Here is a 72,089-nt window from a genome sequence, read left to right as displayed (position 1 = left end):
TTTAAACTTTCCTAAGTAGAGAATGCTTCTTTGGCAGAATGAGTTTACAGATTTCTATCAGTCAATGCATTTGTGGAATGATGGATGTGTTGTGAATGGAAACTGAATTAAGGACTTATGAATTCTGAAATGTTATCTAGTTACTTATATGATTAATGTTGTGTATATACGCTGTAATATTATACATAGATCTTGGGTTATGCCCTCTGGGGTGCACTCTGTGAAATTATCTAGCTAGTTTATGCAATGGATGTCATGTTCCCTTTAGCTTCATCATCCCAGAAAACTTCTACTACATTGGGTTTTAGCCATTCTTCACTTTTCAAGAGTGACTGTTTAGTGCTCCCTTTGTGTCTGATAGTGTCTGATGTGAAGGAAAGGCTAATTCTGAGACATTTTTCATACTTGTAAGTATAAGGAGAAAGAACAGAAGGGAGAAGGAAATCACACTGCAAAGCAAAGGTGGCTGAAAATATTCAGAATGAGATTTGCTGCTACTGTGGAGTAGCTGAGTTCTTATGGCCTCATAAATACATGTCTAATTCCGGTCATGCACCTCCATTATGGAATTACACCTCTCTCACATTTCTCATATTCTTTGATGAAAAACTTTCAAAATGATTTTTTGTTTTTTACATTATTCTCCCATGGAATAGATTCAGAGTTCAACTGGAATAATTTTTCATGTTATGGTAAGATGGCGAAGGGAGGGGTGCAGAGGGAGGCTCCTGCAGAAGGGAGGGGTGGAGAGGGAAGATCCTGCAGAAAGGAGGGAGCATAAGGAAAGATCCCAGATTCTGCTGGTTTGCTGAAAACAGAACACTGGGACAGAGCTATTGGTTTCTCTTTCAGCTTTATGGGTACCTGGGTGTCCAAGGTACTTTCAAGTGTTTTAACTTGTAGGGGTTTCACTTTTTAGCTCTCACTCTGTGGTTACTGAATGCGTGTCTAATGTGGATGTTGACTTTTATGATAGGTCTAGTATCATATTGGGAAACATTCATGGTGTGATAGAAGTGCAACCTCACCCTGTTGTTTTTAAAACAAAATTCCAGATGTTTAATTTTACCAATAAAGACTTAGGAGTCAGGGTGAAAGCCGACTGCCTACTAGATCAGAGAGATAGAGAAAGCACCAGATGACTTTCCTACTCATACAATGTCCTAGAAAGAAAAAACCTTTCCTACTCATCTCATATCCCAGAAAGAAAAATCCCCTCTACAGTCTAATGTTCTAACATGGATTTAAGACACGTGGTTTAAGACCCATCTTTCATTTCATGCCAGTAAGGCAAGTGTGCCTTTGGTAAATTATCATTTGAAAATGTTATTTTTTATTTTTAGCTTTTCATGCCTACTTAACCATTTTAAAAGTAGGGCAGTGGGTACCTTTGAAAGACCAACACCTGTCATGCCCTGCTTATGGACAACCTAGACAGTCTGTGACTGTTCTCAAAAATACCTTTTAATATTTTTCTTAGAAGTATTCTTTATTTTATGTTTTGTTTCTGAGATTGGAAGAATGTTAATCTTTGTTTTCCATTGCTGCAATAAATCACATTCCATAATTCATGGCGATATTAGCTACATATGGCCTTAGTTTTCCTATTTCTCCTTATGGCCCTATACATTCAATCCAGCTTACATTTTGCTTTATCTGAGATAAAGTACCAATCCCTAGAAGCTGAATATTTACTTCCTGAAGAGGCCAATCTGGATTCCAAAGTTTTGGTGAAATAATTGTCACATCTGCCTCTGTGTCTACTAAACCTTCAATTTCAGTGCCATTTATTTGTATTTTCAACTTAAGTCTCTGATCATTTATAGCAGTTTGCCAAAATACTTGTTTTCTCGTGTCTCATGAATTTTTGTTTTATTTATTGAAGCTGTTTTGTTCTTGACTATATCCAGAGCAAAGTTGTGTTTAACAACAGTCATTAAATCATTTAATGGTCTGTGAATGAGTTTCTCTGTTGCTGACAGGGAATTATTGAATCAAATTTGATGTCTGGGCATGCAGGAGGCTCCCTCAGGAATTTCTCAATGGCAAAGGGTTATCTTACCTATCCCTTGTTGATCTACATTCCTTAGTCCAGTGCTGGACTTTGTCACACCTTCTGCATGCTCTAGAACGCTGAGGCCTTCTTTTTGGATTATTTCTAGAAAAAAAAAAAACAAACAAAAAAACAACAACATTGTTTCTAGGAATGCCTTGCCTACAATCCCTTTTCAAATGACTTTGCTTACCACAATTAAAACATCCAACATTTTTATTTTTCTTAAAACTTAGAAATTACTTCTCCTGTCAGAGTAGCATCATAAATGTGAGATTCAGTATCAGCCGTATCTCTAATCCATTCCTCCCTTGGTGCTGATCCTGCCTTTAAAAGTCTAATCACCCTTTTGCATTCTGAATTACCATTTTCAAAAGTCAAAGATTCAGTGCTACACCTACTCCAGCGTTGTCAGTGTAGCATATCAATAGATTACGCTACTAGACAGGAGATATGTTTCCCTCGGGAATAGGCTCCCTGGAGGTCACTGGCAATGTGTTTCCCCCAACCACCTAAGCCAAAAAGACGTATTCCGAGATTTCTACGCTTCCTCGGTTGCGGGGTTGGATTAATGAGCCTTTTGTTCTTTCTCTGTGATTCTTGAAACAGCACAATTAACTATTCAAGGAAACATATCTTTGATAGATTATTAAAAGCTTTAGCAAGAATAGAGTGGAAGAAAAATAAATTTTTAAAAGAAGTAATGAATCAGATTCAGTATCAGAAAGCATTACAAGAGTAGTGAAAAAATAGTGGGCTCCTCTTTAGGAAAAGATAGCATAAAAAAGTACAGCTGGCTCGAGGGTGTCCCCCTTGGCGTCTTATTTCTAAGGAAGATCGTAAATCTTTAGCAAGACATATGGAAGGATGGTTAACAAAGGTGTATTTAGACTTTAATGCAGAGAAAGACTTTGGCTGGTATCCGACCTGGCTTGGAGGACTATTACGCTCCTGACTTTCCCCTTCACCAGTTAGCAATAATGAAACTGCAGTTTGAGGTTTTTTGTTTTCTGTTTGCTTTGATCAAAAAGTTCCTAGGCCAAGATTTCTTGTGGGCACTGTTTTATGTTTGGCTACACTTTCGAGTTAAAATGTAAACTTTGTATTCTTGGTAAAAATCTAAGTGTTCTGGGAAGTATGCCAACTTTAAGGTATTTCCTTATGTAATTACTATAAAATTATTAGCTTGACTTCAGTAAAATTGCATCAGAGTCAAAGCTATCTCGGCGTCATCTCTGACTGTCATTTGTTGAAACCATGCCTTCCTGATATCTAAGCCTCTGATTTCTCACTAGTGTGGGACTCCAGCTGGGTCAGTCCATGACAATTCAATTAATATTTGACTTGTGAATCTGATAGTTTTCTATTTACAACTGATGCCAATCTTTGCAAAAAAAAAAAAAAAAAAATCAGTTAAGTCTTCTTTTGGGCCTTGTATAATTTTAGTAAATGACTCAGACCTTTTTCCTGATTCTTCAACCTTATCCCAAGCATTTAGAACTGCTAAACAACCTAGTGCCAAGGTGATCATCAAATGCAAGCTGCCTCTGTAAATTTCAAAAGACTATACACCCAGCAGATCCAACATGGCAGTGGCCAGCACGCACAGTATCTTAGGGACAGAGGATCTGAAACTCCAAAATTGGTGAGTGGAGGGGCAGCTAAAGCCAGAACATTGACATGGAGACTTCCTGGGCCAGAGCCACAACCCGTGAGCTGAGAACGTTTGGATCCAGGTTACCTGCGAACTTCTCTGGGGACTGATAGCAGCAAATATTCAACGTCCCTGCACTTCCCCTTGTCAGGGTCCCCTCCTTTGCAGAGGTGGTTCACAGTGGCCCTTGCTCCTAGCACAGAACTCCCTGCTTGGTAACTGAGACAGTAGAGGCGGGCCTCCCAGTCCCTCAGTGGCAGGCAGCTGTATGGCCTCCCAGCAGGCCTCTGTACTGTCCTCCAAGTTCTGGGGCTGTGGCTGGACTCCCAGCAGGCTGCTATACCAGTCTCCAAGTTCTGCTGCTGCAGCACCACTGAGCTGACCGATCTACAGTTGCATTTGCCCCGGCAGGCACAAATCTGACAATAGAGAACAGGGGGAACCCCTGTGTTTTCTGATTAGGCATTCTAGAGAGTGAGTGCGCCTTCAAGAGAGTGCGTGCTGAGGCCCAGATCCAGGGTCCCTCTACACTAATAGCTAGACATTGGATCCCTCCCACCCACAGCCTGACCATGGCAACACAGGGATTCTTGGGACAGCGTTTTCAACATTGAAGCTCCATTCTGTGGGTCTACCAGTGGAGCCCAGGCAAACAATTCCTGTAGCCCAGACAGATCTGAATACTAGAAGGACAGCATGACAGGCACAAGTAGAGGCACAATTAGTGGCATGTAGAGAGAAAACAAACAAAATATAGGGGCCATCATAGAAAGACAGGAATCCACATTCAAACAAATGAAGGACATGGTGCAAGACATGAAAACAGAATTAGAATCAATAAAGGAAACACAAGCAGAGAAAACCCTGGAGCTGGAGAACTTAGAGAAAAGATCAGGAACCACAAAGGTAAGCAAAACCAACAGAATACAAGAGATGAAAGAGAGAATCTCAGGTGCTGAAGATATACTTGCAGAAATTGATACTTTTCTCAAAGAAATAGCAAAATTGGAAAAGTTCCATACATAAAACATCCAAGAAATCAAGGACACCATGAAAAGACAAACTCTAAGCATAATAGGAATTGATGAAGAAGATTCCAGGCTCCAAGGTTCAGAAAATATTTTCAAGAAAAGCATTGAAGAAAATTTTTCCAACTTAAGAAAGAGATGTCCATAAACATACAAGAGGCCTACAGAACACCAGCTAGACTAGACCAGAAAAGAAACTCCTCATGTCACATCATAGTCAAAACAATAGATCTACAAAACAAAGAAAAAATATTAAAAGCATCAAGAGAAAAAGGCCAAGTAACATAAAAAGGTAGACTTATCAGAATCACACCAGACTTCTCAACAGAATTATGAAAGCCAGAAAGGCCTGGGCAGATGTCATGCAGACTCTAAAGTACCACAGATGCCAACCCAGACTACTATACTCAACAAAGCTTTAAATCAACATAGATGAAAAAAACAAAATATTCCATGACAAAACTACACTTCAACAATATCTATTTAGCAACCCAGCCCAACAGAAGATACTAGAAGGAAAACTCCAATTCAACGAAAACAACTACACCCAAGAAAACATAGGATATAGATAACTTCACAACAAAAAATTAAAAGAAAACAAGCAATGAAACACATAACTCCACAATAAATACCAACTTCACAATAAAAGGAACTAGCATTCATTGGTCACTATTTTCTATCGACATCAATGGACTGAACTCTCCAATAAAAAGACAGACTAACAGAATGGTTGCAGAAACAGGATCCAACATTCTGCTACATCCAAGAAACACACATCTGCAACAAAGATAAACATTATCCCAGAGTAAAAGGCTGGAAAAATGTTTTTCAAGCAAACAGACCCAGAAAACAAGCTGGGGTAGCTATTCTAATATATAATAAGATAGATTTTCAACCAAAATTAATCAAAAAAGATGAGGAAGGGCACTTCATTCTCATCAAAGGTAAAGATGTACCAGGAGGACATCACAATTCTGAACATCTATGCCCCCAATACAAGAGCACCTACATTTGTAAATGAAACATTATTAAAATTTAAACCACATCGATACCAACACCTTAATAGTGGGAGACTTCAATACTCTCACCAAGGGACAGATCATGTAGACAGAAACTAAATAGGGAAATAATGACATAGAGGTCCTAATTAAAATGGACCTAATAGATGTCTACAGAATGTTTCCTCCAAATTCAAAAGAGTACACCTTTTTTTCAGCACCTCACGGAACCTTCTCCAAAATAGACCATATAGTTGGTCACAAAGCAAGTTTCAGCAGATACAAGAAAATTGAAATATTCGCTTGTATCCTATCTGACCACCATGGACTAAACCTGGATTTCAACAACAACAGAAATAGCAAAAAGCCACAGATACATGGAAACTGAGCAACTCACTACTCAATGACAGCTGAGTTATGGAAGAAACAAAGAAAGAAATCAAAGACTTCCTTGAATTCAATGAAAATGACAGCACAACATTCCAAACTTATGGGGCACAATGAAAGCAGTGCTAAGAGGAAAATTCCTAGCACTAAGTGCCTGCAAGAAGAAATTGGTAACATCTCATACAAGCAACTTAGTGGCTCATGTGAAAGCCCTAGGGGAAAAAAAAGAAGCAGACACACCCAAGAGGAATAGACAGCTGGAAATAATCAAACTCAGGGCTGAAATCAATAAATTAGAAATGAATAAAACTATTCAAAGAATCAATGAAACCAAGAGCTGGTTCTTTGAGAAAATCAAGATAGACAAATCCTTAGCCAAACTAACTAAAATGCAGAGAGAAACTATCCAAATCAGCAAAATCAGAAAAAAAAGGGGGACATAACAACAGAAACTGAGGAAATCCAAACAATCATTAGGTCTTACTGCAAAAGCCTATATACAACAAAAATTGAAAATCTAAATGAAATGGACAATTTTCTTGATAGATTCCATTTACCAAAATTGAATCAAGACCAGGTAAATAGATTGAATAGTCCTATATCCCCCAAGGAAATAGAAGCAGTCATCAAAAGTCTCCCTTCCTAAAAATCCCAGGGCCAGATGGTTTCAGCACAGAATGCTACCAGACCTTCAAAGAAGAGCTAACTCCAATTCTCTTTGAACTATTGCACAAAATAGAAAAAGAAGGAACATTACCAAACTCATTTTATGAATCCATAGTAACCTTGATACCTAAACCCCACAAAGACCCAACAAAACTAGAGAACTTCAGTCCTATCTCTTTTATGAACATTCATGCAAAAATACTCAATAAAGTACTTGCAACCCAAATCCAAGAACACATAATATATATCATCCACCATCACCAAGTAGGCTTTATTCCAGGCATGCAAAGGTGCTTCAATATATGGAAATCCATCAATGTAATCAATAAACAAACTGAAGAAGAAAAACACAACCATCTCCTTAGACGCAGAAAAAACATTTGACAAAATCCAACAGCCATTCATGTTTAAAGTCTTGGAGAGATCAGGGATACAAGGCACATACCTAAACATAGTAAAGACAATATACAGCAAGCCGATAGCCAACATCAAACTAAATGGAGACAAATCTAAATCCATCCCACTGAAATCAGGGACAAGGCAAGGCTGCCCACTCTCTCTGTATCTCTTTGACATAGTACTTGAAGTCCTAGTAGCTTTTTTAAAAAAAAATTAATTGTTTTATTATTAGTTACATTTTATTAACTCTGTATCCCAGCTGTATCCCGCTCCCTTATTCCCTCCCAATCCACCCCCCCATCTCCTCCCTGCCCCATTCCAAGTCCATTGATTGGGGAGGACCTCCTCCCCTTTCATCTGACCCTGTTTTATCAGGTATCTTCAGGACTGGCTGCAAAGTCCTCCTTCGTGGCCTAGCAGGACCACTCCTCCCTTGGGTGGTGGGGAGGTCAAAGAGCCTGCCATTGAGTTCCTGTCAGATATAGTCCCTGTTCCCCTTACTATGGGAAACCAATTGGTTACTGAGCTACCATGGGCTACATCCGAGCAGAAGTATCCCAGAAGGAGAAAGACAAACATGATATATACTCGCTTATATAGACCTACAAGATATGATAAACATAATGAAATCTATATACCTAAAGAAGATAAACAAGAAAGCAGACAAGGGGTAAGATGATCAATCCTCACTTAGAAAGACAAATGGGATGTGCATTGGATGTATGACAGGAGTCTACTGCAGAAGGCGTCTGAAAGATTCTTCCTAGCAGTGTTTCAAAGCAGATACTAAGACTCATAACCAAGCCTTCAGCAGAGTGCAGGGAATCATATGAAAGAAGGGGGAGTTAGTATGATGTGGAAAAGATAGTAGCTCCACAAGGACCAAATATATCTGGGCACAGGGGTCTTTTCTGAGTCTGACACTCCACCAAGGACCATATATGGATATAACCTAGTGTACACACTCACTTATAAGTGGGTATTAGACATATAATACAGGATAAACATACTAAAATCTGTACACCTAAAGAGGCTAATCAAGAAGGAGGAACCTGGATAATATGATCAATCCTCATTCAGAAAGACAAATGGGATGGACATTGGAAGAAGGAGAATACAGGAAACAGGACAGGAGCCTACGCCAGCGGACCTCTGACTCTATCCAGTAGTGTCTCAAAGTAGGTGCTGAGTGAGACTCATAACCAAACTTTGGGCAGAGTGCAGGAAATCTTATGAAAGAAATGGGAGATAGTAAGACCTAGAGGAGATAGGAGCTCCACAAGGAGAGCAACAGAACCAAAAAATCTGGGCCCAGGGGTCTTTTCTGAGACTGATACTCTAACCAACGACCATACATGGATATAACCTACAACCCCTGCACAGATGTAGCCCATGGCAGCTCAGTCTCCAAGTGAGTTCCCTAGTAAGGAGAACAGAGACTGTCTCTAACATGAACTCAGTGGCTGGCTCTTTGATCACCTCCCCCTAAGTGGGGAGCAGCCTTTCAGGTCACAGAGGAGGACAATGTAGCCAGTCCTGATGAGACCTGATAAGCTAGGGTCAGAAGGAAGGGGAGGAGGACCTCTCTTATCAGTGGACTAGGAGAGGGGTATGGGAGGAAATGAGGAAGGGTGGGTGGGATTGGGAGGAAATGAGGGAGGGGCTACAGCTCAGATACAAAGTGAATAAAATGTATTTAATATATTTTTTATTTTTTTAAATAATCATTTTTTTTATTAATTGTACTTTATTCACTTTGTATCCCCCCCTGTGGTTCCCTCCCTCCTTCCGTCCCAATTTCTCCCTTCCTCCACCCTCTGCATGCATGCCCCTCCCCACGTCCACTGATAGGGGAGGTCTTCTTTTCCTTCCTTCTGATCCTAGTCAATTAGGTCTCATCAGGAGTGGCTGCATTGTCTTCTTCTCTGGCCTGGTATGGCTGCTTCCCCTTCAGGAGGAGGTAATTAAAGAGCAGGCCAATCAGTTCATGTCAGAGACAGTCCCTGTTCCTATTACAATGGAATCCACTTGGATACTGAACTGCCATGGGCTACATCTGCGCAGGGGTCTTAGCCAGAAGCTGGAAACAGCCCGGATGCCCCTCAGTGGAGGAATGGATGCACAAATTGTGGTATATCTACACAATGAAATATTACTCAGCAATAAAAAAAACAAGGAAATCATGAAATTTGCAGGTAAATGGTGGGATCTGGAAAAGATCATCCTGCGTGAGCTATCCCAGAAGCAGAAAGAGGCACACGCTATATACTCACTCATATAGACATATAATATAGGATAAACCTACTAAAATCTGTACACCTAAAGAAAGTAATCAAGAGGGAGGACTCTTGCTAAAATACTCAATTCCTATCCAGAAAGGCAAAGAGGTATAAAAAATTTTTAAAGCCTATACACCACAAAATTTGAAAATCTAAATGAAACATACAATTTTCATGATTGATTCCACTTTCTAAAGCTGAATCAACATCAGGTAAATAAATTAAATAGTCCTACGTTCCCTAATGACATAGAAGCAATCATCAAAAGTCTCCCATCCAAAAAAGCCCTGGAACAGATGGTTTCAGTGCCAATTTCTGCTAGACTTTCAAAGAAGGGCTAATAGTAATACTCTTCAAACTATTCCACAACATAGAAACAGAAGGAACATTACCAAACTCATTCTATGAAGCGACAGTCGCCTTGATACCTAAACCACACAAAGATCCAAGAAACAAAGAGAATTTCAGACCAAGTTTCCTTATAAACATTGATGCAAAACAAAAACAAAAACAAAAATAAAACAACTCAATAAAACACTTGCAAACCAAATCCAAGAATGCATCAAAGATATCATCCACTATGACCAAGTAGGCTTCATCTCCATTATGCAGGGGTGTTTCACTCTATGGGAATCCATCAATGTAATCTGCATATAAACAAACTGAAAAAAAAAAGCCCCACATGATTATCTCTTTAGATGCTGAAAAAGCATTTGATAAAATTCAACACCCTTTCATGTTCAAAGTCTTGGAGAGATCAGGGATACAAAGCACCTACCTAAACATAGTAAAAGGCTGTATACAGCAAGCCTATAACCAACATCAAACTAAACAGAGAGAAACTTAAAACAATTCCACTGAAATCAGGGACAAGGCGAGGCTGCTCACTCTCTCAATATCTTTTTAATATAGTACTTGAACTCTAGTTAGAGCAATAAGACAACTAAAAGAGATCAAGGGTATTCAAATCAGAAAAGAAGAAGTCAAAGTATCATTATTTGCAGATGATATGATGGTTTACATGCGTGAACCCAAAAATTCAACCAGAGAACTCCTTCAGCTGATAAACACTTTTGGCAAAGTGGCTGGCTACAAAAACTCAAAAGAAAAATCAGTTGTCTTCCTACATATGAATGACAAATGGGCTGAGAAAGAAATTAAAGAAACAACACCCTTCACAATAGCCACAAAAACATAAAGTATCTTGGTGTAACTCTAACCAAGCAAGGAAAAGATTTGTATGAAAAAAACTTCAAGTCTTTGAAGAAAGAAATTGAAGAAGATAGGAGAAGATGCAAAGATCTCCCATGCTCATGGATTGGTAGGATTAACACAGTGAAAATGGCCATCTTACCAAAAGCAATCTACAGATTCAATGGAATTCCCATCAAACTACCAACACAATTCTTTACAGACCTTGAAAGAACAACTCTCAATTTATGTTTTTCATGTGGAAAAACATAAAACCCCAGAATATCTATAACAATCCTCTACAATAAAATATCTTCTGGAGTTATCACCATCCCTGATCTCAAGCTGTACTAGAGAGCAACAGTAATAAAAACTGCATGGTTGGCATAGAAACAGACTGGTGGACCAATGGAATCAAATAGAAGACCCAGAAATAAACCTATATGCCTATGGACACCTGACTTTTGACAAAGATGCCAAAGCCTTTTAACAGAAAAAAGACAGCATCTTCAACAAATGATGTGGGTCTAACTGGATGTCTACATGTAGAAAAATGCAAATAGACCATATCTATTACCCTGCACACAATTAAAGTCCAAGTGGATCAAAGACCTCAACATAAAACCAGACACATTAAATCTGTTGGAAGAAAACGTGGGGATGAGTTTCTAACACTTTGGCACAGGAGACAACTTCCTGAACAGAACACAAATCAGGCTCTAAGATCAACAATCAATAAATGGGATCTCATGAAACTGAAAAGTTTGTGTAAAGCAAAGGACAGTCAAAGGAAAGAACAAAACTACAGTCTACTGGATGGCAAAAGATCTTCACCAACCCTACATCTGATAGAAGGCTAATATCCAGAATATATAAAGAACTCAAGAAATTAGACAACAACAAACCAAATAAAATGATTAAAATAATGGGATCCAGAGCCAAGCAAAGAAGTCTCAACAGAGGAATATTGAATAGCAGAGAAACACTTAAAAGAAATGTTCAGCATCCTTAATCATCAGGAAAATGTAAATCAAAGCAACTCTGAGTTTCCATGTTATACTATCAGACTGGCTAAGTACAAAAACTCAAGTGACAATACATGCTGGAGAGGATGTGGAGAAGGGGAACCCTCCTCCATTGCTGGTGGGAGTGCAAACTTGTACAACTATGGAAATTAATCTGGTGCTTTCTCAGAAAATTGGGAATAGAACTACCTCAAGATCCAGCTATACCACTCCCGAGCATATACCCAAAAGATGCCCCACCATTCAATAAGGACATTTGCTCAACTATGTTCATGGTAACTTTATTTGTAACAGCCATTACCTGGAAACAACCTAGATGTCCCTCAATGGAGGGACATTGTGGTACATTTACACAATAGAATTCTATTAAAAAACAAGGAATCCATGAATTTGCAGGCAAATGGATGGAGCTATAAGAAATCATACTGTGTGAGGTAACCCAGAAACAGAAAGACAGGCATGGTATATACGCATTTATAAGTGGATATTAGATATATAATATAAGATAACAATACTAAAATCTACAGCCTTGAAGAGGCTAAACAATAAGGAGGACCCTAGGGAGGATTTTTAAATCTTATTCAGAATGGCAAACAGGACACCAGAAGTAGTGGAAGAGAGGGAACAGGACAGGAGCCTACTCTAGAGGGTCCTCTAAAAGGCTCCACCCAACAGGGAATCGAAGCAGATGCTGAGACTCACAGCCAAATTTTGGGCAGAGCTCCCGGAGTCTTGTGGAAGAAGGAGGTGGGAAGGGATAGAAGTACCCAGAGGGGAGAGGAGTTCCACAAGAAGACCAACAATGCTAACAAAGCTGAGCCCTGGGGGTCCTGCAGAGACTGATGCATCAACCAAGGACCATTCATGGAGAGGACCTAGACCTCCCTGCTCAGAGAGATCTGATTGGCAACTCAGTTTCCGCGTGGGTACCCGAGTAAGGTGAACAGGGGCTGTCTCTGTCATGAACTCAATTGCTTGCTCTTTGTTCACTTGCTCATTGCAATGCGGCCTTGCCAGGCCACAGAGGAAGAGGATCCAGGCAGTCTTGATGAGACTTGATAAGCTAGGGTCAGATGGCAGGGGAGGAGAACTAACCCCTTTCAGTGGACTAGGGGAAGGGAATGGGGGAAGAGGGAGGGCCCGGCACAAGCCCTCTGCTCTTTGTCAAATCTCACAGAGGGTTTTTCTTCTCTGTAATCCTGGCATGGTGCAGTCTGCCTTAAAAATATCACCGTGAGCATTAGAGATGACCCGAGACACGCGTGATACCTTTGGCACAATCAACACACATTGAGTCTGCGTCTGTCGGTTCCTTTTCAAATAGCCGGTTGTTCATCGCTTCTGCTAGGCTCCACTTACGGGTATGTGCAGATGTTTCCAAAGCGCATAAGAAATAGCACACCTCGAAACGCAAGATAAGATGGGAGCTTTGGATAAACTTTGGTTTTGTGAGACAGGAGACGGAAATGAGTTTTAGTACAGTCTAATAAATGCAAAGAGAGATTTTAAGCCAGGAAGATAAGACGAGACAGGAGCAGCGCCCACCCAACTTGACAAAGAAAGCATTAAAACCCCGTTCATCAGCGTTGCACGAGCTACGGTTTGTTCACTGTCAGACACGTGGTCGGATGTTCGGGTTTATACATTTTAATAGAGAACGAGAAGGATCAGTGATAACATCCAGCGTTCCTCGGGAAAAGATTGAAGCACAGACTGGAGTTAGGAAGGGGCAAAACACAAGTGCTTCATTTTCAGGAGTGATTCCGGCTTCTTAGTACTGAGCTCCACCATGGAATGTTTGACACTCTGCTCTTTAAGGCCTTCTGGATTGCCCTCTTCGAGGGCTGCAGTAGTAGCGGCAACAGCAGTAGTATAAGCCAAGTTATAGATGAACTTCAATCTTTTGGTATGGACCATCTTAAACCATCTTCGGAAGGTTTGTTTGATGGTTGAAGAGGCTATTTTATTGGCTATTTCTTTGAAAAGTTTACGGGTTTTTTCTGCCAACAGTTTGATCACAGGGTCTTCCTCCCGGGTCACTCTTTCAATAACTGTAACAGCAGAGAGAGGTCCTTACGTCAAGGTCTCGCTGGCTCCAACCAACATTAAGTTTCTAAGCAGCCATCTTTCACCAAGTGGTTCTCCCCTTTGTCTCCCTCTGACCCCTGTAACTCTTCCCCAACCTTCTCTTGACTAGCATGATCTATTAAAGAAAAATAAAAATGGTCACCAAATGTATGGCATACATATATGCTAAGCATTCTGCCCAGTATGGTAAGGAGGGACTCGTGTATATTGTATTGGTAACAGCCAAGTAGAACAATAGAATAGGTCCAAGTGCTAATTAATAGGAAAATGATTAATATTAAGATTATTGCGAAATATAATAGCACACGTATTTTAATTTAATGAGGTCAATGCATAGTCTTTGGAATGGAAATATGCTTATGATAAATAGCCTTGAACTTGTAGCTTCAAACTGCCCAATGGCTGGGACTGGGGGGGGGAAGAGCCATGTTATTATCTTTTTCTTTTTCCTTTTGGATAAAAGAAATAGAATAAGGAAGAATATTTTAGAAAAGAAAAGGAGAGAAGGAGAAGAGTATGAGCTTAAGAAGGATTAAGGGGGAAGTGCAGGCCTTGGCGTTTAGCAGGTGGTCAGAAGTTTTGAATGGATGAAAGAGACCAAACGGATGAAGGCGAGGCAACGATGCTGCCAGTGGGCACACTCTTTAGAGCAACTGTGCCACCCTGGTAGAGACGGTGACAGGGGAGGTGACTGCGAGAGTACAGTGTGGAAGTACATAGGAAATCCTCGACCTTCCAGCAGTGTTGTGAACTTGAAATTTCTCTGAATAATAGTGGACTTTAAAAAGGGAAAAAGGAAGAAAGGAGGGAAAGAAGAAAGGAAGGGAGGGAGGAAGAGAAAAGAGAGGTGGAGAGCTATCCTAGCTGTTTTCTTTCAAAGCTTTTGTTTTAGATTTAGGTTTTTACGTTTGTGGACGGTGTGCCTGAGTGTATGTATGTGCAGTCATGACTACCTGGTGCCCGAGGAGGTCAGCAGAGGATCCCCTAGAAATGGTGGCGTGGATAGTTGTGAATCACCGTGTGGGTCCTGGTCATTGAACTCTGGCCCTCTGCAAGAACAAGTGCTTCCAAGTGCTGATCCAGCTCTCTAGCCCGCCCCATCCGCTACTTTATCTAAAGAGGCAGCAGAGAGATGCAAGGAGAGAGCAGTGCCCGGGACCCAGGTCATTACCCTTCTTTTTTTGCCTCCCCCCTTTACATGTTAGTATTTACTAACATGTATAATTCATGAGGAAAGAGCCAACTTTATTTACTAGAGTTGCCCAACAACTACATGGTGTTATCACAAAGGACATGTTGGAAAAATATTTGCGGATATGTAAGTGAATGACTCCTGAAAGTCCAGTAGCCTCTCAAGTTTGTAGGATGATAATTAGATTTCAGACAATGAGATAAATTTGGAGACTGAAACAGAGGTAATAAGAGAGATAGAATAGGGAGAGAGAGAAAATGCGCCTTAACCTAGTACTTCTACTGATTTTCTCAACCGTAAACCCACCATCATCTGATTCTCATCCTGTAACGCTTACCATAGAACCCTTGTTTGATAGAATGAAAACAGTGAATTTATTTGGATCTATATTTGTAGACCTCAAGCTTACCCTCAATCATGGTGTCAATTTCATCTCTGAGTAGTAAATGTGCTCCCGATTTCCCCAGGTACCCTGTGTGTAACAGATAAGCAGAGTTAGACCAAAATAAACTATCAAATACATTTCTGTTGTGATCTTGCTAGATCTTAGCTTCTCCTTAAACTATCTTTTATTATTTAATGAAATTATTCAATGAAATAATTATTATTTAATGAAAACTTAAAATATGTGTATGCAGAATGACCATAAAGTGAACACACTTTAGCTCCCATGTAGGTTCACACTCCACAAACCTTCCACAAGCCTTTTGCAAGTTCCTTCACATTTCAGAATGTGTTTTAGGGTGCTATTATCTTTGTTCAACAGAGTTTTGTGAGATGTGCCCATGTTCCTTTTTGTAGCAATGGCGCATGTGTTTCCATTGTTACATGCATAGTAGAGATTTTTTGAAACACAGCCTAGCTATTGGCTCATTTTGTTTACACATAGCCTATTGTGTACTGCTCTAGTTCTTGGTGGACCCTGGGAGAATGGAGCCACAGACTAAAGTCTCATGCAATAGCTGACTTTATTCAGAGCATCAAACAAGTTATATTGAGGGTTAAGAAGAGTTACACACAATGGAGTACTACTCAGCTGTTGCAAAAAAAAAAAAAAATTACGTCATGGAATTTTGATAGAACCAGAAAAATAATCCTGAGTGAGGTAACCCAGACCCAGAAAGACAAACTTGGTATGTACTCACTTAGAAGGGGACATTAGCCTTAAAGTAAAGGATAATAATGCTATGATCCCAGAGACCCAGAGATGTTAGATGACGAGGAGGACTCAAGGAGGAAGACTCATGAATCTCCTTGGGTAGATTTCGAGGGTTGACTGGGAGTGGAGGTGGTGATGTGGGACAGGAGGAACCAGATGGGGAGGAGGGCAGATGAAGGGAGAGAGTCCTGAGAGAGATGGCTGGAATTGTGGGGTGTTTCTGGGCAAGGTAGAAATGTAGTGCAATGGAAACTCCTAGTGCAATGGGAATCCACGAGAGTGCCCCCAGTGAAGGCTCCTAGGAATGGGGGATACGGAGAGATTGGGGCAATAACCTAGCCACAAAACTTTTGACCTACAATTTGTCCTGCCTGCAAGATACAGTAGGCTGAACTCAGTGAACCCTGCAGAGGAGGATGAGGGATTGTAGGAGCCACAGGCATCAAGGACACTGTAAGAAAATGGCCCACAGAATCAACTAACCAAAGCTCATAAGTGCTCACAGAGAATGAACAGACCGTCAGGGAGACTGTCTGGGTCTGATGTGGTCCTCTGCATCTATGTTACAGTTGTGTAGCTTGATATTCTTGTGAGACTACTAACAGTAGGTGTGTGGGTGTCTTTGAGTCTTTTGTCTGCTTTGGGGACCTTTTTTCTCCTACTGGGTTGTTTCATCCTGCCTTGATGTGAAGGGAGGGGCCTAAGCTTGTTAGAACTTGATGTGTCATGTTTGGTTGATATCCCTGAGAGGCCTAACCCTTTTCTGAAAGGAGAGGAGAAGGAGTGGCTGTGGGGGAGAGGGTTCATGGTGGCAGGGACTGGGAGGAGAGTGGGCAGGGGAAATATATGAGAGAAGAATAAATATAAAAGAAGGAAAAGTTGTTGTTGAGAGCCAAGGGACCCACACAAACCCTACAGGGGATTGTCTTCCGCATTAGAATTCACGAATCTTCCATCAATGTGTAGTCTTGATTTAAATTCGTGTAACTGTGGGTTTCTACTTCTGGTCCATAGTAAATCAAAAGAAGTTCAAGGAGTTACAAAGAAAAATAAAAAGAGTTACGTGAATAAAGTGTACAATCACAAGGGCAAGCTGCACAATGGCAAAAATGTGTTTTTTCCATATAGGCAAATAAACAAATAACCAGTTGTAATGAATAATCTGAAGTAAGCTCACTTCTGTCCACATCTCTGAGGGGCAGAAAAGCATAAACCATCAACGAGTCTATGGTTTGGTTTTGTTTTGTTTTTCTTCAGAAACTGAGTCATTAGACTCTTGTCTTGGGTTTTTGGAGTTTCCCTACGAATACTCAGAAATCTCCTTACAGAACTCCGTTCCTCAGTGTACAGCTACATGTAAGCGGTCCATGTTCCAGCAAATAACTTCCCACCGATTCTCATGTGAGCAACTCTATTTAAACTCTCTCACACACAAAAGGCCCAAAAGTGAGAGCAGGGCCTGCCGGGGAACAGGCCTTCAGGGAGAGTCAGAGAGATGAGACCAGGTAACGGAGAGCAAGGAGGATAAACATCGTTATGTACATGCATGAAATGATCACAGTTGGGCACGCAACTCAGCCGACAAGTGCCTACATGATCTCCAGAACTACAGCTTACAGCAACAACAATAAAAAGACCCGTTCTGCATCTTGATGGCTGTTACCAAATTGTCCTCATTCGTAGCATCAGAATGATGAAAACTCTTTTCTGTCCTCCCCTGTCAGGGTCAGAACTACATAACACAACAGGGTAAAAACAACGGCACCTTCAGCTTCCTAGATGCCTATCAACTGCTGAACAGACAATGATAGACGTGGTACAGTTGTACCATGAGGTTTTATTCACCTGCTAAGAAAAAAGATAAAATTATGAAAATTCCCAGTAAATGGACAGAGCTAGAGGCTTGAGGCAATCATCCTGAGTGAGGAGACTCAGTCCCAGAAAGACAAACATCTTGTATTTTCTCCTATATGTGGATGTTTAGGTATGTTTAGGTGTTTCATAGATAATACCCACAGAGTTCAGGTAGTTAGCAAGAGCACATTTCCAAGGAAGTGGAAATAAAATACAGTCATGCACTGCTTTCTTAGTGAAGCTGTGGAAATTTTATTCTTAAATGACAATTCTTAATATTATTTACCTTTCTTAACCAAATTGTTTTCTGTGGTTTTTAATTTGGATTTTAACTTTGCAGTGTTTTTTTTTTTAATTGCAAAATGTTTTATTTTTACAGTTAGAAATCTTTTCTTATGGCGCATATCGTGAATTTTCATGTAGAAAGCTCCTCTGCCTTGTGGCTATCAAGTGCATTTTCCATGTTTGTCAAATTATTTTGTTATAACTATTATTGTAAAATAAATTATTATTTTCAGCATCAGCATTGAAACTTTGCCTACTGGTATTTGCTTAATGCAAGAGTGAATATATATACACGTATTCCATATGATTTACCAGGTGTCCATACATTTAAAGAATATTCCACATAATCCATATTTAATCACTGTCAAAGTCTGTGGCTTACTCTTTAAAATCTTATATAACTTGGAGGTTATTTCCCAGTGTTATTTTGTTCCATTTTCCTGTCTGTTCATTGCATGTGATCTTTAGTTATTGTGGCTAAGCTGACACCTGGCCCTGATGCTTTGGGTTGGAATCTTCACTGTTTTTACCCATAACTTTTTATATTAACTAGGAATCGATGCATCAGCTTTGAAGACAAACTGTTGATATATGTATAGGCTAAAAAAAGCCTCAGGACTCGAAATTTTATTCCTTCCTTCTCAAGTAGAATTCATGCTCTACTCATTTCTGAAGTTTTGTTTTCTTCAGTAATGTTCGTAAGCAGTCTTCATGCGTGCTGTGCCCCCACTTCAGAGTTTGTATTTCTTTATTCCCGCCATCCTCTTTTCCTTCCTCTTTCTTCCTCTATCATCTTCTGTTCTTCTTTGTTTGTTTGAGACAGGGTTTCTCTGTGTAGCCTTGGCTGTCCTGGACTCACTTTGGAGACCAGGCTGTCCTCAAGCTCACAGAGATCCGCCTGCCCCAGCCTCCCTGAGGGCCGGGATCACAGGCTTGCTCCTTCCGCCACACGCAGCTCACCTTCTAGTCTTCTTTCTTTTCCAGCCCCCCCCCCATCCTGCCCTCACCGTATTTCTTCTCGCTCTCCTTCTCTCCCGTTTTTTCCTCTGTCATTTTTTCCTTATTTCTTTTTTTACCCATTATAAATGAGATCATTTCTTCCTGTATATTTCCTACTGGCTACTTGTTTTTTTTTTTATTAATTTATTTTTATTAGTTACAGTTTATTCACTTTGTATCCCAGCTGTAGTCCCCTCCTTTGGCCCCTCCCTCACCTCCTCCCATGCACCTCCCCCTGTCTACTTATAGAGGAGGTCCTCCTCCCCTTCCATCTGACCCTAGTCTATCAGGACTAACTGCATTCATTGTCTTCCTCTGTGGCCAGGTAAGGCTGCACCCCCCTGAGGGGGAGGTGATCAAAGAGCAAAAAGTGCCTTGAACTCATTGGCACAGGAGACAACTTCCTGGACAGGACAGTTTTCCTTTTCTGTGATGCTTATTTGTTATCTTTCCTCACACTTGTCCCCTAGGGTATAAAATCTTACTTTTATGGGATTTGCATTGTTTCATCAAATATATTATACACATTTATAGGTACATTCAATCTTTATTTTAAAGTTTTTGACTCACAGAATTACTTATTGTGAATCTCATCTGTTTGGTAAAAATATTTTCTATTTTTTTCTAATTTTTGAGGGGGTATTTTTCCTTCAATTACCTGTACAGAAAATGATACCACCCTTTTATGAAAAATTTATTTATTGGGATTCCACAGTTTTAATCCACAGAGAGGGAAAACTCCAGGTTGTTCAAGAGATTGTATTGATTTGAAAAAAAGTTATAGAATTCTGGGTCTGTGTCTCTGTCTGTCTCTCCTTGTCTTCCTCCTCTTCTCCCCCTTCTCCTCTTCCCTTTTCCCTTTCTTCCTTTCCCTCCCCATCTCCCTTCTTCTCCCCTGTCCTTCTCCTCCCTCTCTCTATGAGCAGCCTAGATCAGAATCCCTAACACTCATCACAGCTCAGCTGGTCATGTGTTTTCAGTGTCCATCTCCTCTCTACAGTGTGATGTAACCACGAATTTTCTCATTTCTTTCTGTTCTTGATGTTCTGGGGTCCCAAATACAAGCAAGGGGAAGCCCTATCACCAAATTTTGAATCCCAGCCTAAAGGATTGTTGATTTTATTGTCGTAGAGGGAATGTCATGAGAAAAGCCACCACTATTGTTGGTGAGAATTGTCCAAGGTCAGCAAGTCCAGTTGTCTTCTCTCCTTTCTTGACGCCTTCCTGGGCTTCTCCATACACATCTTATTTTTAAACTTCACTGGACCTGATTGCTCTTCCTTATTGGTTGTAGTTTGTGGCTCCAGGTATTCAGGTTGTGTTGAATATGATGTTTATATAAAGTTTTAAGTCATCCTTGTTCTTTAGATGGTGAGTTTAGGCAGTAAAGGGATATGACATCATATTCTAAAATTTTATTTTCCATCTTGTTGAACACATTTTGTGTAATAAATAGTAAGACAGAGATACTTTGTGTTGCAAAATAGAACTTCATGGTAATCACATGTATTAACCTTGATTTATCATGTTTATCGTGAAAGGTATTGTCAATCACAAAAATTTGTAAATATTTTAATGAATACTTCCAGCTTTAACACTCTTTTTGCACATTCAAAGACAAATTACGAAATAATTAAATTTATTTACCTACTAATATAACGGCTCCTCTCTTCAGAAAGGCCCGAGAGCTCCCCAGGAATCCTAAGGTATCGGATATTAAGTCTGTAATGTAACTCTCATAAGAAAAAAGCTGAGAATAAAAAAGAAAAAAAATACTTTCTTAATTGTCGATAAAGCATATTTGCTTCCTCTAGAGAAATGTCAAAGGAAGAGACCCTAATTACTTAATTGCTAATATGAAATTAAGACCAATTTAGACTTGGAGATTTTTCTATATAAGTTGTCCTCTTCTTGTTGCTGGCAAAGACTAGTTTATCATAATATTACTGAACCCAGTGCTGTGTTTCCTACTCATCTTTGTTTCTAACCTGCGGTTAGCGCCCTCCCATCCCTATGTTTTTGCTCTTGTTCATACTGAATTGCAAAGGACCGGCTCATGAGGTCATGACAAAATAATTCCAATTTCCCTTTTTGTGATGTGAGGTGTTCTTCTCAATTCTATATCCACCCATAGCTCAGAACAGAAGTACAAAAGAATGAACAATCAATGCTAACGGTGTAAGAAATCTTTTTCTTTCATCTAAAACAAAAGTTCTCAACCTGTGGGTGAGACCCTCCCAGAAAGACCACCAGAAAGCACAGACATTTACATTACGATTCATAGCAAAATTACAGCTATAAAATATCAATGAAGATAACTTCATGGTTTGGGGACACCACAACATGAGGACCTATATTAAAGGACCACAGCAGTAGCAAGGTTGAGGACCACTGAGGTAAAGCTCTTACTGTAATTATAAGTATTATTGTCTTCACATTCTTTCTACCAGATCCCTTGTTTTCGCCACTGGATCTTTCATCATTTGTGTAACCTTAAAGTTATGCTAATCCCTCTGAGAAGAGTTAGAGCAGAGGACTACTTACCAGGTTGTTGCAGATGCTGAGAACCACTGCCTCAAAATCGTAATTTTCCTCATTGAGCAGATATACTGTTGACCACTTTAGTTGTGTAACGCAGATAGTTAATGTGTATCTACAAGCCTGAGAGACAGGAACACTCAATGAGGCTTGCTTTGCCCTAACGTAAAACACTGTGATAGTTTTAATTAAGAGAAATAGGATCAAAGTGTTTACATTCACAATTCTTGTTTCCTTAGACTCCAAAAACAGTATCAGGGGCACAAGGCTTCCTAGGATTATGTGGTTCAAACTCCAGTTGTATTGATTCATATCCACAATCAATTCACCAAAATGCCGAATGGCCATGCACTGAATGCCACCATTAACCTGGAACATCGCACACAAGAAAGGGTTATTTGAGCATATAAGTGCTACTTTCTTAATGGTGGTATATATGCATGGTATATAAATGGTATATATTTATGTGATACATACATATATTTATATATACATATATATTTATACGATATATACATATATAACTACATAAAGATTGGGCTTGCTAGTGCTTCTTTTAATTTTATCACCATTATTCACAATGGCCGTTATAAGCGTCCTTTACTAGATGAATGAACACATAATTTGAGACATAATAAAAACAATAAAGATTATCACTATAACAATATGGCTAAACCAGGAGGCCATTACACTGAGTGGACTCAGCCAGGGATAGAAAGGAATGCTTCCTGACCTCACTTACATGCTGTATCTCCAATTTGAACTCATACAAACAGAGGCTGGGGATTGCCTGGGGTGGTGGAATGAAAGGCACATTGACTAACAGATACAAAATTTCAGGTAAAGGAGAAGGATATGTAGATTTCATGTATAGCATAAGTGGCTATACTTAATAATGTATTTTGCCCATGAAAATTGCGAGGAGGTCATATAAAGGTACCCACCCTCAAACGTATGCTAGGTGATGGTTGTATTATTTGATTTAATAATATCACAATATGCATTCTTAATATATGAAGTTTTATTTTTTAATATACCTTAAAGTGTTTCCTTAATAAAACATTGAAGCTGGACTTAACAGGACTTATAAATTGGACTCCATTTTTGTGGTCTTTTTGTTTCATTTTGTCTTGTTTTGGTATTTTTTGTCTTATTGGCTTTATTTTTTGTTTTACTTTTTTATTAAATTTTTATTTTTTATATTAATTAGTTTATTTACTTTGTATCCCAGCTGTAGCCCCCTCCCTCACTCCCTCCCAATCCCACCCTCACTCCTTTCCTCTTATTACCTCCCTGTCCCTCTCTAAGTCCAATGTTTTAATTTTATTTTGATTTTGAGAGACAGAAAGAGAGAGAGAGAACTATGAAGCTGGGTAGGTAGGGAAGATCAGGAGGAGTTGGGAGAGGGGAGAATATGATCACAATGTTTTATAGGAAAATATTTTAAATAAAAAGACATGATTCAGATTGAGTAACAAGCAAGTTATTTAAATTTAGAAAAATAGTAGTTAATAACACTTAAAAAGTATGAACTAGGATAATCTGTGTAAGGCAGAGGTCATTCTATAAAAGCACTGAGTTATATAGACATGTTGTGGCCAATGCTAGAACCCCAACAGAACTCTGCAGCCTGGCACACAATTTGTTTTCCAAGGAGTGTTTGGACCAAGCAGGGAAATAGAAGGAGTTTGCACTACTGCAACAAAGAGGGAGAGGCTAATTTAAAAAAATTACATCAACTCATGTTAAGGAACCATTTATGATTTCATCTTGAATATATATTTAAAACATACCAACTACTTCATAGGCTATGTAACTTTCTGTGAATATTGAACTCTCTCTGTCTCCGTTTTCTATGTGGAAAATCAATAAAACGAGAAGTCTCAAGATGCACAATTTTCCGGTGAAATTTTGTTTAATTAAAATTTTATCTCTCCTGTACAACCTTTGTTCTTGTTGATGATTAGGTTTTTATTACTAACAGTGTAGATGTTCTCATTTTATGGGTACAGTTTTCTGTGATGCTTATGTTATCTTTCCTCACACTTGTCCCCTAAGCTATAAAATCTTACTTTCATGGACTGTAGATTTTAGTATGATTATCCTGTATTATATGGTTAATATCCACTTAAAAGTGAATGTATATCATGTGTGTCTTTCTGCTTCTAGGTTGCCATTATCAGGCCAAGAACTTCTGGCTAGACAGATCATACACCCTAAGGGAACACCTAATAATTCTGCTGCTAAGTGGGCATAGTATTAAAACAATTAATAAATACTGAGGTTCTCTAGAGTTTAATTCCTAGATTTGACCTTAAGACTTTCTCTGATTAACCTGTAAATTTCAACAAAGGTTCTTTGTCTTGAAAGAAAAGCTTGCTTCTATCCTTTTTAAAATATTATGTACCATAATTGTTCTTAAGTCCTGCCAGTCTTCCACTTTTCTATATACCCTTTTAATTAATAAAAATCCATTGAAGCTATTGAAGAGCAACTCTGCGATTAGTTTAGGCTAAGAGTTTCGGTTCTGTGATGTATCAGTTTTAATGCTTATTTACTCAGCATTATGAACTGTGTTCGTTATCAATAAGTGGTGTTGCCAGGAAAACTTTCCCAGATAGTAATTAGAGTCAGTTATCAGGAGTCTGGTTTATAGAAGGCCTCCCTAGTTGTTCAACTCCTTTCTCCCTCACATCTTCTGTGTTTACAGTATGAGTCTTTTCCTATGGCAACATTAACGTGTCTAGTGGCAAAGAAAACAAAACAAGAGGTTGGGAGGGAGACCTGTTGGAAAGATAAAGGAAAGGCTGGATGTATTTAGTATTTAGCCATGTTTCATTGTATTCATCGGTGGTTCTCAACCTGTGGTGGTGACCCCTTAAGGGGGTCAGCATACCAGATATACACATTAAGATTCATAACAGTAGCAAAATTACAGTGGGGTCACCACAACATGAGGAATTGTATTAAAGGAATGCAGCATTAGGAAGGTTGAGAACCACTGGTAGAACATTAATGAAATTCTCAAAAATAAAGAAAAAAAATAAAACAAGACAAAGTCTTATATGTCAATAACAAATATTTATGTGCGGTATTGCACAAATCAACTTTATAATCATGTAGCAAAATTTTTAATAGGGCGTATTTTAATGAGCGAAGTAATATGGAACCGGGAAAAAAATTCTTCAAAGCAAAATCTAAGTGAAGGAGAATTTGTAAGTCCTTACTCATTCACAAATCACTTTCCAATGAAAGGGTTATTTATGTCTTTGACAGGTTCATATATGAGAATGATGAATTTCAGTCATTTTTGCCTCCTGTAATTTTCTCATCTCTTCTCCCTCTGCTCAAATCCCTTTTTACCTCAACAATCCTCCTTATACTTTTTTTTAATTTTTTAACTTAATTTTTTTATTTTTATTAATTACAGTTTATTCACATTGTATCCCCCCTGTAGCTCCCTCCTCCCCTCCCAACCCCACCCTCCTTATACTTTCATGTCTCATTTGTGTAGTTGTCCCTAGGTTTACTTGAAGTTGCTTGCATGAATGTGGGTAGGAGGTTTCTTCCTGGATCATGGGCAGCTTATCAGTGACTCTGCCGCTGAAGAAAGTCCCACCCGTTCCTCTAGACACCATTAGTTGTCATTATTCCCTCAGGGAAGGGCGGGGCCTTCTGAGACCTTTCTCCTTCCATTACAATATTGACAAGCTCAATCTCCTGTAGATCTTTGTGGATATCTACAGCTTCAGTGAGTTCGTGGTTTGGTGGCCATGTCATGTCCAGAAGACATCATTCTTTATACTCCATTCTCTGGCCTTTGCAGTCTTTTTCACCCTCTCCTATGTGATGTTCTTTAACTCTTGGAGGAGCGAACCTTGTGATAAACAACTTCTGTGTGGGTCTTACACATGCACCAAGACTGAAGAAATCTCTATCTCACCAGGATATCAGAGGTAGAAGAGGGATTTACACCCAGGTCCACTGTTAATCAATGTATCAACTAAGCTGAAATTTATCCAGGGACAGAGATCTGTCTCATGCTGGCTTATTCCAGGATATAAGATCACCTTGACACTTGGGGCTTAACCGAACAACAAAAACTAAGTTTTACATCTAACCACATCACGCCACTCACATGATCCATCAGAGGGTAGTAGCTGGAAGCAATCCTGATACACACTGTGGAGTAGATAGCCTTGTCCAGTTTGCTCAAAATATTTCGAAGGGTGAGCATTGCCCAGATGATAACGGTGTGCTCTTTGGAAAGAAAAGCATCCAGGACTGGGAGTAAGAGGTTGCAGACACTTTCTATCTATGTATAAAAGGAAAGAAAATGGTAGAAGTTAGGGGACAAGAAGATTGGGCTGATCATCACTGTGTACACTTCTGCATTTAGCATGCCAACATACAAATCCTTTTTAAAACTGTGAAAGGTTTTGCAAACTAAACGTTTTAAGAAGTCATTTTTTTCCTTTTTTAATTTTATTTTTTTATTTTAACTTTTATTAATTACACTTCATTCACTTTGTATCCCCCCATAAATCCCTCCTTCCTTCCCTCCTAATCCCACCTTCCCTCCCCCTTCTCCATGCATGCCCCTCCCCAAGTCCACTGATAGGGGAGGTCTTCCTCTCCTTCCTTCTGATCCTAGTCTATCAGATCTCATCAGCAGTGGCTGCACTGTCATCTTCTGTGGCCTGGTAAGGCTGCTCCCCCCTCAGGGGGAGGTAATTAAAGAGCAGGCCAATCAGATTATGTCAGAGGCAGTCCCTCTTCCCATCACTATGGAACCCACTTGGACACTGAACTGCCATGGGCTACATCTCATTGTTAAAAATTAATTACGTAAACGTATAATTAATTAAAATAAAAAGTAGTTTTAAAAGTGATTGATTCTAAAATCTTTTGCTAATAAGTATTTTATTATTTTCTACTCTGTTAAGGCTATTTATGTGTGTGAATAGTTGGGATGTTAAATAGAGTTATATTATGCAATTCTGCCCAGTCCCATTTTTAATAATATGCATTTGATATATTGAACCTAGTCATGGAAAGATTGTTTATACTTGAAATTTTTGATCTTGTTTTTTCAGAGTTGTTATTAACTATTTACCAACATATCCAATAGTGTGGGCTCTAAATATGAAGGTGAATTCCTTTATAGAGGCAGAGCCCTAGAGGCGGATCAGAGCCAAAAAGAACAGAAGGGGAAGGAAAAGAGAAATGGGAGCCACCAAAGAAGAAAAAGAATAACTTCAAGTGTGTGTGTATGTGTGCGCGTGTGCGCGCGTATACACACACATATCTTTATAGTTATCTCTATATCATCTATATCTATATATTTATATGTGTATCTATTCTTAAAGATATAAATGGTAAGAATTAAGGACTGAATCAGTGGTTCAAGATACCTTTGTCACTTTAGGAAGTTGGATCTGTATTGTTTCTCCATTACTGTCTTCCTAACTTTGGCATAAAATTTCCCTGTTATAAACAGAATGGAAAAAAATTTTGGGCAAAGCAGCAACTTTTTACTAAAAGAGTAAAAACAAAGCCTCTTTTGACTTGTATGTTTTGTTTAGAGCAGACGGACCACAGCTCATGAAATTCTCGATGCAAAAATGGGCATCCACCAACAGAGAGGCTTGAAGGCGTTAGACTGTGGTCAACAGATAAATGAAGATTTATTATTGGATTAATTATTAAACCAACAATGATTTGTGATATGCAAACAGTTTCAGAATTGTGCAAAATACTTTGATATTTGGAGTTATAAGACACGGGGCCCTGATTAAATTTATTTGACCTGGAAAGCTACTCCCATGAGTCTGTGGTAAACAACTAAAGACAGTGACTCTCATTGTCACCCGAGGACCTAGAAAGACAGAGCAGTGGGCCCCAACCCAGATTTCTCTGGTTCTGCGTGCTTGACGTGGGTGTAACGATTTGTATTTGTAACACATTTCCAGGTGACTCTGATGCCGGTGGCTCAAGGACCATACTGTGAGTATCAGTGTTGTAGAATGTTGCATAAGTGCTCCTGGATGAGGTGGCGCTCAGAGGGAGGAGGCTGCTGAAGAGTAGACTCTTCAGTGAAGTGTGACTTGAGCAGATCATCAAAAAAGGACAAAAAATGCAAACGCATATGTGTGAAGGGATGTGTCACAAGTGGAGGGAAGAGGTCCAGTGCATAGCCCAAGAAAGATCAATGAGCACACAAATATGGAGATGGAATGGACAGGTGTTTATGATTTAAACTGTAAGAAGGGCATTTACTCTGAGAAACGATGATGAATCAATCGTAAGCATGACGTAATTTTGTGGAAAAATTATGAATAAGGTGATAAAAACCACTAAGTTGATTTGCATCCTCTCTATTCTCTTGCGTTTCAGAATGTGATGGTTTTAGCTGTACAGAAACTGGAAAAGCACCAAGGTTTCATTACAAATACTGAGCAGTAGCAAAACATTCAGTCATGACGCATGACATTACCCATACATACTTCACTGAAAACTGGTGCCATGCTGGCAATTTTCTGGAGACTCATTTTGCTAACTGAAGAGTTAGAATCATTAATCCAGTTCCTGAAGAGGACCGCAAATTCTTCTGGCAATGATTCCTTGAAGAAGTTGTTCAGAAGCTTCAAAAAAATGCAGTTAATAGATCAATGAATAGAGACAGGACTCCTCCCTGCCTCCCTTGTTGACTTCATATATCTTAGCCTTTCTTAAATTTTTATGAGAGAAGCACTTAAGAGAGGGAGATGAGATGCTGATGGTTTGATTTAAGTATATGCAAGGAATGGCAATGAGAACTCAGTTGGTCACAATCTACTATTAAAACTCACTTCTGCAAAAAATATTATTGTGACGATGCTGTCTTCTGACCTCCTAGGACCTTCAACTGCAACCTTGTAAACATAATGCAGGGTCTCTGGAAACTGTGGAAAGTTACATTCACTGAGAGTTCTGTAACAGAGTAGGAGCACAAGGAGCCAAGTTAGCTAAGAGGAAAAATATTCTGCATTAGCAAGTACAGTGAAAAGGATTCAGTTGTTACCTGCATACTATTGACTATCCACATCAGAAAGAAGCTTATTCTGAAAAATTCACTAGTCTAAGGTAAACTGCAGCACGACTACAAAGTCTACTACATAGGCTCTAGAGAATTATGCAAGCCTGTGTCTCAGCAATAATTTTTTCCTTCTCATAACTCCCTTTTCTTTTCTCTCTTATTTTTTCCACATTAAGAGAAGCCCCATTTTTGCATAAGCTACCACTAGTCCTTGACCAAAGAGAGAAGAAATAGATATCTAAACAACAATCCAAAGCTATATGTCATCTTTGTGGATCATGTTCTTCCTTTTGAGGATGACTTCGATTTACTCCAGGGAAGAGATAGTAAGCTCCAATTCACTGAACCATTTCCCAGAAACACTTAGGCAGTGACAGGCTTAGACTTGACTTCATAAACTGTCCTGAATCCAATCAGAAGAGGTAGGATATTGAGAGATCATATGACTACTTTCCATTTCAAACTTCATATCCTTTTGCTAAAACTGAAAATTGTGCATTCAAACCACACAGAACTCACAAATAACAAAGTTTCACCTTCCAAAGGATGTTTCTGCTAGTCTGTGGACCACACTTTGAGTAGTACTAAGAGCAGAATTCTGCTTAACTAGTAAGCACTTATAGGGTGCAAATGTATCATATTTTTACAATAAAATATATTAATCTCACATTTGACACAATGTGGGAAGTTGCTGTTAAAGGAGCTATCAGTGGGTGCTGGGCTGCCTGGAGGGTGATGGGCCTCATTTTGTAGTCTTATGAAGAGCTTAGATAATCTGAAAAGTATCTGTGCCTGTATTGGATCATGTTTTAACGGACCCTGTCTATATTCTCCCTGCATTCCCCACCAATGAAAACATCTGTTTTTGAAGTTGCAAAGGTCTAGTTTTTCAGACTCTATAAAGATAGAAATTTATCTCCCTACATAGTCATACTGCAGGAGTTCATGGAGTTGTGGGATTCTCCTCAGGACCCCTTCTTTCTCCAAACATCTACGTAGTTAAAGTTGGTAAAAAAAAAAAAAAAAAAAACACCAAATTTGAATTATAAAATTTACTTGTTATATTAATTATTATTAAACAATATATCTAATATATTAATAAAGGCTACTTATTTTGAAATGACGAAAGTCATATGACATGGCTTCTTTTTTATCTTTTGGTTTTGCCTATTTCAAAAAATAATCTAAATAGATATAGTTTTCATTAAAAAAGATATGTTCCTAAAGTCCATATGCTCATTCAACACTAGTTTCAGAAGCCCCTGAAGCTCACAAGCACAGAGTATTCTCTGGGCTGGTCACAATTACAAATTGTCTTTCGTGTCACAAAGCCCTTGGTCTGGTCTTAATTTTTTGTTATTGTTGTTCAGAAACTCTGATCCCTATAATCAGAAGGCTTAAATGAAAACAAGCTCAACAACAATAACAAAAACCCAAAACATTTCTAGTGTAGAAAAAAAACAAAAAAACAGAAAAAAAACCTCTTCTGTTATATTTTCTGGAAAGTGTTTGGCTTGTTGAGTATAGATGTTTGCTAGACTTCTCTAAAGTTGGAGAGCACCTGACACTTCCGAATGTCCGCAGAACAGAGATAATCTAACATCAGAGAGGACAACATCACATTCGCTTTTCATTCTTGGTATGTGAAAGAGAATACTGTAGTATGAGTGGGTGTGTATGGGTTTGTCAATTGAGGGGAGTAATGCTAGGGCTCTCTGTATCATTAAGTAGGAGGAAAAGAAAGGGGAAGTTATCTCAGAATAAATCTGAGACTCAAATCATCAAAAAAAAAAAAAAAAGCAGAAATCAAGTTTCAATGTAGACTATTAGGAAAAGTTAAGAAAATTTACTCCTGTATGAGACACCCGAAGATGATGGAGATGATGCGAAGGAGAGTCAGGGTTCTACCGAGCCCTCCATTCTTACTTAGCGATCAGTTGGATTCCATACTGGTGATCCATGACTTGAGAAAACTGGTCCCAGAAATTTTTTTTCTCCAGAGCTTTATCTACTTCTTCTAGTCCAGAAGAGTTCAGTAGAGCCTTCAGGGCATCTCTTACATAGCTGATGTCCAGAAGAGAGCAGACATTACGGTAGCAGCCTACACACAGCTAAGTACACACAACTTGCCTTTCCATTCCATCTTGGGAAAGGCATGGCTTTAGAGAGAGGGCTACTTCAGAGGAAGGTATTTGTTAAGTGATATCCATCTTTCCCAATGAACAGTGCATGAGGTTAAGATAAAATGGTTGCGCATATAATCCATGTTGGGTCACATTAACAGCTTACTGTCTTCCACAGAAATGTACTGACTTGGCAGAACTCTCAATTCCCTTTGGAGGATAACCTAAATAAGCAGGACAGGTTTCTGTCTCCTGGGGTATGGTTTGGTATGTGTCTTTTTTTTTTTTAAAGGACAATGAATATATTAAATACTTTAATGAGATTGGTTTGTTCTGTTTAGCTTAGATAGTCATATCAGACACGGCAAACGGCCAACAGTTGTACCAAGACTTCCCTTTCAGGGCAGGGAAACTAACTCTCTTGCCCAAAAGGAAGTTGTGAACTTTGCCCTGAAACAGAGGACTGATGCCATACCACCCGCAGCCAAATCTTCTGCCCTCACCCATATCACATCCATCTCAAATTGTAAGACAGCCTTCAGTTTACTATGAATATTTGTGCACAGTGTTCTGTTTGTTATTTGCATCTGCAATAACTCTGAGACATTACTCTTAGGGAATATATGAATAGCAGAACTCATGCTCCTTTCTGTTTCTTCCTCATCCCACTTAGGTGACTCAGATGCAACGGGGATCAACGGTGTTCTGTGCTAGAGACTCTTTCTATGTGGTCCACATATGGATGGCGGAGCCTAGTGAATGGTCGTGTATCCTGGGGAACTACTCTCCTGAAGACACTCTACTCTTAGAGAAGAGAAAACAGATAAATGAGAACAGAGCCTCACACAGGCTTATAGCACGTCCCACATAAACCCAAGGGAGTCTCTGGATGCGTATCTCCCACTTAACCAGAAACTGAATTCTCTTACAGAGGTCTGTCCTGTTCACTGTCTTTTAAATGCTGACTGCAGTAGAAGAGTTGAAGCATGAGGGCCATCAGGAACTCAGGGAATAACTTGGCCACCACTTTACTATAAGAAGCCACAGGTAGGAATGTGCACAGGGCCTGACATGCCTATAAAAGAAGGGAAATGGAGTTTTAAAAGAGGCGACTGTCTCCCTTCAAACATTGTCAGTCATACAGAGGCCAAGAGTGGCCGCACGCTTTCCCAGTCTCCTTCAGCATGCGTGTGCAGTCACTCAGCCGCACCCACTAAGTCAGTCGTGAAGCAAGCAATGGACCAAGCTTTCTTGGTAATGAGATTCCAAGGCACTGTTCATGGTTCCATTCCAACTGCCAAATTTGTGAAAAGGAAGCTGGTCCTCAAGGAGGGCATAAATCCCAAGATCCCCTTCCTATGTGGCCATGAGGAATAGTCTTACTAGTGAGCAAAGTCTTCTTTAAGCTGGTGGTTCTCTCTCTCTACAGTTACATACAATTTTGCCTTTGGCAGTTCCCTCAGGTTGTTCTGCCTTCTTGCCATATCAGCCTCACTTCCATCATGACCAGACTTTTGCTCTGATCTCTGCCTTTCCAAGATGCATATGAATATTACCTTGGATCAGCCTAGGATTCTGATTTTAAGTCCTTTTGGGATGGAGGTGAGCCGTGTCCAACTTACTTTCAACCATCCCGCCATCTTTTTTCCCTCACAAGTACCGCTTTGTATTTCTTTTGACCTCAGATGTGCATGTTTGTTCTTTGTCTCTTATTTTAGGAGAATGCATGCCCTGTGATCAAGATGTGGCCTACACTGAATGTGTGTGGGATGGATGGATGGATGGATGCAGGAGCGAGAACTGTGCCAAGGAGGCGGAGCTTCATCTATGCAGATAGGAGTTTCCTGATGAGGAAGACAACACGGACTGCAAAAGCTCATGGAGTCATTTACCGCCACAGGCATCATGTTGATGGCATCCAGGGAGAAGCGTCTTCTCTCTATCAGGGTTTCCTCCATCTCCCCAGGCTTCCCTTTCAGTATTGACAGGATCGTCTTCAGCACTTGGGGTGCCACAGTTGAGTCAGCACTGACTGCTTGCCACATCGTCAGCAGAATACTGCAAACACAAGATGTGGAGAACCACTTTTACCATTCCTCACAGCCAGGAGAAGAGAGGCGACACCTAGATCCCCCAGTTATGAGCTGTAAAAACAGAACCATGTGACTTTCCTAATCTCTTCTAATGTACCAGTTAGAGTTGTACTGACTTGTGGACTCAAAGTAACAGGGCTTTGTTCTTTGACAGTTCCGGCCCCGTTCTAGGTGAATTTCAGATGAACAGTTAATGGGCAGGAAACTCTCATTCAGTTTTAGTAACTTTTAGAAAAGATTTATGTTTTTAGTTGTGTGTGTGTGTGTGTGTGTGTGCGCGTGTGTGCGCGCGTGCGTGCGTGCACTTGCCATGTGGGTACATCTGGATGACAGAAGAGGGCACTGAATCCTCTGGAGCCAGATTTACAGGTGGCTGGAAGTCACCCACTCTAAGTGCTGGGAATTGAACTCTGATCTTCTGTAGGAGCAGCACTCCCTGAGCCATTTCTCTGGCCCTTATTTTGGTAATTTAATTTTTTCTCTATTTTATTGGTGGGTATAATAGCTTATGTCTGTTCTTTATAAATAAGAAAAAAAACTCTAAGTTTGAAGCTTTTTCTCAAGGGGAAAAAATGAGTAAATTAACAATGGGCAAAAATAAGCATTATCTCTTTTTGAAGAAAGCTTGTTTGGGTAAGATTTGTAACAGAACACAATTACCCCCCCAATAGTGGCATTAATAAAGTCTTAGGGTCCTACTGTGTGCTAAGCATTGAGCAAAGTTGCATGTGACAAATGATCCTCTTTAAACCGTACAGCCAGCTTGGATGATGCGAAACTGAATTTCTTTTCAGAAAAGGCAATTGGGCCTAACTACAAGAGAGAAAGACTGGAACTCAGCCCATATGACTGCGGAGCTTGTGGACAGGTGTGTACAGTGGGGCAAACTGGGGGAAGGGGTAAGCCTTACTTGTCTACAGGGACCCGGAAATCCATGAGGTGGAAGATGACCTTCTTAGGGGAAGTGTGTGTCAACAGGGTGATAATGCGCAGCATGACATCCTTCATGATGTGGTCAGAATTCCCGGAGAGCTGCTCGTAAATGTCATCCAGAATCTTCGACACCTGGAAGAGGAATTTCGTAGGTCAACGCAAGCGTTGTGTTCCTTGTTCACCTTTAAAGCGGGCTATTCCACAGCTACAGGAATTCAGCCTTTATGGCAATTAGCCTACAAAGAAGCGGTAGCGTAAAGTATGCTTACATGATCGTAATGCAAAACACTTACTGAGGTCAGGAATAAAGTAATGTGCTTATGGATATTGGGAAAAAAGGCTTTAAAAAGGTAGCTGGGTTGAAGTGATAACATTGTTAATGCCCATTCTGTTCTGCCTCTCCTTGGTTAGTGATTTGCTGTAGTAGAAGGTAATTTTAGACATCCAGTTTTCTGTCTGACCTCCCTTCCTTGCCTCCAGTGATGTCCCATGGCTTCTTCTAGGCTCCCTGAGTGCTCTTTCCTATTCTCTTGGAGGACTCCGTTTAGCTAAGGAGATGACCATGGGCCTCCATTTCCCTGGTGTTCGACCTGTGGAATGCTCAGGAGCACTGAATGCCTTCCGTGAGGTGGCACTTTGCCTTGCCTGCTTTCTGAGTTTGAATGACTTGTCTTAGTCTACCCTCTTCCACAGCGCACAATCGCATCAGGAGAGGGGATGTGAGTTCTGTGTGTCTATCGCCACCAGGGCTGTATTTGTGAGTATGTGTCCCGGGAATCTGTGACCTAAGGAGATCTGTGTTCAGAAGGTCTGAAGCTTGGATTTGTCATCTTGAAGACGTCAATTAATCTTTGACATCGAGTTTTATAATTCAAGCCCAATGATGCAATGGCGCACAGGAAATCCTTGTAACATGTGAGGCTAGCGTGGTTCCTGCAATGCCAGTTACTTGTAATATTTACAGTACAGGACATGGAGAAGCTCAATGGGAAGATGAGCTAAATATGAGAGGCATCCAACTGAATCTCCTGTTACTTAGCTGGACAATAATGACCTAGAAGGAAAAAAAATAGGGTGTTATGCTCTAAGTATGTCTCCCAAACGTCCTGTTAGAAACTTTACTCTTGACATGCAATTCTGTGTGTGTGTGTGTGTGTGTGTGTGTGTGTGTGTTTGCTTGTGCAGGTGCACATGGAACCCAGAGGTTGATGTCATAAAGATTTTCCTCTACCATTTCTTTACCTTATGTTTTTGAGATAGGGTGTGTTTAGCCTAAAGCTTACTATTTTTGATAAGCATAGGAGCTCCGGGAATCCACTGGCCTCAGCCCACCAGTGATCCAGTGATAGAATTATAGACTCACTCCACAGGGTCTTGCTTTTATCTGGGCTCTAGGTATCAAACTCACGTCTCCAGGATTGCTTAGCAAGCCTTTTACCCACAGAACCATTTCACCAGCTTGAGATGTGAAGCCTTTAAGAGCCGGCTAGGTCCTGGCGGTGGGGTGTGTGTGTGTCAGTGCTCAAGAGTGGTTATTATAGTTTCATAATAACTGTGGGAGTAGGTTTCTGATGAGAGGTTGAGTTTGGCCCCTTGTCTTGCAATGTTCTCTGGCCTTTCCTACTTCTCCCATGAGATGATACAAGGACAGCAGAGTCTTCCCAGAGTCAAGGACTGTAAGAGATGAAATTCTATTCACTATAAATTATCCGTTCTAAAGACGTTCCATTATAGTGATACTACAGCAACCTATGGATTCTTTTCAATCTTTCCTTATTTGTCAGTGTGTTGAAGGCAGAGAATATTAGTAAGACATGATGGAAATAAAAACAGTTGGGCTAGTTTTATGTAGCTTCTGGTAAAAACTTACCTGCATATTCATGTATGAACTACACTATGCAAATTCCATTATTTTGTTGATTCTGTATTTATTGTTAGGGTCGCAATTATGTCACTATTCAATGTACATTTGAACAGAATATGCTAGTAATAAAAAGTAAATTTTCTTACTTATTAGACAACTAATAGCAAATAAGAAATGACATAAAAATTGAGAGAGGATGGCCATAAAGTAAAGGGAATAACTATGGAGCTTATGAAGATCTTAATCTTTTTGAACCTTGAAGGAGACATAGTTCTATTCCTCCATGTTGTATTGGGTTGCACAAATTCATTAGCTAGTGCAATGCTGATCTGAGAGTCCTTGAAAATGTTATGTAAGTGCTACATGGGAGATTTCAATTACAAAAGTATTTGTTATTAATACATTTCTCTTTAAATAACCAATAACGTAAAAATAAATTTGAATGTTCTAATTTAACATGATTGTTAAATGAATATTTATTAGAACCTTCTCTATAATTTCCCCCATTTGAAATATTTCACAAAAGCTTCAGCCACTTAAAGTGACTCAAGGAATGAAATCTATAGACGGGGATACAAAGAAACAGATAACAAAGCTGAATAATGCACTCTTGAGAGCATACTTTGTTCTTCTTAGGTGTTGTCAAGCGCATTACCTTGTTTATCTTCTGGGCGTGATACTCCAAAGTCAACCTCAGTAAGTTTCCAGCCTCAACTACTGTTCCGGTGTCTTGAGAGGAGAGTTTTTTCAGGAGAGTCCACACAAAGTCAGTCAGAAAGTGGGGAAGTAGTATTTGTCCCACACTCTGAAACCAAAAGGATGTTTGTGACCACCAGTGTAAGCAAGACAGCAAAGCTGAGATACTTCAGGGGATCTCTGGACCAGGAGGGAGAACACGACATTCTCAAGCTATGGAAGTGCTTTATTTATTAAAAAATGACAAAAATTGTGCTTGTGGTAGTGCTTGTGTAATGATTATCAAAACCCAGGTATGAACCCCTGCCCAGATATAGCCCATCACAGCTCAGTAGCCAAGTGGGTTCCCTAGTTAGGGGAACAGGAACTGTCTCAGACATGAACTCAATGGCTGGCTCTTTGACCTCCCCCCCTGCAACCCGAGGGAGGAGCAGCCTTGCTAGGCCACAGAAGTGGACATTGTAGCCAGTCCTGAAGAGACCTGATAAGCTAGGGTCAGATGGAAGGGGAGGAGGACCTCCCCCATCAGTGGACTTAGAGGGGGAAGGAAGGAGATGAAGGAGGGAGGGTGGGATTGGGAGGGAAGGAGGGAGGGGGCTACAGCTGGGCTACAAAGCAAACAAACTGTAATTGATATAAAAATAGTAAATAAAAAAAAGAAACAAACAAACAAAACCCAGGTATTGTATAAAACTTATCTTCTGCTTTCAAGACAATTTCAGTGTCCAAATATTACCATGAATGTCTTCAACAGAGTGAGAAAGAAATGTAGTACATAGAAGTTGCTGGAGGAACTAGGATGAAAAAGTTAAGGTGATATGAAAGTAAACATCTTCTTTTCAGTGAAAGAAAGATGAGAGAGAGAGAGGGAGGTGAGGCAGAGACCAAGACAGAGAAAGAAAGGATGAATGACTATGAACAAATGTAGAGGTTCTATACGCCCATGACTGAGGTCCAATAACTGCCATGTAAACAATTCCTTTTTGAAGTCAGAGGCTAGCCACAGACTCTAAGACAAAGAAGATGGAAGCAGAAAATACACATGTGCCACAACATCTCTTTGTATGCACCAGATGCCTCTAATCTCATCAATAAAAAGTTTTTTCTTGCTCTCTTTAAAGGGCTGGAGTACCGCAGCTGGATAGTGGCTCAGGAGTTGGGACCACTTGATGCTTTGGCAGACGACCTGGGCTCTGTTCTCAACACCCACATGGTGGCTCACAATTACCAATAACTTCAGTTCCAAGAGATAGGATGCCTTCTTCTCACCTCTGTAGGCACCAGGAATGCATGGGGTGTACTTAAAGACATTCAGACAAAACACTCATTTTTTTTTAAAGAGATGAATTACTGTTTTGTTGTTTTGTTTTTGTTTTTGTTTTGCTCAATAAGGCATGTCTGAGGTTGGAGCAAGAGTAGATTTCTCCCATTCCTGCACCCCTAGCCTGTACCATCTGTACAGAGAACTGAGGGATGATAATGGGGGAAAGCTCTGGAAGAAATTCAAAGGAGAACTATGGCTTGTAGGTAAGTGATGGCTGTAGTTTGCCCTACTCGAAGAAAACCAGATTTAATTGTAAAACTTAAATCTTAAATACCACTGGGAGTGATAATTTCGTCATTAAAATATTTGTTTACTCAATATTTACTCTTCTTTCTACCTAAAATTACAGAGAAAATAAATTCTCAGTGAAACCTAGAGCAGGTATTAGAAGTTATTTGTCTTATAAAGCTATGGTTATGACAGTAGCCACAGTAGCCAAATTAGAGTTTGTGGGGATTGTGAGGAGATGGTTCAGTTGGTAAAATGATTGATATGCAATCATGGACCTGAGTTTGGATTTCCTGCATCCATGTAAAACCTGGGGGTTGGTGATGTGTATCTGTGAGCTCCATGCTTTGGGTTGGAACAAACAGGTAGATCCTTAGAGACACTGATCAGCCAGTCTAGCTGAATCAGTCAGCCCTAAATTCTTAAGAAATAGAGAATCCATTGAGGCAGACGCCTGATCTTAACTTTTGGCCTCCGTGTGTGATCACACAAGGGTCAATGCACCTCCCTTACATGTGGAGAGAGAGAGAGAGAGGGGGGAAGGGAAGGGGAGGGAGGGAGAGAGGAGTTTGCTTTACCAGGAATACACTCTCCACAGAAGATCACCTGGAATCTGGAGATCTTCATCTGTTTATTATTGTTACACTACAGTGTTGCCTGTTCCAGATGCTACTTAATTTAACGGCTGCAAAATAGACTATAAATGAAGACTTCATAATCTGCCATGAATTTCTCATGTTAAACGTGGTAGTTAAAAAGAAAATAACTCTGCAAAATCCCACCATGTCTTGGGGTGGTTAACAGGAAGACCCACCCCTAACTGAGGAGCTATTGACATTTGACAGCTGCTGGGAGAGGAATAGTCAGTTTTCTTTAAGAGTATGACCTCTGGAAGGTCAACTACACTCCAGGAGAGGCTTCACACCCACAAGTAAATGAACAAAACAAACTGTATTTTTAAATTAAAAAAAAAAAACAAAGAAGGTACAAGGTTGGGTGGGGAGGGAAATGATAGTGGATCAGAGTTGGAGGAGGGAGAGTAAATGTGATCGAAATTCATTGTATGGAATTCTCCAAGGATAAAAATATTTAAAATCATGTCTGTGAAGAACCCCCATTTTTAAATTTCTATGAGTGAGGTTATTGGTTCACAGTGTGTGAAGCTTTTATGGTGAGTGATAGGTCCATGATCCTCTGTGGATTGTACATAAAGTCCTGCCCTCACAAACTGTTAGTGTAGAAAAGGGGAGTGACTGGCTTACAACTACCTTCCTGCTCAATACAGTCTTCAAAATTTAGTGCTGTTTCGTACCCAGCTGGCCCAGTGGGCAACCTTGCTGCATGTTCTTTGACCTTGCCTGTGATCTCTTGAATGCCTTGGTACAGCTTTGTGTTCTGCTGGTCCACATGTTGGGGTTCTTGTTAGAACCTTGGGTTCTACTCTTGAGGCCTCCCTCTATGCTGTCTAGTCATTGCCCTTCCATGCCTTGTTAACCATGAACTCTCTGGTTTAACAACAAGAAACTGAATAACAGATTCTAAAGACATGAGTCTGAGGCACTCGAGTCCAAGGATTTCTAAACCTGATAGACACTGAACTCAGATGAGAGAGGATTTAAACCCAGAGGTGTTGATAGTAAGTCTCATGAGCCACCGGAGGAAAGGCAACAAGAAGAATGCTAGTCTCAGATTCAATAGCCCAATCCTGGTGCTCAGGGTTCTATCCTCTGGCATTGCACTGGAAGGAAGAGTGGGTGGATGAAGAAGGGTTTCCTTGTAAGCTTGCATAGATCCCCAGATTTCTTATGGAAATGGATATATTCATACCCAACCAGCCTTGTGAGTTTTGAGATCACGTGTGTAGGAAAACCCTTTGTCTTTGTAAAGATGCACCATCAGGTTTACGAATATTACAAACACATGAATAGTATCTTTTGACCATATATTCCACTTAAACACTTTGCTTTGTCATGTCCTTACCCTTCCACAATTCTAACCATGCCAACCATGGAAAGACAACCACTGCTCTGTTTATGGGGTTTGGAGGGAAGAATGAATGCCCTCAATCTTCTCATCGTAGGAGAGAAGCTAACCTGAGGGTCCTTCCCAACTACACTGCAATGTTGGCTCAGTATGTATGTCTGAAAGTTAATTCACTTGATAGCCCAACCCAGGCCCAATGCTGGGGAGAGCCTCGCAAGGATTTAGTTAAAAAGTGTCAACTGTGAACAATGAAAGAGCATATAGATAGAATTATAGGGCTTACTGGTTTTTCTATATTAGGTTGGAGTAAAAATTATTTGCTTAATGTAAAGAGGGTTTTCCACCCTTTCACCTTAAGAACAGGGTATCTCTATGCAACTCAAGTTGGCCTTGAACTTGCCACTCCAATGTTTCAGTTTCCTCAGTGCTAGGATTATAGGCATGTATAAGCATGTAAAGGCCTTTATGTATAACTTCATGGTTGTTAAAAATCTAACTTGCAATGTCATCCTGATATTTGTATGTGGGGAGTTATCACATTTTAGAAGAGACTTAATTGTTGACTCCAAGTTTTCTGTCAAAAACGTGGAAGTTACCTACATATAGAAGTATAACTATTGCTCTCCTTGTGGAGTTCCTGTCCTCTCCAGATCTTACAGTTTCCCACTTCTTTCATAAGATTCCCTGAACTCTGCCCAAAGGTTGCCCATAAGTCTCAACATCTGCATTGATAGTCTGCAGGGCAGAGCTTTTCAGAGGTCCTCTGTGTCAGGCTCCTGACTTGTTCCCTCTTTTCTCCTTCTTCTGATGTCCAGCCTCTTTGCCTTTCTGGATAGAAATTGAGCATTTTAGCAAGAGTCCTCCCTCTTGATTAGTTTCTTTAGGTGTAGAGATTTTAGTAGGTTTATCCTATATTATATGTCTATATGAGTGAGTATATACTGTGTGCATCTTTCTGCTTCTGGGATAGTAACAGAACCAAAAAATCTGAGCACAGGGGTCTTTTCTGAGACTAATACTACAACCAAGGACTATGCATGGAGATAACCTAAGACCCCTGCACAGATGTAGCCCATGGCAGTTCAGTATCCAAGTGGGTTCCATTGTAATAGGAACAGGGACTGTCTCTGACATGAGCTGATTGGTCTGTTCTTTAATTACCTCCCCCTGAGGGGGAAGCAGCCATACCAGGCCAGAGAAGAAGACAATGCAGCCACTCCTGATGAGACCTAATTGACTAGGATCAGAAGGAAGGAAAAGAAGTCCTCCCCTATTAGTGGACTTGGGAAGGGGCATGCATGCAGAAGGTGGAGGAAGGGAGGGATTGGGACAGGAGGAGGGAGGGAACCACAAGGGGGATACAAAGTGAATAAAGTGTAATTAATAAACAAAAAAAATAAAAAAAATTTAAAAAAGTATAACTAAGAAGCGGCTATGTGTTTTATACTTTATAACAAGTAGTATATTTTAAATTGCTATGTTTGAGGACAGTATATATGATTCTTAAGTGGCATGAAACTTAGGAAACCACGTTCTCTGTGAGCCATCCAGCCATGTGTCTTTCTAAGCTAAGAAAAGAATACTTATTTATCAAAAACATTAACTTTGAGGAAATAAATTACCAGTAAGGGCAATGACACATTTAAGACAAACTACACAGGACAAAGCTGGAGCTAGGGTACCTGTGCAATTTTGTTTCTGTCTCCTTGTGCAACCATGGTTACTAATTCAATATCAGACATTATCATCTTGGGGTTACTGGATTCATCATTCAGCTTAGTAGATCTGTTTTTGACAGCGTTGGCTGTGTCAAGGAAAGGAATATAAGGTTTTCATTGGACCACTGTTTTCACGTAAGAGGTTACTCCTAGTTTCTTACCCAAATTTGGATGCCTACAATATTCGGCACTCTCCCTTCCAGTTTAATGGCAGGGAAAAGAACTCTGATCACCAGGATTGGCCTACAATTACCCAAAAACCCCACTTATGGTTTATTCCCATACTAGCTTTGGGTGGCATGGATCCAGAATTTGTAAAGTGCTTAAATGAGGCTGTGCTTAACACTGGCCATCTGAGTTTTCTCTCTTCTTGTCCCCATGGTCATTGAAAAAAATCCATCATCCCTTCTTCCTTTTTTTCTTTCTGTTGCCTTGTTATTTCATTTTTATCTTTGTTTACATATCTGAAATAGTCTTGACTGAATTCGTTTTTGGAAGGTCTTTTTTGGTTTTTAGAGAACAATAAGATGTTAATTTTTCTTTCTTTATTTCATTGCCTCAAACTTTGTTTCTGATGAGAAATATATTATGCATAAATCTTTATTTTCCATCATTTTTAATTTAATATTTTAAAAATCTTTATCTCTGGTGATAAAAATTTTAATTGAGATACTTCTTTATTGTGGTACTTTTTGGTATTTATAATTTATACTTTTTGGTGCTTTATTAAGTTTTCTGGGTCTATAAGTTGTAGTTTTTATAAAATTTATAAAATGTAGCCATTGTTCATTGCTCAGTTCTGTTTAACCATTGATAATTACTATTGCTGTAGTCTCAAGGAACATTTTATCTGCAGTGTCTATTGTTAATTCCTGTCCAAGTGTTTCTGTAAAAGTTCAGTATAAATTTATGGATTTCTCTCTGTCTCTTCTCTCTTTTTTTCTTGCCAGCTTCCCCACTTTCTCTCTTTTCTTCCCACTTGGTTTATACAATCTGGCATGGCATCAGACTCATGCCATAGCCTCCTAAGTAGTGGGACAATTTGGGTCTTTTCAAAAATTTCTGGGTCCCTACTTACCATGTTGACATTTTTATGTAAGTAAAATATAGTTGTAACAATTGTTTTTAATGTCCCTCTATACTAGTTACATGGTTTGATAAGTTTTGGCTGGTTTCATCCTCATAGTGGGTTATATTTTCCTCTTTCTTTTCATGCCTGATATTTTCTTTCTTGTTTATTTTTCCTTAGAGATGGGATCTGACTGCATAGCTCAGTCTGGTTTTGAACTAAAAATCCTCTTCCATATGGCCTTTTTGAACTCAAAAGCCCTATTCCTGATGGGCTGCACCTGATGGTGCTGGCTGCACCATCATTTTTACTGGATGCCAGGCATTCTTAAATTTGTCTTGTTAAATGCTGGGATGTTCCTATTCTTAGAGGCAGTCTTCAGCTTTGTTCTGGTGAACAACTAAAGTATTAGGAACTGGTTCCCTTGATTGCGATTAGCTTGTGCTTTAAAACCTTAAATGACAAACAGCGTAATCTGAGGACAGCTTTTCTTCCTAATAAGACAAAATCCTTCCACATCACTTGTGAGCTATGAGATTTTAAATTCTAACGTAGCTGTATGGGCACTCAATTTAGCCTTTGTCAACTCCTCAACTCTTTCTTTGTCATAACCATTACAGGCAAAACATGCCTTTTCTAATTTCTCTCTCCCTGTTCCTGTTACTACCACTGCTTCCATCCTTATCCCCACCATTAATGTTCAACAATAACCCAGATCTTGAAGCTATAAAGATCTTTAAGTACCAACTATTTAATTACCAAATTTCCTTGAAAATACTTAAATCATTTTCAAAGCCATATTTTGGAAAACAAAGTCATGGATTTTGGGGTAGGATTTACAAACAAAGCAGACATAGAGGCTTCCTCAAAAGTCAAATGATTAGAACAGGTTCTTAATAAGAGAAAAAGATGGCGAGCTGCTCTTACGGTTCTGACACATGGCAATGTAGAGGACGTAATTCATCCCGGCCAGCGCTTCCTGTGCGATTGAGGGGTCGCTATGGGAACACAAGAGTGAGAGCTCTGCTGCCAGGAGACCTAAACACGGAGCATCGATGCTTAGCTAATTGGAAGATAAAGGAGTAAGTGTGTTAGCTTTGCACAATCGACATTAGAAATTTGTATTAGATTCTCTTAAGTAGTAAAGGAACACTGAGCAGCGATTCTCAACCTGTGGGTCGCGACCCCTCCGCCAGCCCTCTAGTTCCAAAAACCGTTTACATTACGATTCATTAACAATAGCGAAATTGCAATTATGAAGTAGCAACAAAAGTTATTTTATGGTTTCTCATCACAACATGAGGAACTGTATTAAAGGGTGGCAGCATTAGGAAGGTTGAGAGCCACTTAGGGTTTTAAGAACCTGTTTCTACAGAACCTGGCTCTGCTGGTGAGTCTCAGCTTCCTGTTCTGTGAAATGAAAGCAAGCAAACGCTGCCTTTGCATAAGGTGCTGTAAGGACAAGAGATAATGTAGGTTCAAGTTGCTAGAAAATTGCTTGAAGTGATAGCAATTCAAGGCTGATTTATATGTCCTAATCTAGGTAGAAATCAGTATGTGTCAAATGCCTACTGTGAAGAAGTGAGACTGCCATAGGCTGAGGCCTTTGGGGATCTCTGTCTGTGTTCAGCACAGAACTGAATTTTGGAAAAGCTTTACCTTTCCCATGTGAAACACTTGAAATGACTCTATGAGTGAAATGTGAAATGATTTTCTTCCTAGAGCTGGTTGACTCTTGCCAGAGAAATTAATTTTTGAAGCTCCACAAAATACCATGTATGTCTTTCTGCTTCTGGGATACCTCACTCAGGATGATCTTTTCTAGTTCCCACCATTTGCCACCAATCTGGAGCTTGAGGTAGCACAATTGTCTGAGAAAGCACCAGATTGATTTCCAAAGTGGTTGTACAAGCTTACATTCCTACCAGAAATGGAGGAGGGTTCCCCTTTCTCCACATACTCTCCAGTATGTGTTGTCACTTGAGTTGTTGATCTTAGCCATTCTAATGGGTGTAAGGTGAAATCTCAGGGTTGTTTTGATTCACATTTCCCTGATGGCTAAGGATGTTGAGCATTTCTTTTCTTTTCTTTTTACTTTAAAATTTTTTATTAATTATGCTTTATTCATTTTGTATCCCCACCGTAGCTCCGTCTCTCCTCCCCTCCCAATCCCACCCTTCCTCCCCCTTCTCCACCCATGCCCCTCCCCAAGTCCACTGATAGGGGAGATCTTTCTCTCCTTCCTTCTGATCCTAGTCTATCAGGTCTCATCAGGAGTGGCTGCATTGTCTTCCTCTGTGACCTGATAAGGCTGCTCCCCCCAAGGGGGAGGTGATCAAAGAACAGATCAATCAGTTCATGTCAGAGACAGGCCCTATTCCCATTACTATGGAGCACATTTGGGGACTGAGCTGCCATGGGCTACATCTGTGCAGGGGTTCTAGGTTAACTCCATGAATGGTTCTTGGTTGGGGTATCAGTCTTAGAAAACACACCTGGGCCCAGATTTTTTGGTTCTGTTGCTCTCCTTGTGGAGCTCCTGTCCTCTCCAGGTCTTTCTATCTCCTACTTCTTTCATAAGATTCCCTGCACTCTGCCCAAAGTTTGGCTATGAGTCTCAGCATCTACTTTGATACCCTGCAGGATAGAGCCCTCTGTGGTAGGCTCCTGTCCTGTTCCCTATTTTCTCCCTCTTCTGATGTCCATCCTCTTTGCCTTTCTGAATGGGGATTGAAAATCTTAGCCAGAGTCGTCCTTCTTAATTAGTTTCTTTAGGTGTACAGATTTTAGCATGTTTATCCTATATTATATATCTAATATCCACTTATGAGTTGAGTATATACCGTGTGTGTCTTTCTGCTTCTAAAAAAAACCTCACTCAGGGTGATCTTTTCTAGATCTCACCATTTGCCTGCAAATTTCATGACTACCTTGTTTTTTATTGCTGAGTAATATTCCATTGTGTAGATGTACCACAATTTCTGTATCCATTCCTCAACTGAGGGGCATGTGGGTTGTTTCCAGCTTCTGGCTATTACAAATAAAGCTGCTACAAACATGGTTGAGCAAATGTCCTTGTTCTATACTTGAGCATCTTTTGGCTGTATGCCTATGAGTGGTATAGCTGAATCTTGAGGTAACACTATTTCCAATTGTCTGAGGAAGTGTTAGATTGATTTTCAAAGTGGTTGTACAAGTTTACATTCCCACCAGTAGTGGTGTAGGGTTCCCCTTTCATGGGGAGCCATTGCTCTGGCAGCTGCTTTGATATTTAAATCTCAGCAGAAAGACTGCTTTTACCAGGCCTTCACTGAAGTCAGGGAAGAATTTGCAAGTCCATCTCCTTTAGTTTGTGACAGCAGGTGGGATAGCTTGTGAAGATCACACCTCTTGTTTTACCTCCTTGTGAATTTAACCCATTGTTCTGAGCTGTTTTTACTCTGGCTTAAAAGCTCTCTGCAATAAAAGTCAGGCTGTTGCTGCTGCTGCTGGCTGATCAGGTCTGGAGCCTCTTAAAAAAGTCTCCTGTGTGTTGTGTGTTAAGTTTTTTAATTTTAATCCTCACTCCCAACTCATGAACCATTCGATTCTGCTGGCAGGCTCCGGTAGATTGGCGCCTGAACAGGGACTTGAGATACAGGGAATCAGTGAAGGACACTGCAGTTGTTGGCGAGCTCGCATTAGTAAATAGAAAGGGTGCGGTGAGTAAATCAAAAAATAAAAATGAGACAAGGCATTAGCCTAGTGTTTTTTGTATGGAACTTAATTAAAGATAGTCTGTATAAGCAGCAGAAAACTGAGAAAGTTAAACTTTCAGGCTCAGAGAGAAGGAGGTTAGAAAGATGGCAGGTTTCAAGAGAAAATGATATTATACCATCAGCTCCTCCAGAGGAGTTATATTTCCCTCCTGATGACAGTAATTTCTTGCCAGAAGGAGACTTTGAGGAAGACTTACATCCTAATGAGGTTGCAGAGTTGGAGGAAGAACCAGATCAGTATTATTCTGAGAGATACCCTCCAGTTCAGGCTATGCATGTTAAAAAGTATAAGCCTTGGCAAAAAGAAATTAAAAGACTGGAATGGGATGTGGAAAAAATAAACAGAAAAATTGGAGAATTAACTGCTAAGGAAAATGAGGCTCAATCCCCCACTCCAACTTCATCATTGGTTGCAGGTTTGGACCCTCCTCCTGGGACTGCTACAGTTGCAGTGGTCCAAAAGACAAGGGGACCTTTTCCTTTGTCTACTGTACGGGCAACTGTATCCCCTTACAAGCTAGGCAAAATGGAAAAGATATAACTGAGTTTTATGGTTTTCCAGTTCTGGAGCAACCTGATGGACAGGGTAATATGGCAAGAGTCCATGCTCCTATACCTTTTAAACAAATAAAAGAATTAAAATCTGCATGCTCTCAATATGGTCCTACAGCGTCTTTCACTCAGGCTCTGTTGGAGTCCTTGTCTACTGAGGCCCTCTGCCCAGGGGACTGGAAACAGTTAACAAGAGCGTGCTTCTCAGGAAGAGATCATTTATTATGGAAGTCAGAATTTGCAGAGCATTGTCAAGCTACAGCTGAATTTAATCGAGTTCAGGGAATTCCTATAACTTATGACATGCTTGCTGGAGAAGGAATCTACAGGGAAATAGGACAACAATTAGATTTTGATGTGGCTGTTTATGCTCAGGTAAATACTGCTTCCTATAAGGCCTGAAACAAACTTCCACAAGCAGGTAGACAGGTGGAGGATTTGTCTAAAATCTGTCAGGGACCTGATGAGTTATTTCAAGATTTTGTGGCAAGATCAATGCAAACAGCAAACAGACTTATAAGCGATGAAAAGTCTGGAGTATTATTGGTAAAACAATTGGCTTATGAGAATGCTAACAGTGCTTACCAAGCAGCTTTGAGACCCTTTACAAAGAAAGGAGATATTTCTGATTATTATTAGGTTATGCTCTGACATCGGGCCGTCTTATACTCAAGGAGTAGCTATGGCTACAACCCTACAAGGAAAAACTATTAAAGAGGCAGCTTCTCAGTTTTTCCAGTAAGAAAGCTAATAGTTAATTCTGCTACAAAGCTTCAATGGTCATAAAAATTTAAATTCAACAAATAACACGATGTTTTGTCTGTCTTAAATTTACCATATTCAGTAAGTCTTGGTCATAGATTATTGGTCATTGGCTATGTTTAAAATCTGTAAAATAAGGTTAACTTACTTAAAACCTAGGGTTAAAACTATTCTAAACAACAAATAAACATTACTCATATCCCAAAATTTAAAAAACTAAAATGTTTTGCTACAGTTGGTATTTCTTCCATTGTAAAGAGTAATAATGGTACTACATATATTAGTCAAGCTTCTCAACATTTTTAAAAATAATAAAACAGGTATGCCATATAATCCTTAAGGCTAAAAAATTATAGAGCCTGTCCATGGATCTCTTAAAAACCAATTACAAAAAATAAAAAAAGGGGGAGTCATATCCCCAAATCTTAGTGGATATACAAGGCCGTTCTGCGGCTGATTGATTGTGGCATCCTAATACCAAGGATGATTATGCCCAGGTAAAATGGAAAGATCCAATTGCTGGAATATGTCAGGGCCCCAACCCCATATTAATATGGGGAAAAAGTGCATGTTTGTGCTTTTTCCACAGGACACAGAAGAAGCCAGGTGGATCCCAGAGAGGCTGGTGCAATTTGCAGGAGTTGTTCCCCAGAAGGAGGATGTTCTGGCTGCAGACAATTGTAAATTCTGCCCTGACCAAGACCAAAAAGCTGCATTGGACTTAAGCTCCTGGCCCACCTTTGTTTCATTCTGCTCCTGGGAGAAGACGTCATGCAGAGAAACCTCTTATACAATGGACTGGACTTGATTGTTCTGTTAATAAGGACAATTCTCAACAAAATCAAAAGGAATAAAAAAAGAGGACTGACTATGAAACTTTGGTCTGACTCTGGTTTTCAGCAGACCAAAACAAGCTTGCTTCAGAAACTCTTGGGAGGCCCTGTAACTGCCTATGTAAATTTTCCTTTTGCTTTGTTGTTTGGAAATGTTTACAAGATTCAAACTTTAATGTTTCTTGCCTTCAATGTAAACTAACAAACTGTATTTGTAAGCTTTCAAATGGTTCTGATTGCTTGACAGCCTTTTACTATGGTTTCTGTGAATGTTTCTCAGACTTGGTAATTTACACAAGGAGTCATTTGTTAAGTCACTTTTATGGAGTGTTACTTTGGACTTGGCTTGTGATAGGAGATGAACTCCTATCCGCAGCAACTAAAACCTGCCTGAAGGCCTTTTAGAATGTTAAAGCTGAGCTGATCTGCATAAGATCAAACCCCAGTGTCTACCCTAGCAGAGGTTGGTAGTCAGAGACCGGTAATGTTTCTCTGGGATTTATTCAACCCAAGACAGGGCATGAATGATGAAATTCATGTACCAATGACAGGTAAGAATATATCTTACGAGAAAAACAACCTAAGACAGGTACAATCTTCTGCTCCATAAATCTTAAGTTATGGCCAATTTTTAAAAAATTAAAAAAAAGGAGACCTGTCTGGAGCTGTTGCTCTGGCAGCTGCTTTGATATTTAAATCTCAGCAGAAAGACTGCTTTTACCAGGCCTTCACTGAAGTCAGGGAAGAATTTGCAAGTCCATCTCCTTTTGTTTGTGACAGCAGGTGGGACAGCTTGGGAAGATCACACCTCTTGTTTCACCTCCTTGTGAATTTAACCCATTGTTCTGAGCTGTTTTTACTCTGGCTTAAAAGCTCTCTGCAATAAAAGTCAGGCTGTTGCTGCTGCTGCTGGCTGATCAGGTCTGGAGCCTCTTAAAAATGTCTCCTGTGTGTTATGTGTTAGTTATTAATTTTAATCCTCACTCCCAACTCAAGAACTGTTCGACTCTGCTGGCAGGCTCCGGCACCCTTTCTCTACATCCCCTCCAGCATGTGTTTTCACTTGAGTTTTTGATCTTAGCCTTTCTGATGGGAGTAAGGTGAAATCTCAGGGTCGTTTTGATTTGCATTACCCTGGTGGCTAAGGATGTTGAGCATTTTAGTGTTACTCTGCCATTCGATATTAATCTATTGAGAACTCTCTTGTTTACCTCTGTACCCCATTTTTAAATTGGATTACTTGATTTGTTGCTGCTTAATGTCATGAGTTCTTTATATATTCTGGATATTAGCCCTCTGTCAGATATAGGGTTGGTGAAGATACTTTCCTAATCTGTAGGCTGTCGTTTTGTTCTGATGACAGTGTCCTTTGCTTTACAGAAGATTTTCAGTTTCATCAAGTCCCATTTATTGATTGTTGATCTTAGAGCCTGTCCTGTTTGTGTTCTATATACTCACTTCTAAGTAGATATTAGACATATAACATAGGTTAATCATACTAAAATCTGTACACCTAAAGAAGCTAAGCAAGGAGAAAGACCCTGGGTAAGATGATCATTCCTCATTCAGAAAGGCAAATGGGATGGACATGGGAAGAGGGAAAAACAGGGAACAGGACAGGAGCCTACCACAGAGGGCCTCTGAAAGGCTCTACCCTGCAGGGTATCAAAGCAGATGCTGAGACTTAAAGGCAAACTTTGGGCAGAGTGCAGGGAAGCTTATGAAAGAAGGGGGAGATAGAAAGACCTGGAGAGGACTGGAGCTCCACAAGGAAAGCAACAGAACCAAAAAATCTTGGCCCAGGTGTGTTTTCTGAGACTGATACCCCAACCAAGAACCATGCATGGAGATAACCTAGAACCCCTGCACAGATGTAGCCCATGGCAGCTCAGTCCCCAAATGCGCTCCATAGTAAGAGGAACAGAGCCTGTCTCTGACATGAACTGATTGACCTGTTCTTTGATCACCTCCCCCTGAGGGGGGGGGGCAGCATTACCAGGCCACATAGGAAGACAATGCAGCCAATCCTGATGAGACCTGACAAGTTAGGTTCAGATAGAAGGGGAGGAGGACCTCCCCTATCAGTGGACTGATGGGGGAAGGTCATGGGTGGAGAAGAGGGAGGGAGGGCAGGATTGGGAAGGGATGAGGGAGGGGCCTACAGCTGGGAATCAATTGCAATAATTTTTTTAAACTTACCAAAGAAGAAAAGAACCCCACAAAATAAAACCCTCAAAGCACATGCTTCCAATTCCTGGGCTATCTCACAGTTTATGCATCTCTCCCCACCCTTTCTTGACACATAAGCTAATTGAATATTTAGATTTCTGTCTTGAATGATTCATCTGGCTTGATTAAACGCTATTACAGAAGGGGTAGAAACATAAATGGAAATAAGATGGAAGGTGTGTGTTTTTGTGGGCACATGCGCACCCATTATCAAACTTGTGGGGCATAGTTCTCCAAAACATAAGCTGCCTCATCAGTCTTCATCTTGCCTAGCTTGGTTTTGGTATTTGCTGTAACAGGTGCTGATGGAAGAAACTAGACTCCAAATGCACCTTCTAGAAAGATCCCAAAGCCTGTTCTAATTCTTTCTACCTTTTCTTAAGGCATTTTTCTTCTCTGTCCTCTGTGAGTCCAGTGAAGTTCCCTTGGTCATAACCCAAGGCCATAAATGAATTGAGATGCTGAGGGTCTTGGTGGGAGAAGGGAAGATAATGTATCTCCTTTTTCTTCCTGCATCCTTGACCTCTTCCCTCCCACACTTCTGTGTGACAATGTTCTAGGACATTCCATTTTTAGGAGTCCCACAACCTAGAGTCTGCAAGCAGTCTCCTTAGTTCTAGGGTGATTTACTCTCATCCCCTGGGTGTCCTGTTCTTTGGGTCAGCTTGCTGAGTTTCTTGACTCTGTCGACTGGCAAGGTCTTAAGGACCGCTCCTGTGTCATAGGCCTAAGGGATGGGGTGGTGAGAAGTCCTTTCTCTGTTGGACCTGATGAAGAAATACTTCTCATAGCTTAGGTCACTGAGGCTGGGGGCCATTTCTAGGAAAGGCTCTAAGGGTATATGTTACAGTTTCATGCTCTGATTACTCCTCCTCATGAACGTGTGGTTGTAATTCCTAAACACTTATATCTGTAACAAAAGCTATTGGCAATTTCTCTCTGTTTGCTGGACAGAATCTGTTTAGGCCTGCACCTCTAGCATAGTACGGGTAGCTGTCCAGATTGCTATCAGGGTATGAGTTAGGATTGGCCAAGGGAAGAGCAAAGCAGACTGTTAATATGCACACAGTCCTTTCAGAAGGGTGTTGGTCACAGCTAGAGCTTCTCAGACATCAGGCTTTTTGAGAACTTTTAACAGGATATGCCCTGGTTTTGTGGAAAATCTATCCAAATAGAAAAAGATCAGGAGATAAGTAGCTTTGCTACTGAAGTTAAGTGCTCTGGGTCAGTCTAGCAAAGTCTCCTTTTTATTACAGACCTTCATAGATTCTTCAGTTTCTTGTCTCAGAAATAATGAATTTAGGTGCCAGATGTCAAAGGCACCACTTCTAAGCACTTTAGTCGCACCCGTGTCTAACAATCAGCTTCCACTGATGTTTCCAGCACCAGGTGGGTAGGTTTTTATCTATTTATTCCTGATACAATAAAGCCCAATTTAATTCAAACGCATGGTTTTGTGCTACAACAACTCTCTTGGCAGAATTATTAGAATTATGCATTTTTAGCAATGGCAAATTCTTTTAGCTTTGTGTTTTAGTAATATAGCCATTCCTTTATTTCTTTTTAAAAAATTTGTGTTGTATGAGTGTGTGTGAGAGAGAGACAGACAGACAGACACAGACAAGGTGACAGAGAGCGCATGTGTTGTGGGCAGAAAATAACTTGTGGGAGTTGGTTCTCTCTGTCTACCATGTGGGCCCTGGGAAGAGAGTTCAGGTAATCAGTTGTGGAGGTCAAACATATCAGCCTCATTCTCCCGCTGAGCCGTCTCTCCTGCTTGTGCTCTTATTTCCTGCTTCATGTGACAGACATACTGTGCTGATTATCTGTTTTATGACAGGCAGTCTAGAGGGCTGCCATTTCTCCACAACTTTTATCCGCTGCTTCTCACATCCTCCTTCTCTTAAGTATACTTTTGCCATCTTTATCATGGCAAATTGATATGCACGTAAGATTTGCTATTTCAGCTGCTGTGAAGTATGTAACCTAGTGGCATGAAAGTCACTCACAATGCTTCACAACCATCTATCACCACAGTGGTTTTCAAGTAGGTAGTCATCCTTTGCCCACAAAGAGCTACTCACTTCCCCTTCATTATGGGCTCTGGCATGCACGCTTTGCTTTCTATCTAAAGATAACCCCATTGTGCTATTTACATAAAGGCAATCATGGGAGTCATACATATGAATTTGTTTCTGGCTAGTCTTCTTTCCTTTGCTAGGAGGCTTTGGCTCAGTGTCGTATCACTCTATGCCTGTGTCGAATTTTGTTTGCCCATTCATCAGCTAGTGGCTCTGGGGTTACTTCTACTGAGCTATTTTTAATTTTTCTGCAATGAACTCTTGCAGGCATATTCATTTCTGTTTTTCTTTGTTAAGTCCATATTTAATGTTTTAAATTTTTCTTTGTTAAGTCCATATTTAATGTTAACCAATTTAAATGTTTTACTATTTGGTCTTAAAGTTTAAAACTAAAATATAGTCTGTGAATAAGTAAAATAGTTTGTTGAGAGCCATTCTCAGTTACTGATGTTTCTCTTTGACACATACATATGCCCTCACCATATAAGTTTCTTATAAGTTTCACCATAAGTTTCTCATCTGTACTTTGGATGATATATTTTGATAACAATTTTTCTCTTTATTTACTTTAACTTCTCTCTTTCAGCTGTATGTTTTTCTCAAGTGTCAGGTTACTTTTGATTAACTTCTCATATTTATGCCTGTTATAGTAACTGGAATGTAAGATTCTATTGTTGAGGATGCCACATGCTTTGATTGCGAGATACAAAGAAATCAAGTAGGATGAAATTAGAATCTTCCTCCATGCTGGCTAGCACACCTAATTGCGGAAGACATTATATAAGATGCTGGAGGAGAAAAGGTACTAATATTTTACCTAGCCGTAGACCCTGCACATTATGATACTGATCTATCAAGCAAGATATACCTATAGGTGAAATAGTGGAATGGCTGCCTGGTGTAGGAGGTAACCACTTTTATTGGATTTGAGGCCTCCTCCAAGGGACAGAATAAATACCAAATACTATAAACCTGGTCAAACGCTGATGGCAAGGGAGGTCACAGACCCTATGGGGAGTCTTCAGCACTGATGTGTTGCTCAATACACATTTAGTCAAACTGTCTTCTAAATATATATGTTTATGCCCATGTAATAGTCCTGCTCCCAGTCCTGGTATACAGGAGCTTCTTTATTTTTCAGCAGGCAACTCTTAATGTGGAATCTCTTAACCAGTCAGAGTGCTGAGAATTAGTGACTATGGAGAACCAAGCCCTAAATGGGGAACGTGTAACTACTCCCTGCCCTGTTCAAAGAGGCCTTAGAAGATAAAGACAAGTGATGATAAGGCCCCAAAGGATGGGGAGGACTTCTTTGAAATACTATTTTTCCAATATGCCATGGCTGTTGCAAACATGAAAACACCGTTGGCTTACTGCACAAGACATGAACTAAATAATAAGGCATAAATGTTGTGGGGAGACCACTGTGGAAGGAGGAGGTGAGTTGGGGGGGATAAGAGAGCAATGGGGGTGGATATATAAATATGTCATACATTGTATATGTGTGCAAAATTCTCTTAAAAAACTCCAAACTTCTACAGCCACTTTGGAAATCAATCTGGTGCTTTCTCTGACAATTGGTTGTAGTGCTGCCTCAACACCCAGCTATACCACTCTTGGGCATATACCCAAAAGATGCTCCACCATACAATGAGGACATTTGCTGAGCTATGTTCATAGCAGCTTTATTCATAATAGCCAGAAACTAGAAACAACCTAGATGTCCCTCAACCAAAGAATGTATATGGATATTGTGGCACATTTACAGAATGCAATACTACTCAGTGATTAAAAACAAGGAAATTACGAAATTTGCAGGCAAATGGTGGGAACTAGAAAAGATCATTCTGAGTGAGGTATCCCAGAAGCAGAAAGATACACAGATATATATTCACTTATAAGTGAATATTAGGCATATAATAGAGGATAACCATACTACAATCCACAGACCCAAAGAAGCTAAATAACAAGGACCACCTCAGGGAGGATGCTTAATTCTCATTCAGATGGGCAAACAGAATAGACACTGGAAACAGTTGAAGAGCGGAAACAGGACAGGAGCCTACCATGGATGTCCAAGATGTCCTCTGAAAGACTCCACCCAAAAGTAGATTCTTAAGACTCACAGCCAAACTTTGGGCAGAATGCAGAGGCCTTCAGGGCCTGCAGAGACTGATACACCAACCAAGGACCATGTATGGAGAGGATCTAGATGCCCTGCTCAGACGTAGCCCATAGACAGCTTAGTCTCCATGTAGGTTCCCTAGTAAGGGGAGCAGGGGCTGTCTCTGATGTCTGTTACCCACGCTTTGATCACTTCCCTCTGGTGGTATGGCCGTGGTAGGCCATGGAAGAGGAGGATGCAGGCAGTCCTAATAAGAGTTGATAGACTGGGGTCAAATGGTAAGGGAGGAGGGCTTTTCCTTTCTGAGGACTAGGGAAGGAAGATACAAGGGAAGAGGGAGGAGGGTGGGACCAGGAGGAGACAAGGGAGGAGCCTACAATCAGGATGTAAAATGAGTAAATTATAAAAAATAAATTTAAATAAAACAATGAAGGCCAGAGCAGAAAAAAAATAAAAGAAAAAAAAATGAATGTAATAATGCTTCATGGTGGGGATTTTAATCGGAAGCAAGACACATCACTTGGGTATGTCGCTTGGGAATGGTTAAGGAATAATTTTCCCTCAGAATGCTTAGCAAAGATTTTCAGGGAAAAGGGAGCCCTCACAAATGGCTTCCAGTGAGCTTCATTTTGTGTCAAGAAGGGAAACATTGAGTCTTCAGTATACATTTTCAATTAACCCTTTCAATTAGCACAAACATTTTCACTGTCTTTCTATTTTCTTGGCTCTAGACAGCCTCACCCCCACACACAAACACACAACCCCTTCACAGCCATGAAACCCCAGTACCCATGGCTGCTGCCTCTGGGCTCCTCTGTCCTCTCTGTTGGTTATCATTTTCTATTCAGCCTGCCTTCCAGCAGCTTGCCAGTGAAATCTCTTCACCAGCTCCTTCTCTTGCCATGTGTACACACGCTGAACTAGCGAAGCACTGCCATTTTGTGAGGAGACTGGAGAGAAGGGAGGTCAATGTGGATGACGGATCAGCTGTAGCGCAAAACCCTGATCCCGGTTTTGCCTTTTAAAGGAAGAGAAGTTTGTTTTGTTTTCTAGCTCCAGAGGGATAAAAGCCCACGATGGCAGTCCTATAGAGAGGCCTGTATCAGGAGGGATAAAGGCCTGCAAAGAACAAATTCAGTGAGCTTGACAATGGATTCCTTTAACCTCCATCAACCTTTAGGCTGAGAGCTGAACCCCACGAGAGGATTGCCAGCCGGAGGCATCTAATTATGGTACCAAGACCCTGGAAAACAAGAGACTGTTGGATGAATATACTACTTGTCTAAAACTACTAATATTACGTTTGTTATGTAGTTTATAGACCACACCCCAAATAGGGTAATGTGTTACACATCAACAGATAACAGATACACAAGACATAGCCCAAATTCTCCCTCTGACTTTTCCCTGACGTAATCTTGCCCAGAGCAGACTTTGCTTCATTTGGGTTTCGTGGGGACCCACTCTTCCCATCGGCTGCTTTGCGCACTGCCTTCTTGTCTTCTCTTCTCTCTTGTTTTGGTCCTTTTGGGAGGCCAGTAACAATGCAGCCATCTTTAAATGTGCCAACATAACAAATATGGGGCCAGTCTTTCTGCTAATGGTAGATATGGCCTCCCTGGCTTACATGTGTCTGCCCGCAGAAAGCTGCTTCATGTATTTGCATGAGCAGGTGTTCATGGCAGGTGGTGGGTCCTCTACTCTGACGACTACAAAAACATGTATTTTTAACAGGAAACTAGTGGTGGTCGAGATTCTTTGATAGGCCAGGAGCTCCTGAAGCTTGGAATGACCTAAGCTAGGGTGGTTTATAAAGAAAAGGTCTCTGTCTAGTGTCTAGACAACACTGTCACACCAACTATGTTATCTTAACAACTTAATCAGCTTTTAAGTTTTTAGCAGTAGTTTGGATTATGTTGTTATATACACATACATATGACGTATATTTCATTGTTCCATTGACCTAACAAATTTTCTAAGGACATTATTTTTGAAAAGAAAGCTCCCTTAACGAAGTGCGCGTCCTCCTGACCGAGAGAAGCGGCAGGACAGCTAGCGATGCTCTGAAAAACGCGGATGTGCTGCCGCCCCGTGGCCGTCAGCAGCCACTGCAAGCCGCGGCTGAACTAAGGTTATCCTATTTGGATTTTCCCAACGCGTTGAAACGAACAATGCATGACTTTGGGTTCACACCTGAATGTCTGAGGTTATATTTTTCACTCCTGAAGGGCCCCGTGAGCAAAGGAGTAAGGGAGAGAGAAAAGGGAGTGGCCACATCAGGCAAAACCCCAAAACGTCTGACCTGCCCCCTGGGATCGGTTTAGCGGACTGTATCAACATATTCAGAGAGAAGTATGGGAATAGACAGCACCCAAACAGTTGGCGTCAAATAATTGCTGGGCGGGTAACACGTATTAGGAGCTGCCCAGGAAATACACGAGAGATGGACTATTCTTAATCCTAAGCCTCGTTTAAGTAATTAAATGAGCAATTAGTATATTTGCAAACTACTTAGAGGATAAATTGGAAAATCAAATCTTAGCATAAGCATCCACATGAGGGAAATGGTCTCAGCGTGAGGTTTCTGAGAGTGTGAGCAGTGGTGGATTCAAAGCAGAAAGCTTCAGCTTAACACTGAGGACGTCACTTTCCACAGGGAATTCGACAGTCAAGTCTAGCAATGTGCCAGCATTGTGAAGCTGTCAGAAAACGGACATCTGAAGAATGTAAGCCGTGATTTAAGGAACCTCTGGCCACTCCTGCCTTTCTCCTGATCCTTACTCTCCAGAGCATGTCCAGATACTCATCCGGAGGCCTGCACAGATCACCGTGTTGTGTGAGGTAGGAAAATTAAAACCAACTGGAAAGTAGACACGTCGATCATAACGTACCAAAAACCATGAGGTGTGTGTTGCATTTAAAAGTGTGAAGTGAATGTACATGGGCTGAGACATCAATGAGGCGCCCTGTTAAGCCCGATGAAGAACCGTCTGTGAGCACAGTGCAATGCTAGTAGAGAAAACTGGGGTAATGAGCATGCGGCTTAGCACGAGGTGTATCACACTTACGGGGAAAGAGCGAAGTAAAGAGAGGAGGAAAGAAAGGCTTAGGCGCTTGGTGAACATTGGGAGAGCTCAAGACTTACTTGTTGGGAGCAAAACGGTCCATGTGTTCACAGACAGCACCAGGGAAACCAGGAATGTTACGCACAGAGAGTTGTCTTTTCAAGAAAAAATTCTTTCTATCCAGAAGGCTAGGAGCGGAGGCGGTTAATGGCGGCACTGTCTGCAGGGCCAGCCCCTACCAAGCTCCCCCAAACAGGACTGGAGGCGGCTAACAGCCTAGGTGGACTTTCTGTTACCTGTATGGCCAGAGGCTCCCCAGGCTCCCAGACTCAGGACCAGAGGGAGATACTTAGCAGTCTAGGTGACCGTGGTGTTATCTGTATGGCCAGGGGCTTCCCCCAAGCTTCCACAACTAGGGACAGAGGTAGCTGATGGCCTCCGTGGCCTCCTCACTATCTGTATGATCAAAACACACCGGTCTTTCCCTAGGCCCTTAAGATAATACATGTAGCCTATCTCTAGAATGCCTCCTCATGGGATACAGACTCTTGAGAAGAGTGTCAACGTAGTAATGCCTCCTGTGCGCAGGGCGTTGTATTATACCAGAACCCCCCCCCCCCCCCCCCCCCCCGATTATACTGTACCTAAATATGCTTACAATAAGCTGCTTGGGGTCAGACCATAGAACCCTGAACCAACATTGGCTAACTAGCTTATGTTGAATCGAATTTCCTTCTTGTCTCATGTGGATTGTTACTCTGTGGGCCATGGCATTTGCTGAGAACCCTCCTAAACCCCATGCCCCACGTAAACACACACACACACACACACACACACACACACACACACACACTAAATTATATGCATTTAAAATAAGAAAGTTTTAAAATATTTGAGAAAACAGGAAAAGAAGGTAAGGATGAAATATTTGGGATGTTACAAACGGCACTGGGTCAGCAGAGATAAGTCTAGATAGCAAATATCTGGGGTTTTGACATGCTCATAGTATGTGTGTAAAATATAACACAGTTTAGTCAATCATTGGGGAAAAAAAAAACCCTGATCTAATTGATTCCCAGTCATTTAGGCTGATGACTCTTTCCATGTATTCTTGCCTCCCTGACCATCAATACCAAGGTAGCATCAGTGACCTCAGACCTAAGGCCTAGCAAGCAGCTCTCTAGAAACGCAGTCTTGAGTTGGCAGCACTGCTGAAGTCAGTGGCTTACGTATTTCTTGACTCTCTTGGATGCAAAGATTAACACCCTGGTGATGATTATCATTGCTCGTTCTTGCAGGTACAGGTTATCCTGACTCATCCAGATGACCATTTCCTGTTGGAAACATAACGGCTCTTTCAGAACCACAGTATTTTCATTTCTTAGAGGCTCCTCTTTGTAATGTCCAGCTTTACCAAGGCAGGCAACATTGTATACTGAGTAGTTCATACTTGATTTCATTTTATCCAATATTACAACAAAACCCAACTTCCCAACTATTGTACAGCTTTCACTATTACACTAACACATCTGTTTTTATTAAACCAATTCAACAGTTATGAATGTTCAGTACAATCCAATTTTCCAGGTATTGTTAAATATCTTGTATGAGACTATGTTGTTATGTAACCTCTTTGTTTAAATTTAAGTTCATATTTTCCCTTAAAAAGCATAGAGCTTGCATTTCACCTTCAAGAGAGAATTGAAATTGTATCTAATTCAAAAGTGTCAACGTATCCCAGAATTATTCTGCTTCTTGGCTTAGATATTCTGGAGACAGCATCTTGGGTTCCGTGTGCCCACAGAAATACTAGAGGACACTGCTAAGTTTCATGGCCCGCACCTTCCAGAGTTATGGACGGGGCCACACCTGGACCTGCCTGAGTCATGGCTGGGACAGTGGAAGTATGGTTTGCTGGGATTCAAGTAGCAGAGTGTCCAAATGGAGCAGATCAGTTAATGCTGTGGTCTTGTGGGTGCTTCTCCAGGAACCATGTCTTTGGGGACCTGGCTAGCCTCGAGAATCTCTGAAATGACACTTCAGGAGCCTTCTGCCATTGTCAGCTTGATGGAGAGAGCCTGGCTTACTTCTCTGCAGGTCAATATCCTGAGTAAGCAATCTCCTGACCAGTTCACTAGCATTCTCTCTGAAGCACACTTGGCTATTGCTTATGTGCCCAGGGTGAGAGTTATCCAGACCTTTGCATTGTACAACACTTTCAATTAAAACTTTAATATTTAAATTTTGTTTCCCTTCTCTTGTTTTACTAGAACGGACCAAAAAGAAGCCATGTAGTGAAATGGACACTTTGCTGCTCAGAAACTTCTGGATAACTTAGTTCAAAAATGGAAACAGACAAGATGGAGTTACTGACATTTTAACTTCTCCACCCAGAAGAGGATCTTACACTGAAGTTTTACCTTTCTCAAAGTTCTAGGACACAGGAGTACTTTCCTCAAACTCAGCAGATGTGTAACAAGATAATCCTGTATTCTTGACTCCAGCACCAGTTCCTTCTCTCTGAGACTTACTTCATCTGCATGACCCTTGTGTGAGTGTTTCCACCAACGTCCTGACTTAAGTCCATAAGAAGATTTAGGTTTCCGCTATAGCTCACCTTCTGGCTCTCATGACAATAGCCTCTAAATTTCCATTCCTAGCACTGTAGGCTTTTTCTAGCCTCCAAATCCTTCCACCCTTATTACCCACTTCCCAAACTGATCTCGGATATTTATGTATTGTTATTAGAACAGTCCTGTTTCTTGGTACCGATTTTCTATTTAAGGCTATTCCGAGTTATTGCACAATATCTGAGATTAGGTGATTTATAAATAAAGCATTCTTAGGAATTCTTGTAGTTCTAGAGGCTATGAAGTAGTTTAAGGTCAAGGACCCCGTATGTAGCAAGGGCCCTTCTTGGCGCACATCAAATGGCAAAAAGCAGAAGGGCTGAAGAGTATGAGGGAGAAAAAGAAGGAAGGAGGCAAGTCCTTTTTACTCCCAAGAGCTTATTCTCATGGTAATGGTATTAATTAACTGCTGGGGGAAGACAACTCATGGCCCATCCATCTCTTAAAGCTCTCAACACTGTCACCTTCGGAGAACTGAGAGTCTAATGCTTGAACGCTGGTGGATGTCGCCAAGCACAGGGACGTTTGTGCTGGTTAGTTTTAAATGTCAGCTTGACGTAATCTCAAATCACCTGGGAAAAGGGTCCTAACTGAGAAATTTCCTAAGTCAGGTTGGCCTCTAGCTGTGTCTATGAGGGACTGTCCTGGTTGATGAGTGATCAAAACCATTATGGCGGCACCATTCCCTGTCCTGGACTATATAAATGAAGGAAGCTCACTGAGCCTCAGCAACCTCTGGAGTAGGCCCAGGGGTGTATTCATTTCTCTCTGCTCTTGACCACAGATATGGTCTGACCATCTGTCTGAGCTCCTACCACTGTGACTTCCCTGAAATTACAGATCACAACCTTCAGTTGTACACCAAATAAACTCCTTCCTCTCCTAAGCTGCTTTTGGTTAAGGCCTTTAATCACAGCAACAGAAATCACATTATGGTAGAGTCCTTAGCTGAGGCAGTGGTCAACATAACGCCAAACAGGCTTCCTCACAGAGCTGCCATTTTTGGGTAGACAGGAAGAGAGCTCAGGCTAATATTATTGTTTACTACCTCAACTTTCATATATTTCTGCGGAACATTTGACATGTCAGTAGATATTCATACCATTTCCTTAAACTTGATCTTTTAACAACTCAAATAAAGGAAAGGGTTAACTCTAACTTCACAGAGTTGGAAATCTAAAAATAATAATAATAATAATTCCAACATTCCAGTACTAGAGGAAGAGACAAAATGTGGTCAATTAGAAATAAGCAGATTGTGCCAAACTGGTTTATATTTGAAATGAAACCATTTGCTTTGCTTTCACCTTTAAGATCTGTATCTTGTAGAAATCTTTAGATACTAAAATAAGAAGAGTGTCTTCAAATATGTTGAAAATATTTTGGTATAAATTCTGAAATACAAAACAGAAAATACGCAATCAGCCAGCCAGCCTTAAATAAAAATTGTTCCAAATGGGTATAGAATCTTAGGATTCTCCTGATCTGCATTTTTCCGTATCTACCCTGCCCTTCAGTATTTTCCAACAAGCTCCTTTGTCTTGCTAAATCAATTAATTCAAACTGTCTTTGCTCATTTGTTCCTATAAACCTAGTACTATCTGTTAAAGCCAATGGATCTAGTCATGAGGATTTCAAGAGTATGGGTTAGTGAGAGAAAATATTATACATTAAAAAAACAAAAACAAACGAAGACAGGCGGATTCTAACCTCAATGGTACACTGTGCAGCTTGCTGCCGTATATGCCAAGGTCCTTGTCATTAGTAAAGGAAAAAGAAGGAGCCTACCTCCAGGTCCTCGCTTTCCTCAGGGCTGTCCCCCATTTCTTTCACTGAGTTAAGGTTTGGCGTGGATAATACAGTCTTGAAAGACAGCTCAGTTATCTTCAACTGTGTCTCAAACTGCACGAGAGGATCAACAAAACTGACAAGAAAAAGGAATAGAATTACTAAGTTGGTGGGATTTCAAATGCAACTTAATTTGATTGGAGTTTTCTTAGAATAAAAATACTAAGCATGAGATACAGTTCTGGGCTTTATAGGACACGCAAGTTTCAACATTTCTCTTAACAATGATGCTTTAAATATAAAAGAATGAAATTCTTTGAAAAAAATGGTATATACAGTTATTATAAATCAGAACGTATTTTTCTAGAAATACAGTTATGGACTGATTACATGCTCAGGCAAACCCACAAAGCCACACTGCATCTTCAAATTGAGTTCAAAAGAAATCTGACCACCAATAGCCAAAAATGATCTGATTATACATGCAATCCAGAAACTCTAAGAGAGACCCTAAAAGAAAATGTGCTTCTTGAAATAGGCAGAATGAATTGAGAATAATTACGTTCTTGTGATTTTTTTTTTTTTTTTAAATCTACAGCATTTGCAAGATATTTAGTTAGTGAAATCAGGGAGCAGTATAGCTTACATACCTGGAGTTCATTGCCAAGATCATGGCTTGATTAGTTAACAAGCCCGAGTATGTGTCCAATAGGAATTCAGCTTTAAATTGCTAAAGATCACAGGGAAAAAAGAAAACAAAACCCAGAGAATCAACAATTATAGACCAGTGGTGTCCTTAACACCATGTGAAGTTCTTCTGAAACTGAGAATACATTTAGGAAGCAAATCAGATTGGAGTGGAAGAATTCATAGGATTACAACTAGAAATTCTGTGACTCAACCCACATTTGTTGGTGGCTTTTCACAGCCAGCCATTACACTTTTGTAGCAGTTCAGACCAAATTTGTCCGGGATGCCTTTACCAGAGGTGTGTCTGTAAACCATCAGAAAGTTGAGTGTGATCTAGAGGTGTAGGTGAGTGCAATTCCATAGGTATAAAGTCAATCTATGGCAATGTCAGCAGGGAAGTGAAGTCAAATCTTATTGCAGAACACCTAAAGTCACCCTAGAGAGGAAGGAACAGGTGTCGCTTAACGCAACACCTAATATAACCATGTGACCACCAAACATGGTAGTTGAAGAGATCTCAATAGGAGTATGTAAGGCTACCCCTCCCAAACTGGAAAAGTGGACCCCAATTAGCCAAAGCAATGCAGAGAAAGAAAAGTGGGCTGTCACACATTATAAAGTGATGAGAGATGGGGACTGAAAACAACCCCAAAAATCAATGAAATGGAACTGAGGTTTCAGGACTAACTTTACCCAGAGGTGGTCAGTCTACCTTTGGTATGGGTGCCAAGAATAAACTGATGGGAGGATGGTCTCTTCCAGAATTAGTGTATGGTGCTGGGCCCTTGTCTTGTGCCATATTCAAAATTAAGCGGTAGTGCCCCGAAGACTTACTTATAATATGTATAAAAGTATAACGCTCTTGGAAAAAAGTAAGCAAGGGAGCCTCTGAAATTGGCTTTGATATTGAATTTTTGGTTGTGGCATTAAGGCATAATCAACATAAGTTAAAATAAGTCACATTTTAATTAAACCAAAAAGTTTCTTCAGAGAAAAGGAACACTCAAAGATACTGTAAAGATAATATGTGGGGTGGGCAAAAAGAACGGCAAAGCTCACATCTCTCAAAACTTTGGCTGCTGAAATACACAAAGAACATAACAGCGAAAGACAAATGGCCACTTGCGATGAGGATTTTAACAAAGGAGGGCTGAAGAGCCCCTCTGTCCCTTACGTACCTCCCCTACTCAGCCAGGCCTCTGCTGCAATGTTACTCCTGGTTTTAGGGCCGTGGAAACCCTTAATCCCTACTTAGGATATATTATAATGAGATCTCTAATGAGACCCGGTCCCTCTAATGTACAGGCAAATGCAGGCCATTAATTAATTACCACTTTGGAAAAAAAACTATCCCTTCTCTTTTTGCTTCATGCTCTTCCTGTGAGCGCCTCCATGGTTGAGTGTTGTGGGATCTGTGTTCTGCCTCCGTGTGAGCAATATCCCATTGGGTTTGGGTGCTTTTCTGGGTGTCAAGTTAGAGGAACTTCCTGTTTGCTGTCTGAACGAAGAAATGGCATTCCCCTGTCTCAGACACAGCACATTAAACATCTCCAAGTCCCCTCCTCCTTAGAGTTCACTCAGACTGGATGGTACAGAGGAGTTATTCTCCTTTCTCTAAAATACATTTTCTTTCTTTTATAATACCAAGCATGACTTTATTAGCCTTTAGGGAATGGTTCTTGGCGATGTGTGTTGTCAGCATGCTACACACTGCTGGAAGAATATAACATCTACACTGTAGACAACCCTTACCATAACATGAAGCTATATGGTAACTTGAAATGCCATTCCATTGTGCCAAAATTTCACTGGCTCCTGACCCTTTAGCACTGGCTGATCCAACAGCCTGTCTTTGAATAGTTAGTTCGTCCAGGTCTTTTCTCATAAATCAGGTTGCAATTGGCCCTGTGTCCTTGGAAATCAGTTATTAATATTCAAAATGTCCTGTAGTGCATTAAGAGGCCAAAAATACAGATTTTGACTAGTAAGCTACACTCTTTTAGATATTTGTCATCAAATGCAGACACCGGTGTTTTTTTGTTTTGTTTTGTTTTGTTTTTTAAGTCTTCCAGGTGATTCTAAAGTACAGCACCGTACCCTACTAGAAGGCTGTCTCCTTACTGAGTGTTCTAGTTTCAAAAATTTGTCTATCACTTTTGGTTATTAACAGTGTCATGGGTGACTCCAGGGAAGCAATGTCTTCCAGGTAAAACAGGACAGATGTACATATGAGTTCACAGAGATTGTGGCAGCATGCACAAGACCTGCACAGGTTCAAGCTAAATGGGGTCCCGGCAGGGAGAGGGGCAAGCGGACAGTCTCACTCCTAACCAAGGAGCTCTCTGTAAGGGAAATTCAGCTTACTTCAATGCAGTATCAGTGGGTATATCAACCGCACTCTAGGGCAGGCTCCACCCGCAGGAGTAGTTGGCCAATATAAAACAAATTCTATGATCTTTTTCGTTTGTTTGTTTGTTTGTTTGTTTCATTTTGGCATATTTTTGTCTTATTAGTCTTTTGTCTGCTTTGATTTACATTTCATCTTTGTGGGTTTTCTTTTTGAGAGAGGAGAGAGAGAGAGGGAGAGAGAGAGAGAGCATAAAGTCGGATAGGTAGGGAAGTGGGAAAACTCCCTGAGAGTTAGGGGAGAGCAAACATAAACAAAAGCACTGTATGAAAATTTTTAATTAAAAAGTGATTTCATCATCAATGTCAATTCTGAATCCTATCTATTAAAAATCTTTACCATCATAACTCATCCATTCAACAGCTCACTTCAGTTCCCAGGGCAGGCACGTGTTTTGGTTTTAGTGCCATTAGCCCTCGTGCTAGGCTACCAACTCTAGTGCCAGGCTTGGGAGTTTGCATAGTGGCTCTGTCACTTACTAATTATGTCACCACAGGCAAGTCACCTCCTGCCAATTTTGCTTCTTTTCAAAGTGGAATAACACTAGCCCTTCCTCTAGAGAGCAGTTATGAGGATTGAATGATTATTACTCATTTTAAGCTCTCGGAGATGGCTCACTAGTAAGCCATGAGTGTTAACTGCAGTTGTTTGAATGGGGGCGTTTACCCTGTCTCTCTGTTTCTTTCCAACTCTGTCTCTGTCTCTCATTCCTTCTCTCTCTCTTTTTGTTCTGGGGTTGTATGTAGCTCTGGAATTGAGGTTTACTTTTCCTTTCTTCCTTCCACCAGCACTTCCTCTCTTCTCTCTTATTTCCAGCTTTCCTTTTCTGTTCATGCCATTTCTTATCTCCCTCCCATTGGTCATCACTTCTGCCCCAGTGATGGCCACAAATCTCTGCTAGTGAGGAACTCATTCCCTTTGGGTGGATGTCATTTTCAAGATCCAGGTGAAGGTTGTGGTTGGTTTTCACCATCTATTCTAATTAAGAATAGATAATTATATCTTCCAGTCAGAGGCTCGCTATGACTTCTAATGAGCTTCCTTTGTGGGTGGGGGTGGGGGGCGGAAGTCCTTTCAGTTAATCCTTCGGGTTATTTTTTTGAAGACTTATTTGTGTGTATGTGTGTGTGCATGCATTCAGAGACCAGAGGTGAACATTTGGTTTCCAGGAGCTAGTTTTAGGTACATATGAGCTGACTAATGTGGGTGCTAGGAATTGAACCCAGGTCCTCTGCAAGAGCAGCAAATCCTCTTAACAGGTGAGCTGTCCTTAGCCCTGGAATCTATTATTCTTTTGAAGCAACAGGACTCCCTTGATTCAGTGAGTCAGCTTTTTTATTATTTTTTTCTTTTTTTAAACTTGTTAGCAAATCTCAAAGGACTTGTGTGTTTTGGCAGACTACGTTGCCACTTCCCTCCTTGAGCTGTCTTTGAGCAGGCACCTGTTGTCCTGGGAGGAGGCTATGGAGCCCTTTGATCACCCCTCTCCACCTCAGGGTTAAAACACTTTATCTTGGTTGCGGGTAGGTTTGGTAGCTGAGCGCTCTCTGAGTAACTGGGAAAACGTCACCAGCCAGGGAGCCTCCTCTCATCAAAACGCTTGCCCTCTGCAGGGACAACCTTCAGACAATCATTAACTGAAGACATTAGTTGTTAATGACTGTTTGCTGTAAAAGAGACAGCTAATCCACCTCTCTATCTCTAAGAAGGTCAGTTCTGAAAAGCCATCTCGGGTCTAGACATCCTCCCTCCCCTCACTCTGAAGTGGCTGCCAGCAGTTTCCCAACCACACAGCATTGCATCTCTTCCCCCTACCCAATCCTGGTGCTCTATCCTCATCCAGCCTTAATCTTCAGGAGGATTTCCCAAAAGTTCAAGAGCCTGCTAGACGTAAAGATCCAGTTTAGACACTGTGTACCGGGAGCCGTACCTGAAGTGTGTAATTGCTTGGCATGTGATGCTCTGTGCTTTATTGCACACCTGTGCTTCCTCCTCTTCCTGGGATGCACTGCACTTTCAGCTGGATAGTTTGCCCATCCAAGGTCCACTGACATCTTCTCTAAGCACAGGTAAATCTGAGGATCCCTTCACACCTGTGCCTGTCTTCTTCCACCTGCACCTTTCTTATAAGCTACAGGCAATTCTTAGCACTAACTTCATTCCCTTCTCCATTGGACTATGGGAAAATCGAAGCTAGTTTCTGAATTTCATTCTGTGTTGCATCTCAAAACTACAGCATGCTATTGAGCATGTCACAGATACTCTAAAGCTTCTTTTTGAATAGGTGAGTGAGTAAGCAGTTTGGTGTTTTCCATGAAAATGGTATCAGAGTAAGGAGACTTGCTGAGCCATCCGGGTATGGCAGGTGGGCGGAAAATCAGTAGGACTGGAGCGGATCCCTTTGAATGTGTGCTGAAGGTCATTTCCAAACGTGCTGGAGGATGGTGAGAACATATTGCTATAGGGCAGAATAATGTAAAAAAAATAAGTCCCCGCTACGTTGCATCTGCTCTTTCTCTATCTGCACAAGTTAAGTATTAACTTTAATGCATTTGCAACAGAGACAGCGAGTGTAATTTTTTTCCCCTTGAAGATTTTAGGTGTGCTAGTGAAGGTACTTATGGAATATCACATACCATGTGGTACCGCTTCACAATGGAATGCAGTGAGTGGAGACTGGTCACTAGGCAGAAAGAGAAAAGAGTGTATGTAAAGAAGAATGAAAATAATCCTCTTGTTAGTACTTAGGACTTATCTCTAAAACTGAAGTTATATTAACTTAGATGGTAAGAACACACACACACACACACACACACACACACTCCACAGATAAATTCAGTATATTCCAGAGCAACACTTAACAGAAATTAGCAAACACTAGGTTGTCACATGGAAGAGCAATGTACCATTACGAAGTGGCATTTATTCTAAACAGAGGGTGTGCAAGAGCTTGTGGTCCAACCTATGATTCAAATCTCAGGGTTGATTTTTCTAAAAAGAAAATGTTCATGATAATTTTATTGTGGCAAAATTTCCTGTTAAGGCTTCAATCTATTCTTGCTGACTACTCCAAATGCATAGCTATGCAGTTAATTTTTTAAAAATGTTGTCAACAGAAAAAGTTTTCTGTGAAGATATCATCCAATATTTTCAGAAAATTTAATACATATAAGTACTAAATTCCACTTCTGTTTTTACATATGATCAGAGAAAATTTGTGTTATCTTTATTCTTATAGAATTCATATTAAAATATTCATCATAATAGATAGCGACATGTAAGTGTTGAGAATGTCTTACTGTGCGACAAGATTCTCTGTGTTCGATAGGATTAGATAGCTGAATCTCTCTGTCTGAGTCACACACACATACAGCCCAATCGCTCATGTCCCAGAGACTTACTTGTGATTGAAAAATTTTGGGTCCTGATGCCACGTGAATTAGTCTTCCAACGATGCTGTAAGAGAGTGAAGAGCATGAATTCAATAGGTTGCTGCCTTAGGTTTTGTTTTTCCCTATCCGTTTGACACGACCTTATTATAAGATGTGGAGCTTGCATTAATGTCCAATTGTAAAAAGAACTTTTATTCTCCCGAGGCAACTGTCTTGGAGGATTATTGCCTCTGTCTGCTAAACTAGGCCTAGTCCTGGAAGCTTTTAGCCTCCATACAATCTAACCTAGGCCTAGATTGTTTTCAGCTGCTGAGACTTACTGCTTAATAAGCTCATCCTTTCTTGTTCTTTCTGAGCTCATAGCTAGCTGGTTCAATTCAGCTATTCTGGCTCAAACTCCTCTCCCAGCTGACTTATTCAATCTGGTTTCTCTCTCGGCCCCACAATTGCTCTGCTTGGCCTCAAACTAATGCCAGCATTCTTTTCTAATCTAGCTCCTTCTCATTCTCTGGTGCATTCAGTCTTCACCTGAGTTCTCTCTTTTTCTGCAACCTGTCTATTACTATACTGGTAAAACTGCCTCCTCATTCTCTCATTCTCTCTCTCTCTCTCTCTCTCTCTCTCTCTCTCTCCCCATTGCCCATTAAGTAGCTTCCCTTTTCTCTCTCATAAGAGTTGGGTGTATCCTATTCTGTCGAATCTTTTTCTGATTCATCACTTTTTTTCTGCCACTTAATTAAATATCACTTTCAAAAATGGGTGTTTTTTTTTTTTCTACAAACTAATTTTACTTTCATTGTTTGGAATTAATGGCATGTATCACCATGTCTGGACCTAAGCTTTTCTTCACCTGAAACTTACTCTACATCAGGCTGGCCTTGAATTTAGATCTGCTTGCCTTTCTCTCCTGGATTAAAGGTATGTTTGTATTCCAGCTGGATCTAAGAGATCACATCCAAAGACCTTTGAGGTCTTTGGATGTGATCTCTTGCCAGAGCAGCCATGTTCTGAATTAAAATTCCTCTATGTCCCATAAGTCTCCTAGTGCTGAACATTCAGTTTCCTAATGAACACCTATCCTTCATCATTTCAGTTCCTGTAGGTCTAAAGATAAGCACAGGCCTTTCATGCCCTCTGCTCAGGCTCCCTTTCTCCCAGTTGCAATCCTGTGAGTCAGGACTGTTGTGTCATCTGAAGCTGGCATCCTCTTTCGGGGTCACTTAGGTTACTGGTATAACACTTCCTGAGCCCATCAGGCTTGTGCCTTGTTCTCTGCAGTGTTGGCCAAGGGTTTCGCTTAGCTTCTAAAACCTACCCACACTTCTCTGTTACGAAGACTCTGTCCATGGGCCACTTACACTGTCTTGTTTCCACCAGACTACAGACACAATTACAGAGCTCCCGTATTTCAGTCAGGACCATTCATATAATCTCTCTTTAGATTAATTCAAGGACATTTTATTGTAGCTCAAACCCCTTTGCCTTGGCGCGTAATGAAAACGAAAGGCAGCGCATTGACAGGCTCAGTTCTTACCTTTATCTTTGTGGGGCAAGAATATTAGGATCAATAATTGAGGCTTGTCTCTGAATTCTTTTTATAGGCAGGCTTTTTCATAATTATATTTATTAATTTTTATTATTTAATTATTTTTATTTTATTAATTACAGTTTATTCACTTTGTATCCCCCTGTACCTCCACCCTCTTCCCCTACCAATCCAACCCTCTCTCTTCCCCACCTGAGTCCCTCTCCCAGTCCACTGATAGGGGAGGTCCTCCTCCCCTTCCCTCAGATCCTAGTCTATCAGGTCTTATCAGGAGTGGCTGCATTGTCTTCTTCTGTGGCCTGGTAAGGCTGCTCCCCCCTCAGGGGGAGGTGATTAAAGAGCAGGCCAATCAGTTTCTGTCAGAGACAGTCCCTGTCCCCATTACTATGGAACCTACTTGGATACTGAACTGCCATAGGCTATATCTGTGCAGGGGTTCTAGGTTATCTCCCTGAGTGGTCCTTGGCTGGAGTATCAGTCTCATAAAAGACCCCTGTGCCCAGACTTTTTGGATCTGTTGCTCTCCTTTTGGAGCTCCTGTCCTTTCCAGGTCTTACTTTCATAAGAGTCCCTGCACTCTGCCCAAAGTTTGGCTATGAGTCTCAGCATCTGCCTTGATACCCTGCAGGGTAGAGCCTTTCAGGAATGGCTAAGACGAATAACTCAAGTGACAACACATGCTGGAGAGGATGTGGAGAAAGGGGAACCCTCCTCCACTGTTGGTGGGAATGTAAACTTATACAACCACTTTGGAAAACAATCTGGCGCTTTCTCAGACACTTAGGAATAGCGCTTCCTCAAGATACAGCTATACCACTTCTAGGCATATATCCATAATTATATTCATTATTAAATTGTACTTTTTCAGGGTATGATTCTTTGTAAAACAACAATAACAACAACAAATTCATATACTCCACTTTGAAACTCAACTTGAAGCCTTCCTGTTCTGTCTTGTTTTCATTGTTCTGTTTCCAGTAAGGTTTTTTTTTTTTTCCAAACTTTTGAAAGATTTCATTTGTAAATGCTGCCACTGTAAACTATACTGCTGGTATTTAGCTATAACTTAACCAGATTCATGTCTTTTAATAGATATCCAATCATACCCATTTATTAATATTAGGAGAATGTCACCACATCTTAGGCTATATTTTCTTGTCGTTACTTTTAAATTTTTTTTAGTATTTTCTCTATGTATGTGTGTGTGTGTATGTGTTTGTGTGTGTGTGTGTGAGAGAGAGAGAGACAGAGAGAGAGAGACAGACAGCCTGTGTTCACCTGCTCTTTTAAAATGAAAGGTTTACATTTTTGATATAATGATTGGTTG

At 40.5% G+C, this 72,089-nt stretch overlaps 1 protein-coding gene across 1 annotated transcript; it reads right to left on the bottom strand.

The window, feature by feature from the left end:
* Nucleotides 1–13,399: 13,399 nt before the first annotated feature.
* Mroh9 (maestro heat like repeat family member 9) lies at nt 13,400–70,563 on the bottom strand. Its single transcript, XM_055624382.1, has 21 exons — nt 70,532–70,563; nt 69,226–69,280; nt 63,378–63,457; nt 62,728–62,863; nt 62,247–62,333; nt 59,539–59,643; nt 43,832–43,967; nt 41,800–41,921; nt 36,542–36,691; nt 34,000–34,154; nt 32,889–33,054; nt 31,926–32,071; nt 30,800–30,937; nt 28,647–28,767; nt 28,302–28,439; nt 25,934–26,110; nt 22,012–22,164; nt 21,802–21,918; nt 20,905–21,007; nt 15,370–15,432; nt 13,400–13,731 (listed from the first exon to the last, which is right to left on the bottom strand). The coding sequence occupies exons 1-21, from the start codon at nt 70,561–70,563 to the stop codon at nt 13,400–13,402; spliced, it is 2,712 nt and encodes a 903-aa protein (XP_055480357.1).
* Between the last annotated feature and the right edge of the window lie 1,526 nt (nt 70,564–72,089).

This window comes from Psammomys obesus, unplaced genomic scaffold, assembly GCF_907164565.1.
Source record: "Psammomys obesus unplaced genomic scaffold, mPsaObe1.curated_primary_1811, whole genome shotgun sequence".
NCBI lineage: Eukaryota > Metazoa > Chordata > Mammalia > Rodentia > Muridae > Psammomys > Psammomys obesus.
This window is presented reverse-complemented; position numbering and strand designations above follow the sequence as displayed.

Coding starts and splice junctions, on each gene's coding strand:
- Mroh9 (XM_055624382.1), bottom strand. CDS start 70,563: ATGGACAGAGTCTTCGTAACAGAGAAGTGTGG. Junction 62,334..62,727: donor AGGAAAGCGAGGACCTGGAG/GTAGGCTCCTTC, acceptor TTTGTATTTCAG/AATTTATACCAAAATATTTT. Junction 22,165..25,933: donor ACTACCCTCTGATGGATCAT/GTGAGTGGCGTG, acceptor GCGATGTTCCAG/GTTAATGGTGGCATTCAGTG.